Consider the following 70,212-nt stretch of genomic DNA (forward strand, 5'->3'; position numbering starts at 1 on the left):
TCTGGATAATGGGAAGCAATTCGATAACGAGGAGTTCAAGCAGTTTTGCGACGAGCTGGGCATCCATAAAAAATGCCTCAGTCGCCAGACCGCAAGGAATGGCCAAGTTGAAGCAGTTAACAAGACCATCAAGACATTCTAAAAGCCAAACTTGGGCAGCCAAGGGGAATTGGGCTGACGACCTCCTGGAAGGCTTATGGGCGTACAGGACAACTCACAGAGCCATCACCCTCACGAGAACCTTTTTCGCTAGCCTATGGTTGCGAAGCGGGATCCCTGTAGAAGTGGGAACGGTTCTCCGGGGGCTTGTACGACGAGGATGAAAACGAAGACACTTATGAGGGCAAGTTTGGATCTCATTGAAGAGCATCGCAGCAAGGCTTTGCTAAGAATAGAAGCTATCAGCAGTGAGCAAAGAGATTTTTCGATTCAAAGGTCAAGCGAAGAGACTTCCAGGTCGGGGACCTTATGCTAAAGGAAGTTCTCCTCGGGACTAGAGAACCGAGTGCGGAGGTACTGGGACCCAACTGAGAAGGGCCGTACCGGGTCGACAAGGGTGATCAGGCCGGGGACTTACCATCTCAAAAGGGCTAAAGGTTCTAAAGTACCCCGAGCCTTAGAACGCCAACACTCCGGCCATAACTACCGTAATCCGAACTCAGCTCTCAATCAGTTTATGTTAATTTTATTCTAATGTAAAGCTTAATTCTGTTTCGCTGGAGGACAGTTCGTATGTGTTCTGTTTCGTGTGTATAAAATTCGCATGTAATATTGCTTTGCAAATGAATTGTAAATTGAACTTATGTATGAAAAGCGAATACAATTGTAAGAAGTGGTTATCTTAAATAAAGAGTAAACTACTTTTCCAACCCAAGGTTTGCCTTAATAACCTTTCCCACCCAAAAAGTTTCAAAATACCATTTTCCCACAAAAGTTTACATTCTGACTAATCGCTAGTCGATTTCAGCATCTTGCGACCCCACGACACCACCATTTTCTTCACTGATCACTACGCATCAAAACCCCTCAAACCTTACCCCTGTCAACCTTGTTAATTGCTAGCAATTGAGCGATTTGTGTAATGTGCAACCGCCCTTTTCCCAAATCAAATTCTGATTAATCCCAACCACAAAAATTCAACCTACCACCACCAAAAGACTCATCGACATCCCCTTTTCAAAAGCACTAATAGCTTGGGCAAAATTTTATCTCCATTGGCTGCTAAATCAAAAAATGTATTCTAGATACTAAACGAAATATAAATTTTGGGTGGGAAAGTGGTATTTTGAAACTTTTTGGGCAGGAAAGGGTTATGAAGGCAAACCTTGGGTGGGAAAAAGTAATTGACTCTTAAAATAAATAAAAGGAAAATGTTATTCCAAAATGAGAACAAATCAATTTCCGCTCTATAGTTTTTGAAAGTTTCAGTTTTCAAGTAGCTATGAACTTTTACTAATACTTACCTCTAAAAGTAAAAAAAACAATCAATCACCCTTTAAAACACTAACGCCATCCAACAATCGTTAAATGAACAAGGGTAAGATAGTCTTTCAATTCCGACCTCATTTCCTTTCTCCACTTCTTTCTTTTTTTTCTTCTTTCTCCTCCACCATCTTCTTATTTCTCACTTCCTCCTCCCAACATTTTCTTTTTCTTAGATCCACCACTGCAAATAGCTCCATAGGGAAGCTACTATGCGTATCCAATAGCAAAGTGCACAACTCCTCCTCCCAACGTTTTCTTTTTCTTAAATCAACCACTGCAAATAGCTTTATAAAGAAGCTGCTATGCGTATCCAACAACAGAGTGCACAAGCAACTGTCATTATTGCTATGCTATTAATCACCTTTTCTACCACAAAACCCATAAATTCAACCACCAAGCAACTACATTCGGAGCAACCAAACTTGAATCGAGACACAACAACATCAATCAAGCTTGATCATCGTGAAAAAAAAAAAGCAAAAAAAAATTAACCAAATCTTCATATCATTTAATTCGTTGATGATGGTTCCATGGTGGGAGAGATAGGGGATGAAAAAGAGGAAATAATTTGGAGAAAGAAAAAAAAATGAGCCAAAGAATGAGGGGGAGAAAATAAGAAAGAGGGAAAAAGGAGGAAATAAAAAGACTATATTACCCTTGCTCATTTAACAGATCTTGAACAACATTAGGGTGTTAAGGGGTCGTTGATTATCTTTTGAAAGTTTTGAGGGTAAATTAATTAGAAATTTCGTAATTTACGCAAATCATTTCCAAAAAGTATAGGGGGCTAATTGATTTTTGTTCTCATTGTAAAATCCCAAAAGCCCTCCCAAAGCGGGAAACCAAACACATTCCAAAATCGAAAATCGAAAATCAAAAATCAAAACCCTGCTTCACTATAGTCACTCTCTCTACTTCTCATACAGTTCAACTTAGTCCTCGAGCACCAAAAAATGAGAGGCACAAACCGACGTCGTCCGACGGAATCCTTCAATCAGCCACCACCTCCACAACCAACGCCCGACCTCTATGGATCCCGATTTGGTGGTCCACGCGATTCCGATGCCAGTTTCGCCAGCAGCCGCCCCTCATCCGCTGGCATCGGCCGCGCCTCCATCGCCGCCGACCTCTACTCCGATCGGTCCCACCAAATCTCCGCAATTCGCGCCATCAACGCTTTCCTCTCCTCGCACTCGTTCCAGATCCTTCTACCGCCCAAACAAGTCCCCTCCGTCAAGGACATAGTGGACATTATCAAATTTCTCATTTCGAAGCTCGATTACCCTTCCACAGCTAAGTTTGAAGACGATCTGTTTGTAATCTTGAAATCCCTAAATTGTCCTTTCAAGATTAATAAATCTACGCTTAGGTCACCGAATTCGCCTCACAATTGGCCTTCGTATCTGGCTTTGATGCACTGGCTGGTGCAAATCGCGTCGTACAACAATCACTTATCAAATAATTCGGGTTCATTTGCAGAGAATAACAGTATGTATTTGTATGCGTTGGAGAGTTATTTGAATTATATACGAGGAGATGATGATTCTGTGGAGGAATTGGATAAGGAGTTTATTGGGAAGGTGGAGAAAGAGAGAGATAGTGTGAGCGAAAATGTGATTCAGTTGGAGAAGAAGGTGAAGGAAATGGAGGGAATGAATACGGGGCCAACGGAAAGGGAGAGATTAGAGAAGGAGAAGGGTGTTTTGGAGGAGGATGTGAACAAGTTCAATGCGATGATTGCGGAGTTTAACACGAGGATAGAGAAGATGGAGAAAGCGGTGGAGGAGAAAGAGAGGGAAATGGCGGACAAAGTGGAGGAGCGTAAGAGGATTTGTGAAGAGAATGAGGAGTTAAAGAAGAGAGTGGAGTTGCAGACGTTTAATGCACGTGATGTGGAGAGGATGAGGAGAGAGTTGCAGGCAGTGGAAAGAGATATTGGGGATGCAGAGACTGCTAGGAATTCTTGGGAGGACAAGAATTGGGATCTTGATGCTTCGTTGGGACATAAGTTTAAGGAACTTGAGGCGCTTTCAATGGAGTGCAATCAGGCAATTAGAAGGTTTTATATAACTTATTCTTAGTTGTGTTTGAAAATTTGATATGTTTGCTGTTATTGGATGTTATATTTATAAAGTTTTCCACACTAACTCATTTCGCATGCCAATGGATAAACTACAAATCATAGGAAACAGTGTCTTATTAAATTAGAAACTAATAATAGTCGCTTAATATGGTCACACTTTGTAATTAGCATAATTTATGACATTACTTTACTCTATATACCAGGTTTTGATTAGTCATCTCTGCTAGAAACTTGGCTGATTAAAGCTTGGGTAAGGTAAAAACTCCTTTGGCCTGCAGATGGATTCACCAATTTTCTAGTGGGCATGAGGGCTATTTATCAGAGACAGACTGGAGATTGATATCATTATTTTTTTTTCATACAACATCAATATTAATTGAGTTCATTTTACAGTTTTGAAAATAGCGGTGCAATATTGAACCTGTAGGGATCAGCGGGAAGCTTCATACTACAATTTTGGTTTTAGCTTCAATTAGTTAGTCACATGAAATTATAAACTGTATCATGCGAATACCAATGGGTAGCATTTCAAAATTATTATCTCTCTTTAGGGTCATGGCCACATGCATTGTCTAGGAAGCGGGATAACTCTAGCTGTATTTAGTTTGTTATTTAACATCTTTGAGGTACAATTTTATTGATTTTCCTCGTGCACTCATTGTGAATCATTAATGTAAGCAAACTATCCTTTGTGGTACAGATAAACTGATCAATTTGTTTTTGGTGCTGTAAAACCTTTTAAGTAGGCTAGTTAATTTAGTGTCTTGACAAGCTTCTTATCTTTTGCAACTTTGTTTAAATAGTACTTTTCTTACTACCCTATTTTATTTGGAGGCTAAATCATATTCGTGATGTATGTGAACCTTAAGAACCTAACTATAGTTTGATATGGCAATGATTGCTTCTATATGTTTTTATGCATTATGCTGCCTAGAAAACATAATTCTGATGCAATTGCTTTTGCTCTTTGGAACTAGGTTAAAACTTGGTATTGATATCCAGTATGTGTTGAATGTAAAAGGGTCTACTCCTGCTGAGGTAATGGGTATTGACTACAAATCCACACTTAAGCCTGCCCTTGAATCCTTTGCTGATGACATAAAAAAAAGCTCAATGGCAAAATTGGAAGAGTTGATTTCCCTGCAGCAACAGTCATCTGAAATGGCTGCCAAAATTGAGGGAAAAAGAATTCGTATTGGTGCACTTCAGTCCCATATTGATGAAGTAAGAGCAGGAATAGTTGCTCTACATACAATACTACTAACGCATAAAATTCAAGCTTTTCTGCATTTCATCTTCAATGATTGTGCATTAATATACTACCTTTTTGGCATCTTGGTGCTGGATGTCTTTTTTCTTTTTCTTTTTCATAATTCATATTAATGATAACTTAGTACAAATGAATTTATATAAGGAAAGGCAGGGAATGAAACAAAAATATTCCCAACTTTATGGAAAAATGACAAAAACTAAGGATTTGGTTTTGATGTAAATCTTTTTCAGAATAAGATTGGTCTTGAAAAGAAAAATGTTCCAGAGCTAAAAGTTTATGCAGAATATTATATGGATACTGTTAATGATTCATTTTATAGGATCATAGTAGACTAGATCAGGTTACATCCTACATAGAAGAACTTCTTTGTGGTTAAATACTACAAGGGTTTTGTAATGTAGGTTTGCTACTTTCTTGAAATCTGCTTATAAGCTTATAGCTTTTAGTTGAGAATGAATAATAAGTATTTCATTACTAAGAAATTCTCAATGGCTAGCAAAGATCAAAAGTGCTTCAGGACGTTATTATGCTTGTTTTTAGGAGAATGGTTGTTATTGAGCTATCACTACCAAAATTTGGCTTTCAGAGGTTGCATCAAGAAAGTTAAGCTGCTGGAATGTGAAACTAGCTGCTTGGTACCTTTTTGCCATCTTTGGATGGCATACCATGTAACCATGATTGGCAAATTTAGGTGGCAGCCGTAAGATTCACTCATGCTTTGTTGTATTTTAACGATTTGCCTGATCCTTCATCAATGTTTTCCAACAGATGGAAGCCCAGTTGAACTTATTCAGGAAGGAGACGCAAGAGCATGCTTATAGATGTGCAGCAGAATCCAGAAAGATGGTGGAGGATGTTCAAACAGAAGCTCAAAACTTGGATATGGTAGAAAAAGAAGCAGCTGAGGTTCTGAAGGTATTGGTTTGTTATTTCTTTATATGACTTTTGATTGAAAGTCTTGTTTCACTTGTAATTTCGGAGAGATGAGCCCAAACTAAAGCAGTTCTTAACAAAATGCCATGAAGTTAAAAAAAGTGAAATGGTTTAATCATCTACCACTTGTTTCTGTGAAGGTCTCTGAATTGAAGTTGCAGGAAGCAATCAGACGAAGTGAAGAAGAAATTCAGACACGCGCTTGCGAACTGTTTGCACTAGTTGATTCAGTTTCAAAATATAAAGAATACATGGAGTCCAAAATCTTGGAGATGAAGAGCAGTCTCTCGGAAACTGCTTTAACTGTCTCAGAAGCCTACAAGAATTCCTTTCCACCTCAATTTGGTTAATACATTTGATGCAAGCAGCTAAGTATACTTAAAAATGTAAATATTTTTTACTATTAATTGTTCCTTCTTAAACCCCTTATTTGCTTGCTGCTTTATGGCTTGTATCTACTATCAATGTTCTTAAACCTTTTTCAATATTTTCGTTGCTTAGTTTAGGAATGGCTGGGGCTCAACATTCCAGGATTTGTGATGACAATCAGTGTAGGAATTTATATATATCCAGAAATATTATTACTTAGAAGCAATGTTTTAAAAACCGACCCGGGACAAAACCCGGCAAGGTGGCCAGGTCCCAGGTTGACCGGTTTAACCGGTTGAACCAACTGGTTCAACCAGTGACGTCATCATGCTGACGTTACTGTTTACAGAATGCTAATTTCCAAAATTTGGTTCCAAATCATAAATTCCAAAATAATTACAAAAATGGGGATCCAAAATTTAGTATTACAATATAGTTTATGTATATCACAGTTTCTTTGTGAACATTATCTCTACTAATAATCTATATAATAAATGATATAACTATATGAAATAAATTATCACATTAATTGGGATGCACAAACTTTGTTAAACATTATTTTCCCAAAATCAGCATTCATCTAATTCTACATATCATACGCCAATATGGACAAAAACAATCAAAAGGATAATTAATTTTCTGGAATTCATTTTTAAAGAAGCACTAAATTTAAAAATAACCCTCCCCAGTCGGTCCACGTCTCAAAGGGAAAAGTGGCTTTGGGTGAGGAATTTTGTCAAACAAGTGGTGGGCAAGTTGGCTGTGGGAAGGTTGGAGAAGATGCAGAGTCATCGGCGACCAGGTAGGCAGGCAATTACACACAAACAGAAAATCATTATCATACACATGCTGCTTCATACTTAAGCACCTGATTGTCCCAAGTCCCAACTGCATAATAGTAGCTGCAGCAAAACAAACACAAATACATTCTTCAACCAAAATTGAAAAGAAAATCATTCACACCAAAAATATAAAAGCACGAATTAACTTTTTCTAAGCAAAACCAAACATTTCAATAACAATTACTAACTTATTTACAGCGTACAGCGTAGATCGGCGGTGAAGAAGAGTGTGTGAGGACAGAAAAGATCATGAAATGTGAGGAGAGTCGCGGTACCCCAGCTGACGACAAAGTAAGCTGTTGACGGTGAAGGCTGCAGCGACGAGATTCGACGGTGAAGAGGAGACTCCGGCGGTTATTTTCAGAGTTCAGACTTTCAAAGCAAAGGGTGGGAAATGTCGTGAAAATGGGGGGGGTTGGGGCTTTACTGTTCATTCAATATAATATTGTCATTTTCAGGTTCCGCCAGACAGTCCTCTATCATAACTGGTTGGATAACACTAGTCGTTGAATGGAAAATATTATAGATTCATTAAATGTATCTCAACTCAATATTATCAGTCTTAACTCAAGATAAAATAAAATATTTTAGTTGCTAACTCGAGCTTAGCTTAGAAAATCCCTTTGGAAGTAAAAATTTGGACATTTCTGTTCATACATCACCCAACACGTGGATTTGGAAAATAGAGTTATAATTTGAGCTCTCTATCTGTTTTTATGAAAGTAAAGAAACTTAACATTTCAACATCTTCCAATTTGCCAAACTCTAAGTGATAACTTACAAATATAAAAGCAAAAAGAAAACAAATGAAGAGGATATGGGGACTGCCAAAAACAAAGAATGATATTAGATATAAACTCTTCCATAAGAAATAGAGATGGGCATTTGCCCCGGTCTGCAGGGATCCGGTCCGACTCGAATGGGATGGGGAATCCCCGAAAAATTTGGGAATATGACCGGGGATGGTCCTTAGAAAAATCCCTGCACTCGGGGATGAGCCGAGGGAGGGGATAGTGCAATCCCCCGCCCGCCTCGCTATTTTGAGAATTTTATGTATTTTCTCTTTGCGAGATTATATATAAAATTAGAGTTTAAATCATGGTTTTAAGTAATGTATTTAAATTTATGATATTTATTTTTATAATATTTTCTAATGTTTGTATTAAATTTATAGAAAAATAATTTAAATGAGGGAGTCTAATAATTAAATATATGTATTATTATTTTGTGAATTTCACAAAATAATAATACATGGCCCAAAAATAAATTTGATTAGATTATTACAATTGACCAAATCAATATATTATGAGGTTTATGTCACAATGGATGATTTGAGTCTATTATGAGGTTTATGTCGCAGCTTGAAGGATGTTTATATTTTATTGCTTTGAAATCCATGAGCATGTTCCAATTTTTGCCAAGAAATTGTTATTCACCATATACATATCAATTCTCAGCAAAATTTTCTTTCAGGTATTTATTTTATAAATTTTAGTAGATGAGACCATTTCAGTAGAACATTACAATGCCTCAGCAACATAAAGCATTAGAATGTGGAATCTAAATTCCTCTATTTAATACCATATAGAAAATGTGTCACTAACTTAGTAACAATTAAATTAGTTTATGGTGGTAGTTATGTATTGCTTTTTGGATATTAATTTAAATTTTACAAGAAATTGTTGATTTTATATTTTCTTACCTTAAATTCAACTTTTTTAATGAAATAACTACTGAAATTAAACAGTCAAATTGTCAAATATAGTACCTACCAAAGTGCTAGTTTCTCACAATTAAAATAATTTAATATCATTGTCATGAGAATATGCGAAAAGTTTTGATCTACAAGGGGCAAAAATCTCTGCACAAAAGATCCTCGTTCGGGGATAAATCCTCGCGAAGCCCCTTTCATCGAGTCGGGCTGGGACGGGGATGGGAGTGATTCCATCCCCATGGGCCTAGGACGGTCATGAGAAAAATCTCCACCCATAGGGACGTGGACGGGAACAGGGAATAAGGTCCCTGGCCCGCACCCATCCCTAATAAGAAAGTGTTGTGAAAGTGTAATTTTTGTCTTATAAGAAAGTGTTGTGAAATTTTTTAAAGACAAGTCCATATATAATATATTTAGGGGCTATTTGGTTGGAGGTAATCTAAGATTACTAGGTTATGTCATCTTATATTACTTGATTACCATGTTTGATTGTTAAGTAATATAAGATTCCGATAATTTTGTATTACCAATAGCTATTACTATTGGTAATATTGGAGGTAATCTGGTTATCTCCATTTTTTTAGGTATTGTAAGATTACCAAGATAATCTTATTTTTGTTACAATTTTATCCCTTATTAATAAAAAATTTGGACAATAATACCCCTGTTTTAAAATCAATTTACAAATATATCATTTCAATTTTACCCTTGTTTAATTAAGTTTTTGGAAATAAGGCCCTTATATTTAAAACAAATTACAGATCACCACCACCACCCAGTCACCACCACTAACAGCGGGCCAACCACCACGGACCACCGTCGGAGTCCCTAAAAATGACCGAGAGTCGCTGGGAGGTTCCGGGAGGCTTCGATAACGGCCATATCTGGTCGAAAATGGCCAGATCTATTCTGTCAATTTCCAACCAAATATGGGCTAGATCTGGCTGTTAATGGCCAGGTCCATGGCCGTTAACGGCTAGATCTGGACCTGGCCATTAACAGCTAGATCTAGCCCAGATCTAGCTGCTAATGGCCAAGGATTTGGCCTGATATGGCCGTTTTTGGCCATCAATATGGCTAGAAACAGCCATATCGGAGCCTCGCGGTCACGGTGAGCTACTCACGGTGATTTCTGACGGTGGTTTGTGGCGGCGGCAGGGGGTGGGGGTGATTCTGTCATAAATTAGAGTTTTATATAAGCGGGGGTGTTTTAGCTAAATATGCAATATTGGGGGTTAGAAAAAATTATTCAAAAATTAATAATATAATATTATATTGATATTTAAAAAGAGGGCAATTTAGTAATTTAAATAACATATCCGCAAATTTGTTCCCCCTAACCAAACATATTAATATAATATACCCATCAACTAACCAAACACATTTTTCTAAAGATTCCCAGTAATCTTCAAGGCAATATAAGATTCCAGTAATCTAACATTCCTAGTAATCCAACATTCCTTGAACCAAACGCACCCTTAGAGTCATTTGCATTAATTTTATAGGAAGATGAGAAGGAGGTTTGCTCCATTCCTTAAGTTTTTGGGTTCAAATCTTGGGGCCACATACCACAATAACATTATGGTTTACCTGATCCTTTAGGTTTGTAGGGTGTTCAATGGACCTTGGGGATTAATTGAGATGTATGCAAGCTGGTTCGGATATCTCGATTACCGAAAAAAAAAAAGATTAGATTGATTAATTCATCAGCTTTTTTTATTCTAAAAAATTGAATAAGAGGGGTAATAGGGTTTTTTGTTAGTCTAAGCCTAACAACAATGTATTAGAGTTAGTGTCAAAAAGGGACATCAGTGATAAGTTTTTAAACTTTAAGGATCAATTTAATACAGCAAAGGGTATGAATGATATAGTTTTCAAATTTTAAGGATTTATCTGTGATAAAAGGTGTAAGAAAAGAAAATTAATTTTTATTTTTTAACTTTATCAAGCAATGCCATGCAACGAAAGTTCAACGAAAGCCGCAATAATAACTCTTTGCCAACTTTGCTACAACAAGCGCCATAAATCATCGAATTTAGACGCTTAAACCTCAATTAAAATCCAAACCCATCTCTAAGTTTCCCTTGCTTAACCATTTCCATTTGCAAACTCCACTCCATTTTCAGTCCAACGTAAACAGTGAACAAAGAAGAAGAATTGTCTGAAGCCAAAACCAAACCAATCAACAAACACACTTCCAACTACCCACATTCATTGACCGAACAAACCAGTAAAAAATACTACCTAATACTTCTGTCGTATTTATTAACTCGCATAAATATAACTACCTAACAAACATGTTAAGCCGCGCATCGAAAGCTGTCTTATTTAATAACCATTGTCTTATAAGACTCCCTTTGTACAACTGGCGCTTTTGCCGTGAAAATCTCTGTGATTCTTCGCGTTTTCGAGCTCTTTTAACCAGGGGAGAGTCCCAGTTCTGCCTCTCGCAAGCTCGTTTTCTTTCTTGTAAGTGGGTTTTTGTTTGATTTCGATGGTGAATGATGGTTTGTTGAGTCAGTATAATGTTCGAAGAAAGTACTGACTCGGGTTTGGGGTCTATTTTGTTTTCGAATTTTTAGGTGAATTATGGTCGTTTGTGAAAACCCAGTTATGTGTTAGTAATAATGATGGGTTTGGTGATGGAATTCTGCATTAGTTTGTTTTTGAAAGAGGTAATTTTGTTTTCTTGGAATCAAAACAGATTTTCATTTTTTTTTTCTCAGCTGAATTTTGCTTTTTTCCTTTTCTTCTCTCTCTCATTTTTTTAATCTTTATAAAGGAACAGTTTGTTAGCTAAAAAGGGGGCCTTTTTTTTTCCATGTGTCAAATCAAGGATTTTGATCTGTGTTGTTGTAAAGCCCCTTTCTTGTTAATTAGTCACTTGTTAGTTGTTACTATATATGTGATCATGATTCCACCTTTTTGGTGGTTGAACCGTACAAATTTGCTCTGAGACGCTACTGTGGGCAATTATGTAGTATTCTCTTATAAAATATAAATATTATGTTGCTTTTTTGGGACTCACAAATGACAAACTCTATAAATCTCAGAATTTAAGATGGGATTTGACTAAATTAAATGAAAACTGCTGTTCATTTGGATCTACCTAAGAAAAATGTCATCTTGAGTATTGAGCATTAGTTGTCAAATTTTAAGGGCTAAATGGATTCGCGAACCTTATTTGTTTAATCATTTATTCCTTTGGCTTGATTATATTTGAATGGGATATAAATGCCAAGCAACAATTTGAAGAGTTATTCTGGTGTAAAAAATAAATTTAAGTATGTTCTGGTGACATAAACCAAGTTTGCTTATAATTCTGCTCCAAACTGTCTGCAGCATTACGATCTTCTACATTCATGGAGGTTGTCAAAGCAGCTTGTAGACAAGGTTCTGTGGCTCTTGATAGTGTTGCAATTAGAGCTGATGAGAAGAGTTACAGTTACACACAACTTGTCTCATCTGCCTTAAGAATATCTAGGCTGTTGAGCAGTAATGACCTTAATGCTGTGAGTTGGAAGTCACTTATTCTATTTTAATGACTTTATAGATTAAATAGTGTATATTCATTCATAAGCTTTTGGCCTGTCTATTGAATTTAAAGCACTGCAGGAAGTTGAAGTTGATCACTCATTAACACTTGAAGTGCAATGCTTCTTCTGAAGTTGTGTCTTAGCTATGTTTGTGTGCGAACATGTATTATTAATCTGTTTCGTATCTCAATTTGACCTGTGTGTGTTTGTAAATTGGTGTAGATGATCACATCCTGCAATTCTAGTTTAATTCTTGCTGTTGTTTTCATTTTTGAAATTCTAATCCAACCTACTCATTGTTTATTCATACTCATGATGCTATCAAAAATGAAAGTCAGCTGTGCCAGCTGGAGGGTGTGGAGCACGGATAGGAATTGTGGCTAAGCCTTGTGCTGAGTTTGTTGCAGCAGTACTAGGGACTTGGTTTAGTGGACGTGTTGCAGTTCCACTTGCACTGAGCTACCCTGAGTCTGAACTCTTGCATGTGATGCATGATTCGGTATGCCTAATGAAGTTTTACTTTACTATCATTATATTTAGTTAGGAATAATATATAATTCTTCTTAAGTTTAGAAGTATGTCTTTGCACCCACATAAAATACCAATTGTTGATTAAATTCAGCTATGGGAGTCAAGGTTCTGTTCGAATAAGTAAGATGTTGGATCCTTTGGATTTATGATTTTCCAACACTATACTTTTGGAAGAGTTCTCATTCATGCCATGCTGCATCATCTTCACTTTGTAATAACCTTTTCAAATTTCTTGGGACTAATTTTTTTTTAATTCTCATTTTCATTTGATTTTAGGATATATCCATGGTACTAAGTACAGAGGATTATCATGAAGTCATGCAAAATGTTGCTTCAAAAAGTGCTGCTCAATTTTCTCTAATCCCACTTGTTCCCAATGTTTCTTCAGAGACGACTACACATGATCACTCTGAAGTTGAAGAAATAGATGCAGATAGAGGTTTGCTCAAGAATATTAAGAAGTAAAATAAGATAGATTATTTGACTTTCAGTAACTTTTAGAGTGTCTTGTGGGATAACATGAAGTTATGGGCAATGTTTTTCCCAATCTTGCAGGTGAGGACCCAGCATTAATTGTTTACACAAGTGGTACAACTGGGAAACCAAAAGGAGTTGTTCATACACACAGAAGCATTAATGCACAGGTTTATGCCTAATTACCATATACCTCATGAATTTTACCATCCAATAGTGTAATTTATTTTTATTATCAGTGCCTGCAGTGAGAAGTAGAAAATCTAAAAAAGTTAGTCACTTTTAGTGGTTTTGAAGTGTAACATACCCATATTATGAGAATGCTTATTCTATGTACAATTCATAAATTCATATGCATTTTTGTAGACTTGCCATTATCTGATGTTGCCTGTTTATTACTGTTAGACTTTGAATATTATCGTTCAATTATTTCCTTTAAGCTTAAGTTTTGCCATTAAAGGTTTCTTTAACATGGTACTAGAGCCTATTTGACGAAGAGATATAGTATCCAAATTTTGTGTTTGGATCCATGTGATAAAGGCAGTTGAACAAAATTCAACCATACACATGAGAGGATATGCTAGTACAGTAGTTTTTGTATTAGTGTTAAAGTTTAACTAATACTATTAGGCAATTTCTTATAAGTTTGGACTTTTTGGAATTAATGTTTTTTCAACAATGTGATTGAAGTTATCGTTTTTAATTTATGTAATGTTCTCCCTCTTAACTTCAGTTTCTTAATTCTTGAGTTCAGGTCCAAATGTTAGCTGAGGCTTGGGGGTATACATCAGCTGATCAATTTCTGCATTGTCTACCACTACATCATATCCACCAAAATATATTTATTTGTATTACAAATATTTCCTGTTGCTAGTGCTGTCAGTTCCTGAATTGTGTGTCATACAAACTTAAACAGAATTTAAAATTTTGTTCAGTATTAATCCTTAACCAATGATTTACATGTGCACGGACTTTTCAATGCTTTATTTGCCCCTCTTTATGCGGGTGCCACGGTAACCATTCTGTACTATCATTTTTGTTAGTGTTCTCCGTTTGAGTGTATGTGTATGCTTCCTTGCAGTTGTTATATGCTTAGGCAAGGAATCTCTTGAACTATGACAATGTAGTTTGGTTATACTAGTTCCTGATTTTAATTCATTTGGTCACTATATTGAAGGTTGAGTTCATGCCAAAATTCAGTGTGAGGGGAATCTGGCAGAGGTGGCGTGAATCATATCCATTGAATGGGATCAAGTCTGGTGATGCAACAACTGTTTTTACTGGAGTAAGTCTAGTATTTACCATAAGTATGTGAATTTAAATGAGGGTCAGTTTTTTATCTTGACTGAGCTATCTTTATGCCTTGCATAGATATCAATATACTTTAAAGTTTAAATTCTACAGAGTTGGACCCTTTTGTGTTGACTCTGGACTTGCAAATTTTATACTTTCTCTAATCAGCTGCAGCGATTTGTAATATCATGTGATGTTTGTTTGGATTGTGATAGGAACCCACTCTAATAACTCAACAATTTGGGCTGGGTCATGGGTCTATTATGGGCCTGGGTAGAACTCTCTTTGAAAAACCGACTTGCCAAAGGAGAGTGCTCAAGCTTTTATAACCTACATGTCCACCTTTTTCTCTTTCAATGTGGGATCCTAACAGATTGTTATTTAGACATCACTTGTCAATGGATAATAATCTCATAAGGAAATTTTTTCTATAGAATCCGAATCTAATTTGTTCTAATTTTTTGTGCGGTTGAAATGTGATTAATCCAATTCCCAAGATTATTACTAAAGTTCCAATATTGGATGTTTTTAAAAATTCTAGCACTTTTGTATTTTACAGGTTCCGACAATGTATACCCGATTGATACAAGGTTATGAAGTTATGGATACAGAGCTGCAAACTGCTTCTGCTTCTGCCGGAAGACAGTTGCGCCTTATGGTTTGTAGCCTGGAAGACTCCTTACGTTATTCTGTATCTACTAAAAATGGGCATTTATATCCTACTCTATATATTATATTATGATTTATGGCCATCTTATTGTTTAGGTTGTTCTCAGTTGATTGTTATCCTGCCAGAGTCAATGAATGTGAGAGTCAATGAATGTGTGTACCCACATTAACTTTTCCTCTCTTCCCCAGATGTGTGGCTCCTCTGCACTCCCTCTTCCTGTCATGCAACAATGGGAAACCATCACAGGGCACCGCCTTTTGGAACGTTATGGTATGACTGAGGTAAGTAAACCCAGCTTAAGTTTCTTGTAGGCTATTCTTTTGCTTCAAGATAAAGTGCATGAAAGTGTTTTCGTTTTTTTTCAATAGAGTTGCATAGTTATGATGATGGTTTGGTTTCTTTAGTTTGTCATGGCCATATCAAATCCTTTAAGAGGTGAACGAAAGCCAGGCACTGTCGGCAAACCATTTCCTGGCGTGGAGGTTAGCACTGTTATTCTATTGTCCATTAAAGTGCTTCATCATTTATATTTGAAAAACAAATTAAGAAGTTCCATAATTTATGAACCAAGTCTATGCATATGCTTTGATAATAATTAACATCCTCATTTAGTTAACGATTAATTGGACTGATTAGTTGGGGAATGTTATCAGTATCGTGATGAGCATAAACATTCTGTTAGCTGTTCTTTTCTCGAAAGAAATTACTGTTTAATGTTTAATTTTTAATCAAGACTGTCTTTGTGATATTATTGTATCTGTGATAGGTCAAGATTGCTGAAGACGAGAGTGGAAGTGATACAGTGGGAGTGGGAGAGCTTTGCGTTAAAAGCCCTTCATTGTTTAAGGAATACTGGAAACTTCCAGAGGTATTTATACTTGCATATTTTTCCTTCCCTTTCATGCAGTTGCTCAGCTCTCTATTACACAAACATAAAACAAGAGACATATGCTGCCTTTTCTTTTCCTTCTTTTTGTCCCCTTCTTTATTCCATGTGATCTGATCTCTTGTTAATAAGCACCACACAACCTGTTGTTTCTTTATTTTATTTTATTTTCACTTAGTTTTCATCATCATGTTGACCTGGGAAACTCTCTACTATGTATTGAAACTGCTACTTTTGCAGGATTTTAGAAGATTAAACTTTTTTTTCCCTGATTAGCATAAGCTAGGAGGAAACTGACTGATGAAGGAAACTGGGTGATTATCTGATGTATTGTGTCCCATTTATTTGGTTTCTAAATGTTTTGGGCTGTATTCCCAATTGAGTACTAAAAATTTATTTTCTTAATCATTAATGTATGAAAAATGTGAATTTAGGATGCACACATTGTTTTCGACAAGCAGTCACTTTAATGAAGAATTTTAAATCCGCTTTAGCAATACATATATGTAGACAATGCAGTTTAAGATGTTTATGTAATTTCATTTTTTGTTTCTTTTTTGCCATGTAGGTAACTGAGAACTCATTTACTGATGATGGCTTCTTTAAGACTGGGGACACTGGAAAAGTGGATGAAGATGGATACTTCATCATTTTGGGACGTAAGGAGATTTACTTTCACATTAGCCCTCTTATTATTATGTTTTTTGTATCCAAAGCACATACTTTTGCTTTTGGCATCTTACCGAAAATTTTACTAAACAAGCAATTTTTTGTGACTTTCCAACATGCATTATGTAATGTGCTCATATTTTGGTGCTGCTTCTTGTTAAACAAAGATGTTTTCTCCAATCTAATTCATTAGGGAATAAAATTACAGCACGTACTTCATCATTTGGTTCTGCTCATTGAATTTAGGTTAGTAGGTATAAGCTATATCTGTAAAATTATTATTTTATAAAATGAATTTGAGCTAGTAGCAACTATTATTGAGTTAGACTTTCCTGGTTAATGTAAGCTAGAAAAACACTTAAAATATGATGCATTAAAGGTTTTAGTTGAATTCTCTTCTGACAGCTGCAGTCTAATGCCATAGTTTATTAGTTCCCAGAAACCTCATATTCATCACATGCTTTTTTAGTAGCTATTTGACCTCATAATTGCTATTTTCCATTAATGTTTGTAATTTGTTACTTTTTCCAGGTACAAACGCAGATATTATGAAGGTTGGTGGATACAAATTATCTGCATTGGAAATTGAATCAGTTATTCTAGAGGTAATTACTTTTCCTTTCATTATACTCTGTTGTCATAAAAAAACTCCAGATGTCAGTTCATTTTCTTCTTTTCTTTCAGTTCTTTTTTCCTAGAAAAGTATAACAAAATAAGAGAAACTAAACAAGAAATTATCTGAACAGAATGTTTACTGAAAGAATAAAATCTTCTTTTGTTCAGCATCCGGTTGTTGCAGAATGTTGTGTATTGGGCTTACCAGACAAAGACTATGGAGATGCTGTATCAGTGATTATTGTGCCTGACGAAGAAGCAAGGAAAAAGCAAAAGGAATCAGCAAAGCCTGTTATAAGCTTGGAAGAACTTTGCACATGGGCTAAAGACAAACTTGCACCATACAAGGTATGGCATCATAACCGTTTTCCACATTTTTGTTTTCTCTTAACTGAATATTTTGGGTGAGCTCAAATTTATTTGCGGAATGTCTCTCATCTCTTGCTTAAAAGTTGCATTTGCATATTTATAAGAAAGATGTAATACTGATTCTTTTCTCTTTCAATTCCAAGTTTGATGACAAACAAAATTCTGCAAATGGGTTGGTGTCATTTTAAGACTAAATGCATTTGGCATTGTGTTTAAGCTTAAGAAGGGGTTTGTTAGAACCATGGACTCACTATAAACTACTTCTACTGTCTCAGCTAGCCAAACACAGCCAGAACCACTCTTCCATATAATTTTTTCTATCCGTTTGCATCTTTTAATCTAGTTCCCTCCTCCAAAGTTCAATTTATTGAGGGGTTGTATTTTCTGTCTTGGTAGTTGAATAAAATATCATTATGACTACCCATTTAACTTCTTTTGATTGATTCATGAAAATTTCCCCTATATTTTAAGATTAACTTTGATTGCTGATATATTTCTTTCCAGCTACCAACCCGATTATTCTTGTGGGACTCGCTGCCCCGAAATGCTATGGGAAAGGTAAATTACTCATGTGTCTATTATCCTTTTCGACAAGAAAAAATCACTTCATTTCCTTTTAGTACAGAGAGATATTATAGGAGCGTAAAGATTACTTCATTAGGAATGTTTATGGCCACTTTCAGGTGAATAAGAAAGAGTTGAAGAAACAACTGGCTGCAGATCAATGATCCCATTTGGTTGTAAATCAGAAGCGGGAACTGCAACAGCCATTTTTTGAATACGTATATTCAAACCAGAGGCATCCATTCATTGTTTTCCTTTTGGTTGTGACCAAAAAGTGTAAGAGTGTGTGTAATATATAGTTGTGAAGCGGCTAGTAAGACTTACATTTCCTTAGGCAATTTAAGCCTTACACCAACTCTTACATATATATAAGGAAGAATAATATTTACCCATTGTGCTGGCTTAGAATTGTGTCAAAGAAATAATAAGCCATCCCACCATTAATACTTTGGTTAGCCTTTTATTCAAAACGATCAGCCATTACCAACCATTTGGCCTACACTTCTAACTTTTGGGGATGAGAATGTTTGTTTCCAAAAATTGGGGGTGGCAGCGTAAGTGAACCTCAAAAACCCAATAAAAGCATAGGGTGCGTTTAGTTTATTATTTTGGATAGGATTTTGGAGAGAGTATTGGATAGTTGAATATGGTGATTATTATGAAGTAAAATTTAAAAATTTCAACAAACCCCCTAGGTTTGTTAATTTAACTAAACACCCTAATATATAAAATTTTTGTAAAATGACAAAAACATCTCCACCCACCCACGTGCGTCTGGTCGGACGTGCGTCGATCTGGCATTTTCTGGCCAAATCTGTGGATCTTTGGTAGTCGCTGATAGCAAGATCTGGCCTTTTCTGGTCAGATTTTTTAGCCAGATCTTGCTATCAACGACGACCAAAGATATGATCATCGTTGTCGATCAACGACGGCCAAATCGGTGAATTATAAGCAAGTTTCGGTCGTTTGTAGGCTTTTGTGACAGATTCCGACTACCATCGACGGTGGTTGTCGGAATCTGGCAACTATAGGTGGGTGGGGGTGTTTTTGTTAATTCTTAAACTTTTTTTTAGGAGTATTTAATGAAATTAATAAACTTAAGGGGTCTAAAAGTAATTAAAAAAATATAATAGTATTTCCTAAATAATTAAACAAACAAATATTTTGGAAATGGAGATAGAAATATTAAACCAAATGCATCCATAAAAATCGTCTTATATGAGTATCTTCTTAAAGGGTGAGTTTAAAATGAAGATTGCACATAGGTGTATATAATAATAACTACAATTAGGTGGAGGGCATCTAGCAAGTAGCTACATTCAAAAATAAAAATAAAGGAAAAGGCAAAAGAAAGAAAAGTACCAAAACCAAAAAAGTGTCATGTGAACCTCTTATTGACCGAATGTCAAATTCTTTAGTCATCTCGGGTTAATTATATTCAAGGGTTTTGTGTTTGAGTTTTTGGAGAGGTAATTACCAACATTTATATTTTTTCACCAAAAACTCTCTTTAAAACTCCAAGGGGATGGTCTGTCGATCAAGATGTTTGTTCTCTTTATTGATTTTTTGGGTTTAAACCATCGTGGAGTCACCTATCACATCTGTGATTTACCTTAAATATTGGGCTTATAGAGTATCAATGGATCTCAAGGACTAATAGAAGTGCACGCAATCTGTTAGACACCACAATCATTAAAAAAAAAAAAAAAGTGGGGGATTCATGTGCACAGCCAATCTGGTAGGACAAGACATTGATTTGAGTGGACTAACGTTAAACGAACATCAATAATTAAGAAAGCATTGAAATGAAATCAATTGAAACCTACATTAACGAATGGAGTCAAAATGAAACTGGACCCATTTGACACCTCTAATCTGCTGGTTTGGTTTATACATGAAAAATGGGTTCATTTGTTTGAATGGAATCCTCAAAAGCAGTTGATTCCAAAGAGTAAAAGACATGTATGAGTAACATGCATGCATTTAGTCCAAAGGAAAAGCCCTACCAAATCTAATCTAAAAAGTGCCATCCTTTTCTTCTCACAGAAATTAATTATTTGTCCCATTATTCACTTCACCAAAAACCTTGCATTATTGATCTTTAAAATTTGAATCCCTCTTTATAATTGTAGAATTATTAAAAAAAAAAAAAACATATTGCTTTTACATCAGGACGTAAATTTTGATATCGTTTTTGAAATATATTCTTATAGATCTTATGACCCGTGTAAATTAATGAAAATGAGATTCATTTTTATTACTTTTTTATTAATCACCCTTCAAAATTTTATATTTTGTACCGATAAAAATTAGATTAAGAAAGAATTATTGTCGATATCGTCCATGAGCTCTCTTACCCTAAAGTTTGATAAAATTACCTAAAACCTTTCCTCTTATTATATAAATTTTTAACCCAAAAGAGATACTATTTCAATCAGGTGTCTTTATACTTGAAGTGAAAGGAGATTGATGGCAACTTGACATGATATTAATAACAGTTAGTCTTCCAAATTGCCCTGCATTTCGTCTGTTGGGTAAATGTCAGTTGTCACGGGCTAAGAGTTTCATACTAAAAGGCTAATTTATTAGGTAGAGGTCTTCTCCTATTTATAAGCTCAAACCTTCCTAATACGTTTCCAATATGAGATTCTTTACATTCTCTCCCACCCAATCTTGTGACGCCCTTCACAAATGGGGCACCTTGCCTACCTGTTCACCTCACTCTCGTGTGGACCCACAATCACACGTGGACGCCCTTGTGTGACGTTTAACGGGACATCGAAAGACAGATCGGATCTGCTCTGATACCACTTTTCACGCTGGGATTTTCACACCCAAAGGCTAACCTATTAGATGGAAGAACTCCCCCCATTATAAAGCCCAGACCTCCCCAATACTTTTCCGATGTAAGATTCGTTACACAGTGAAGAATAATGAATTTAGATCACGTAGAAGATTTCCTTTTTTTTCTTTTGTTTGTTGGCCTGCTTGTCTTTCTTTTAGTTCCTTAATTCTGTTTTTTACCAGGTTATCATGCTTCTGTAAAATCCTGAAACCCAAATTGTATCCCGGTTGATTTTATCAGTACATTCCCAATATTTTTGTTAAGATTCTCCAGGCTCTCGCAGAGAAATCAAAATGCAAAATCTTGTGAAAAGTTGTTTCCTCAGAATGGTCACTATCTCACTAGTTTCTAAATGCTGTATACACATTTCTGCAGATGTGAAACATATTTCATTCGGAGGATTTCTGGATTATTAACAGAAAGGAAAGAAACCACTGAATTTCATTGATAAAGACAGTGCAAATACATATATATATGTTGAAGAAGAATAGAATGGGTATTAAAGAGAATTGTATCGCAATACCTTTCTATAAATGATACAAGAACAGAGATAATATTATAAAAAGGTTCAAAAACTATAATTCTAATTACTTTCACCCAGTTAAATAGATATACATTCACTATAACAAATCATACCAGGTAAAACACAAATCAAGCTGATGATAAATCTCTGGACTTAGACAAAACTTCTTCCTTCAAGCCATTGCTTTCATCGCCAACTCTCGCCCCTAGATCAGATAACTCTTCTTCCTCCCTTATGCCGTTCCCTTCAACATTAGCACTTGCTATGCGCTCAATGCAAGGTCCATAAGCCCAACTGCATGCTAGAAAGTATATCATATTGATGAGACTCAGAATGGCGAGAAGCCAATAGTAGTTGTCGTAGTGACCCTTGTTAATGTTACTCGAAACCCAACTTTCTTTGCCGCCTTTTGAAGTAAGGTCGTTGACAGTGCTTACTATAAGACTTGCTAGTAAGTTTGCCACAGCCATTCCTAGACCAAATAGAGCAGAAGCTATACTTGACATACTCTTGGGGAATTCAGAATAGTAAAATTCAGTCTGCCCGATTGCATTAAAAGCTTCAGCAAAGCCATTCAAGAGATGTTGTGGGATAAGCCACATTGCAGACATGTCCAGGACTGCACGAGGATTGTTCAAATATCCTTCTCGAATCGCTTTTCTTCGTCTAGCATTTTCGACAATACCTGAAACCACCATGCCCAAGCAAGAGAGAAATAGTCCAATTCCCATCCTTAGCTTAACGCCAAGTCGTACTGGTTTGCCTTTGATCTTTGATGCCAAGGGAAGGATTGCACGATCATAAAGGACTACCCATATTGCTAGAGCGATGACTGTGAACATTCCGAAAGAGCCTGCCGGAATTTGGAAGCTTGAAGTGATATGTCGGTCCATGGAGCTAGCTTGGAGCACTGGGAATGAGTTTTGGCTAATGTTTATTGACATCATGATCCCTGTAGACCACAATGGTATGACCTTTAAGAGTGCTTTCAGCTCTTCTACCTGCTCTATTGTGCAAAGATGCCATGGGTTTGACGCTGATCCATCTGCAGCTATGTCTTGTTCAGGATTTCTAATGATGCAAGCTTTATTTAAAAACCTGATGGAAAAAAGCAACAAAATTCATCAAACTTTCAACACCAGCAAGACAAATCCACGAATATGAAAATGAATTGGTGTTACCTTAGTTTTTTTGTTGGCACAAGAACTTCAGAACCTTTCTTACGATGGTAACACCTAGTAGAGTTAGGAGGTGGCAATGGGAGTTTTCTGTTCTTATAAGCAACAACAGCCACTTGTGCGAAGCCAGTGAACAAGCTCGTGCTTGCTTGCATTTTGATATAGAGGGGAGAAGCGAGGCAAAACAAAAAAGCCGAAAAGAACATAAGGATTGCAGGAACTCCGAACCCCACTCTCCATCCAAAATGATCCTGAATATAAACAATAGCCGTTAAAGCAATCACCACAGAAATGGCAGCTGATGCATAGTACCAACCAAAGAAGCTCTCTATGACCCTCTCATTTTTGGGGTTATCTCTTCTGTCCAATTGATCGGCTCCAAATGCTATGGAACAGGGTCGAATGCCACCAGCTCCAATGGCCATGAGGATGAATGAGGAGATTAACAGAGTCATTTGAGAAGCTGTTGGGGATTGACATTTTTGACCCGATAACATATCGCATGGAGGAGGCTTTACTTTTGGAATCATTGCTGTTAACCATAAGAGTATCGTCCCCTGTGACATTAATAATATGATATGAGAGGCAGTTCAATCCATTAACAAACAGATTCTGATTAATATCTATCAACTCAACCTTGCTATACAAAGCATTAACTAAGTACATTCCACCATCTCGACCTTCAAAGAATCCTTTTAGGAATTCTCATTAACAAACTCTCTGAGCAAAGACTAAAACTAAGCTTCACTACATATGTATGTATCGCGATGTTTTCAATCGTTCAAAATATTCTATTCAAACACAACATCAGTTCCTTCAGTTTCTAATTTCATTAACTTATGAACAAGCAATGCAAGTGTTCAACATAAATTTTTTGTGACATTGGAGATTGTTGTGAACCTGTGACAACGATAAACACAAAATCAATTTTTAAAATGCCAGTATGAGGCTCCGAGTTTCCCATCTCAATGCCTATTCATAAAATTAACCCCAGCTGATTTGCATAGCACCAATCAGCCACTTAACTTTGACATAATTTTCTCCTGGGGTCAAAACTTAAAGATAGTTGGACACATCAAAATTGACTGAACCACCCCAATTTGTTTATATTTTCCCCCTTTCAAACAAAACCAAATTGAATAAAATTTGAGTATTCACAACACTAAAGATCCTCTCAAGGCCATAATATTATAATTCACAGCATCTCTATCAAAGCGGTTACTCTTCAAAGTTATAAAGTCATTGTCAACCACTTGGATTAGACATTAGACAACCAGCCATTATTAAATAACCTGCAAAAGGGGTTCTTTCCAAGTTTGAATTCTTTAACTTGAATTGGACCATTCTCCACAAAAAACTTTCTGAGCTAAAGTTAATATATTTGCGGCATTCCATGACCTTTTCCACAGAAGAATGTTGAAAAAAAGGTACAAGATTAGATGTTTTACCAATTATTCACATGGGTCTGGTAAAAGTCAAACATTGTTAGGAATCTGCATCTGCTGCAAATATATACACTCATAATGACATGCTACACATATTCAAAGTCCGGTTCTGAAACTATTATACCAATAAATAAAAAATCCCATTGAAAATGACACATTATATTACCAAAAGCCGGTGCTTAATTTAATCTAAGACTCTATGTTAAGCTAGAATAGATATCAGATTTCTCAATCAGTCTCTAGCCGGCTTAACCACTAGTAATGTCGCAAATGCAGAGACTTGAGTAAAAGTACATTTGATTTAATAGGAAGAGAAATAGACATGAAGAGGACTACTTGGAGGGAGAATTTTTTACCAGGAGGCTGACGATGGAGCCTAAACCGATGGTGAGGAAGCGACCCAGATAAGAATCGGAGAGAAAAGCGCCCAAAATAGGCATGAAATTTGTGGCGGCAGTCCAGAAAAAGAGAATATTGGTCCCTTTGGCAACACTGAGATGATAATCTCCGATGAAGTAGAGGATCATGTTTGGAACTAGCCCATAACTTGCCACCTTCTCAAATGCCTCGTTTGCTGTTTCAGAAAATGTCCATCAACCGAATTCAAATTCAAGATTTTGACCATAAGTTAAGATCATGAAAGCAAAGAAAACTTAAAAGATCACTGAAAAACTTAATAAACCCAGTAAAAAGTAAAGAAGTTGCATGTTTTTAAGCTTCACATTTGCTGTTTCAGAAAATGTTCATCGACCAAACCAAACTCAAATTCAAGATTTTGACCACAAGTTAAGATCATCAAAGCAAAGAAAACTTGAAAGATTACTAAAAAAACTTAATAAACCCAGTAAAAAAGTAAAGAATTTTCATGTTTGTAAGCTTCATTTGCTTCTGCAAGTGAGGAAAATATCACTACCAGATTCAACAGCTGGAAGATAAAGTAAGAACATGATGAGAAAAGTACAAAACACACATGCTTCCTCCTCCTCCTCTTTTTTTTTTTTTTTTTTTTTTTAACTAGGTGTGCCAGTGCATGTCATACATAACCAACATGGAGATGAACACACAAACTTCAAGGATCAAGACTCCCAGAATCCAAGAAAATCACACAAACCCATGTAGAAAAAATCGATAATTATGATGCATTTGTGCATATTTACCAATAATGAATGGCATAGTAATGAGGCCACCCTTTCTTCTTTTTAAAGAAGCTGAAGAAGGAGCATCATTGAGATGGTCACTCATGGTTCTTTGATCTGAAATTGGCTCCTCAATCTTGTCCTCCATTATTGAAGTAGTCCAGAGCTTCAAGTGGGTTGCTTGTTTGAAGAAAGAGAGAGAGAGAGATGGAAAATCTAAGAGAAGTAGAGAGTAGGTTGGAGAGTTTATAGTAACAGCATGACTTTCAGACAAAGATCTCCTTGCGTGTAATAACTGCTAAATGAATAAGACTTCACTTTCTTGTTTCAGTCCAATACCAAAAAAGTAAATTACCAGATAAAATTTTTATATTTTATTATTAAATATTATCATAAATTAATTATTGAGGTGAAACATCCCATGATCTTTGCAGCTTTTCTTCCATAGTTTACGTCAGATTTCACACTACCTTTATTTCATTCCTTTGCTTTTTTTTTAAAAAGTTTTAATAAATAACCTGAAATATATGCTAATTAAATATTTACACGATATTGAGTGGTTTGATAGGAACTCGTAGATGTATTATTCAAAAAAATTATGAGTTTGAGTTTTTTCTCGATTGTTAATAGGGGTAGTTACTGAAGTTTTTATCCAACTGATGGTTCTAGGATTCTGAGAAATTAGTTGAGATGTGTGTAAGCTGATCCGAACGCCCCCAACTCTCAAAAAATATAATATCTATTTGACCCAAAAACTTAAGTCATTAAAACAGAAATGTAAAATGAGATTTTATCTTTAAAGTTTAGGGTTTATTTTATTTTTCCTGTGAGATTGTTTAGTATTAAATTTGTTTGTTTCATTACTAATATATTAGGGGCTCTTTGGTTTGTTATTTTGGATAGGATTTTAGAAATAATATTGGATAGTCGAATATGGTGATTATTACGAGGTAAAATTTAAAAATTAACTAAAAAACCCCATAGGTTTGCTAATTTAACTAAACACCTCAATATATAAATTTTTTGTAAAATGACAAAAACACCCCCCCACCTATAGTGCAAGATTTCGGCCACCACTGCCGGAATCTGGCGTTACGACGCAAACTGGTCGGATCTAGCCGGACGTGCGTCAATCTGACATTTTCTGGCTAAATCCACCACAGATCTAGTCGAAAAAGGCCAAATCTAGTCTTTTTCGGCCAGATCGACGGTCAGATCTGGTTGTCAAAGGCCAGATCGGCGAATTACTGGCCAGTTTCGATCGTTTATAGGCCGTTGTGACAGATTTCGGCTACCACCAACAGTAGTTGCCGGAATCTAGCAACTATAGGTGGGTGGAGGTGTTTTTGTTAATTTTTAAACTTTTTTTGGGATATTTAATGAAATTAATAAACTTAAGGGATCTAAAAGTAATTAAAAAAATATAATAATATTTCCTAAATAATTAAACAAACAAATATTTTGGGAATAGAATTGAGAATAGGGTATAAAATAATAAACCAAACGCACCATTAAATATCATCTATCATTACAAAAACCCTTCAAACAATACCAAACACTAGTTTATAAAAATTATAAAAACCTTCTAATATGAGATATTTAATTCTTCTTGAACAAAATGAATGACTTTTAATCTAAGCATCTCACAGTAGAAAAATAAAATAAACATTTACAGTTAAAATGGACCTAACAAAAAAATGATTGGAAAAAACTACCAATGGATGACCTGATGGTAAAAGAACAAATGAAAGTTTTATGAGCTCTTGAATCTGAGTCTCCTCAAAACAATAACAAGGTCGACAATTTTAAAACCTTAAGGGATTAATTAAGATCCGCGTAAACCGGTCCCAATACTTCACATGATCAAAATAATAGTAAGTAAAAAATCTCTTATTTGATATGGTGTGAGAGATGAAAGGCTTTTAGGGATATGGTGTGGCAGGATTCAGAGTCATGAGATGGTCCACATCTTCTTTTGCTTTACTTGGGTAGCCATCATCATTCAAAATGGGCAGATAAAAAGAAGTCCAATCATGAGATGTGAGAAAGATGAACAAACGTACGCACCTGTCTTTCAAATTTTGTGTGCATGCACGTGGGTTATGATCCACACAATCATAAAATAAATAAAATTTCTATAATAATTAATTAAATGTAATGACATGAAATGTGCATTCATTCATCTGTGAGTGTCAGCCGTGTGATATATCAGAATTGAACAGTACTTCTTAACGTTCTTGGAAATTGAAATATCAGATCAAGATTTAATTGGATAAACATAAAAGCAAATTTCTGTTCTCAATTACTATGCAATGCATCATCGTTTTCATCAACTTTCATAGTTTGGAGATAGACGAAAAACTATCCCTCTTGTTCAGGTTTCTAATGATGCAAGCTTTATTTAAAAACCTGATGAGAAAAGCAACAAAATTCATCAAACTTTCAACACCAGCAAGACAAACCACGAATATGAAATGAATTGGTGTTACCTTAGTTTTTTTGTTGGCACAAGACTTCAGAACCTTTCTTACGATGGTAACACACAGTAGAGTTAGGAGGTGGCAATGGGAGTTTTCTGTTCTTATAAGCAACAACAGCCACTTGTGCGAAGCCGTGAACAAGCTCGTGCTTGCTTGCATTTTGATTAGAGGGAGAAGCGAGGCAAAACAAAAAAGCCGAAAAGAACATAAGGATTGCAGGAACTCCGAACCCCACTCTCCATCCAAATGATCCTGAATATAACAATAGCCGTTAAAGCATCACCACAGAAATGGCAGCTGATGCATAGTCCCAACCAAAGAAGCTCTCTATGACCCTCTCATTTTTGGGGTTATCTCTTCTGTCCAATTGATCGGCTCCAAATGCTATGGAACAGGGTCGAATGCCACCAGCTCCAATGGCCATGAGGATGAATGAGGAGATTAACAGAGTCATTTGAGAAGCTGTTGGGATTGACATTTTTGACCCGATAACATATCGCTGGAGGAGGCTTTACTTTTGGAATCATTGCTGTTAACCATAAGAGTATCGTCCCCTGTGACATTAATATATGATATGAGAGGCAGTTCAATCCATTAACAAACAGATTCTGATTAATATCTATAACTCAACCTTGCTATACAAAGCATTAACTAAGTACATTCCACCATCTCGACCTTCAAAGAATCCACATCAATAGTTAAACTCCTTTTAGGAATTCTCATTAACAAACTCTCTGAGCAAAGGCTCAACTAAGCTTCACTACATATGTGTGTATCACGATGTTTTCAATCGTTGAAAATATTCTATTCAAACACAACATCAGTTCCTTCAGTTTCTAATTTCATTAACTTATGAACAAGCAATGCAATTGTTCAACATAAATTTTTTTGTGACTTGGAGATTGTTGTGAACCTGTGACAACGATAAACACAAAATCAATTTTTAAAATGCCAGTATGAGGCTCCGAGTTTCCCATCTCAATGCCTATTCATAAATTAACCCCCAGCAGATTTGCATAGCACCAATCAGCCACTTAACTTTGACATAATTTTCTCCTGGGTCAAAACTTAAAGATAGTTGGACACATCAAAATTGACTGAACCACCCCAATTTGTTTATATTTTCCCCCTTTCAAACAAAACCAAATTGAATAAAATTTGAGTATTCACAACACTAAAGATCCTCTCAAGGCCATAATATTATATTCACAGCATCTCTATCAAAGTGGTTACTCTTCAAGTTATAAATCTTGTCAACCACTTGGATTAGACAACCAGCCATTATTAAATAACCTGCAAAAGGTTTCTTTCCAAGTTTGAATTCTTTAACTTGAATTGGACCATTTTCCACAAAAAACTTTCTGAGCTAAAGTTAATATATTTGCGGCATTCCATGACCTTTTCCACAGAAGAATGTTGAAAAAAGGTACAAGATTAGATGTTTTACCAATTATTCACATGGGTCTGGTAAAGTCAAACATTGTTAGGAATCTGCATCTGCTGCAAATATAACACTCATAATGACATGCTACACATATTCAAAGTCCGGTTCTGAAACTATTATACCAATAAATAAAAAATCCCATTAAAATGACACATTATATTACCAAAAGCCGGTGCTTAATTTAATCTAAGACTCTATTTAAGCTAGAATAGATATCGATTTCTCAATCAGTCTCTAGCCGCCTTAACCACTAGTAATGTCGCAAATGCAGAGACTTGAGTAAAAGTACATTTGATTTAATAGAGAGAAATAGACATGAAGAGGACTACTTGAGGGAGAATTTTTTTACCAGAGGCTGACGATGGAGCCTAAACCGATGGTGAGGAAGCGACCCAGATAAGAATCGAGAGAAAGCGCCAAAATAGGCATGAAATTTGTGGCGGCAGTCCAGAAAAAGAGATATTGGTCCCTTTGGCAACACTGAGATGATAATCTCCGATGAAGTAGAGGATCATGTTTGGAACTAGCCCATAACTTGCCACCTTCTCAAATGCCTCGTTTGCTGTTTCAGAAAATGTCCATCAACCGAATTCAAATCAAGATTTTGACCATAAGTTAAGATCATGAAAGCAAGAAAACTTAAAAGATCACTGAAAAACTTAATAAACCCAGTAAAAGTAAAAAGTTGCATGTTTTTAAGCTTCACATTTGCTGTTCAGAAATGTTCATCGACCAAACCAAACTCAAATTCAGATTTTGACCACAAGTTAAGATCATCAAAGCAAGAAAACTTGAAAGATTACTAAAAAAACTTAATACCCAGTAAAAAGTAAAGAATTTTCATGTTTGTAAGCTTCATTTGCTTCTGCAAGTGAGAAAATATCACTACCAATTCACCGCTGGAAGATAAAGTAAGACATGATGAGAAAAGTACAAACACACATGCTTCCTCCTCCTCCTCTTTTTTTTTTTTTTTTTTTTTTTTTAAATAAGGTGTGCCAGTGCATGTCATACATGAACAACATGGGATGACACACATGCATGCATTTAGTCCAAAGGAAAAGCCCTACCAAATCTAATCTAAAAAGTGCCATCCTTTTCTTCTCACAGAAATTAAATTATTTGTCCCACTATTCACTTCACCAAAAAGCTTGCATTATTGATCTTTAAAATTTGAATCCCTCTATATAATTGTAGAATTATTGATAAAAAAAAAAAAAAAAAAGAAGACATATTGCTTATTACATCATGACGTAAATTTTGATATCGTTTTTGAAATATATTCTTATAGATCTTATGACCCGTGTAAATTAATGAAAATGAGATTCATTTTTATTATCTTGTTTATTAATCACCCTTCAAAATTTTATATTTTGTACCGATAAAAATTAGATTAAGAAAGAATTATTGTCGAATATCGTCCCATGAGCTCTCTTACCCTAAAGTTTGATAAAAATTACCTAAAACCTTTCCTCTTATTATATAAATTTTTAACCCAAAAGAGGTGAGATACTATTTCAATTAAGTGTCTTTATATTTGAAGTGAAAGGAGATTGATGGCAACTTGACATGATATTAGCAATAACAGTTAGTCTTCCAAATTGCCCTGCATTTCGTCTGTTGGGTAAATGTCAGTTGTCACGGGCTAAGAGTTTCATACGTAAAAGGCTAATTTATTAGGTAGAGGGTCTTCTCCTATTTATAAGCTCAAGACCTTCCTAATACGTTTCCAATATGAGATTCTTTACATTCTCTCCCACCCAATCTTGTGACGCCCTCGTCACAAATGGGGCACCTTGCCTACCTGTTCACCTCACTCTCGTGTGGACCCACAATCACACGTGGACGCCCTTGTGTGGACGTTTAACGGGACATCGAAAGACAGATCGGATCTGCTCTGATACCACTTGTCACGGGCTGGGAGTTTCACACCCAAAAGGCTAACCTATTAGATGGAAGAACTCCCCCCATTTATAAGCCCAAGACCTCCCCAATACGTTTCCGATGTAAGATTCGTTACACAGTGAAGGAATAATGAATTTAGATCACGTAGAAGATTTCCTTTTTTTTCTTTTGTTTGTTGGCCTGCTTGTCTTTCTTTTAGTTCCTTAATTCTGTTTTTTACCAGGTTATCATGCTTCTGTAAAATCCTGAAACCCAAAATTGTATCCCTAGTTGATTTTATCAGTATATTCCCAAATATTTTGTTAAGATTCTCCAGGCTTCTGCAGAGAAATCAAAATGCAAAATCTTGTGAAAAGTTGTTTTCCTCAGAATGGTCACTATCTCACTAGTTTCTAAATGCTGTATACACATTTCTGCAGAATGTGAAACATATTTCATTCGGAGGATTTCTGGATTATTAACAGAAAGGAAAGAAACCACTGAATTTCATTGATAAAGACAGTGCAAATACATATATATATGTTGAAGAAGAATAGAAATGGGTATTAAAGAGAATTGTAGAGCAATACCTTTCTATAAATGATACAAGAACAGAGATAATATTATAAAAAGGTTCAAAAACTATAATTCTAATTACTTTCACCCAGTTAAATAGATATACATTCACTATAACAAATCATACCAGGTTAAACACAAATCAAGCTGATGATAATTCTCTGGACTTAGACAAAGCTTCTTCCTTCAAGCCATTGCTTTCATCGCCAACTCTCGCCCCTAGATCAGATAACTCTTCTTCCTCCCTTATGCCGTTCCCTTCAACATTAGCACTTGCTATGCGCTCAATGCAAGGTCCATAAGCCCAACTGCATGCTAGAAAGTATATCATATTGATGAGACTCAGAATGGCGAGAAGCCAATAGTAGTTGTCGTAGTGACCCTTGTTAATGTTACTCGAAACCCAACTTTCTTTGCCGCCTTTTGAAGTAAGGTCGTTGACAGTGCTTACTATAAGACTTGCTAGTAAGTTTGCCACAGCCATTCCTAGACCAAATAGAGCAGAAGCTATACTTGACATACTCTTGGGGAATTCAGAATAGTAAAATTCAGTCTGCCCGATTGCATTAAAAGCTTCAGCAAAGCCATTCAAGAGATGTTGTGGGATAAGCCACATTGCAGACATGTCCAGGACTGCACGAGGATTGTTCAAATATCCTTCTCGAATCGCTTTTCTTCGTCTAGCATTTTCGACAATACCTGAAACCACCATGCCCAAGCAAGAGAGAAATAGTCCAATTCCCATCCTTAGCTTAACGCCAAGTCGTACTGGTTTGCCTTTGATCTTTGATGCCAAGGGAAGGATTGCACGATCATAAAGGACTACCCATATTGCTAGAGCGATGACTGTGAACATTCCGAAAGAGCCTGCCGGAATTTGGAAGCTTGAAGTGATATGTCGGTCCATGGAGCTAGCTTGGAGCACTGGGAATGAGTTTTGGCTAATGTTTATTGACATCATGATCCCTGTAGACCACAATGGTATGACCTTTAAGAGTGCTTTCAGCTCTTCTACCTGCTCTATTGTGCAAAGATGCCATGGGTTTGACGCTGATCCATCTGCAGCTATGTCTTGTTCAGGATTTCTAATGATGCAAGCTTTATTTAAAAACCTGATGGAAAAAAGCAACAAAATTCATCAAACTTTCAACACCAGCAAGACAAATCCACGAATATGAAAATGAATTGGTGTTACCTTAGTTTTTTTGTTGGCACAAGAACTTCAGAACCTTTCTTACGATGGTAACACCTAGTAGAGTTAGGAGGTGGCAATGGGAGTTTTCTGTTCTTATAAGCAACAACAGCCACTTGTGCGAAGCCAGTGAACAAGCTCGTGCTTGCTTGCATTTTGATATAGAGGGGAGAAGCGAGGCAAAACAAAAAAGCCGAAAAGAACATAAGGATTGCAGGAACTCCGAACCCCACTCTCCATCCAAAATGATCCTGAATATAAACAATAGCCGTTAAAGCAATCACCACAGAAATGGCAGCTGATGCATAGTACCAACCAAAGAAGCTCTCTATGACCCTCTCATTTTTGGGGTTATCTCTTCTGTCCAATTGATCGGCTCCAAATGCTATGGAACAGGGTCGAATGCCACCAGCTCCAATGGCCATGAGGATGAATGAGGAGATTAACAGAGTCATTTGAGAAGCTGTTGGGGATTGACATTTTTGACCCGATAACATATCGCATGGAGGAGGCTTTACTTTTGGAATCATTGCTGTTAACCATAAGAGTATCGTCCCCTGTGACATTAATAATATGATATGAGAGGCAGTTCAATCCATTAACAAACAGATTCTGATTAATATCTATCAACTCAACCTTGCTATACAAAGCATTAACTAAGTACATTCCACCATCTCGACCTTCAAAGAATCCACATCAATAGTTAAACTCCTTTTAGGAATTCTCATTAACAAACTCTCTGAGCAAAGACTAAAACTAAGCTTCACTACATATGTATGTATCGCGATGTTTTCAATCGTTCAAAATATTCTATTCAAACACAACATCAGTTCCTTCAGTTTCTAATTTCATTAACTTATGAACAAGCAAAGTAAGTGTTCAACATGGATTTTTTGTGACATTGGAGATTGTTGTGAACCTGTGACACGATACCACAAATCAATTTTTAAAATGCCAGTATGAGCTCCGAGTTTCCCATCTCAATGCCTATTCATAAATTAACCCCCAGCGATTTGCATAGCACCAATCAGCCACTTAACTTTGACATAATTTCTCCTGGGTCAAAACTTAAGATAGTTGGCACAACAAATTGACTGAACCACCCAATGTTATATTCCCCTTTCAAACAAAACCAAATTGAATAAAATTTGAGTATTCCAACACTAAGATCCTCTCAGGCCATAATATATAATTCACAGCATCTCTATCAAAGTGGTTACTCTTCAAATTTATAAGTCTTGTCACCACTTGGATTAGACAACCAGCCATTTTAAATAACCTGCAAAGGTTTCTTTCCAAGTTTGAATTCTTTAACTTGAATTGGACCATTTTCCACAAAAACTTCTTGAGCTAAAGTTAATATATTTGCGGCATTCCATGACCTTTTCACAGAAGAATGTTGAAAAAAAGGTACAAGATTAGATGTTTTACCAATTATTCACATGGGTCTGGTAAAAGTCAAACATTTTAGGAATCTGCATCTGCTGCAAATATATACACTCATAATGACATGCTACACATATTCAAAGTCCGGTTCTGAAACTATTATACCAATAAATAAAAAATCCCATTGAAAATGACACATTATATTACCAAAAGCCGGTGCTTATTTAATCTAAGACTCTATGTTAAGCTAGAATAGATATCAGATTTCTCAATCAGTCCTAGCCGGCTTAACCACTAGTAATGTCGCAAATGCAGAGACTTGAGTAAAATACATTTGATTTAATAGGAAGAGAAATAGACATGAAGAGGACTACTTGGAGGAGAATTTTACCAGGAGGCTGACGATGGAGCCTAAACCGATGGTGAGGAAGCACCCCAGATAAGAATCGGAGAGAAAAGCGCCCAAAATAGGCATGAAATTGTGGCGGCAGTCCAGAAAAGAGAATATTGGTCCCTTTGGCAACACTGAGATGATACCTCCGATGAAGTAGAGGATCATGTTTGGAACTAGCAATACTTGCCACCTTCTCAAATGCCTCGTTTGCTGTTTCAGAAAATGTCCATCACCGAATTCAAATTCAAGATTTGACCATAAGTTAAGATCATGAAAGCAAAGAAAACTTAAAAGATCACTGAAAAACTTAATAAACCCAGTAAAAATAAGAAGTTGCATGTTTTTAAGCTTCACATTTGCTGTTTCAGAAATGTTCATCGACCAAACCAAACTCAAATTCAAGATTTTGACCACAAGTTAAGATCATCAAAGCAGAAAACTTGAAGATTACTAAAAAAACTTAATAACCCAGTAAAAAAGTAAGAATTTTCATGTTTGTAGCTTCATTTGCTTCTGCAAGTGAGGAAAATATCACTACCAGATTCAACAGCTGGAAATAAAGTAAGAACATGATGAAAAGTACAAAACACACATGCTTCCTCTCCTCCTCTTTTTTTTTTTTTTTTTTTTTTTTAAATAAGGTGGTGCCAGTGCATGTCATACAATGAACAAACATGGAGATGAACACACAACTTCAAGTCAAGACTCCCAGAATCCAAGAAAATCACACAAACCCATGTAGAAAAAATCGATAATTATGATGCATTTGTGATATTTACCAATAATGAATGGCATAGTAATGAGGCCACCCTTTCTCTCTTTAAAGAAGCTGAGAAGGAGCATCATTGAGATGGTCACTCATGGTTCTTTGATCTGAAATTGGCTCCTCAATCTTGTCCTCCATTATTGAAGTAGTCCAGAGCTTCAAGTGGTTGCTTGTTTGAAGAAAGAGAGAGAGAGATGAAATCTAAGAGAAGTAGAGAGTAGGTTGGAGAGTTTATAGTAACAGCATGACTTTCAGACAAGATCTCCTTGCGTGTAATAACTGCTAAATGAATAGACTTCACTTCTTGTTTCAGTCCAATCCCAAAAAAGTAATTACCAGATAAAATTTTTATATTTTATTATTAAATATTATCATAATTAATTATTGAGGTGAAACTCCATGGTCTTTGCAGCTTTTCTCTATATTTTTACATCACATTTCACACTACCTTTATTTCATTCCTTTGCTTTTTTTTTCAAAGGTTTTAATAATAACCTCAAATCTATGCTAATTAAATTTTTTTTCCTCGACTGTTAATAGGGTGGCTATTGAAGTTTTATCTGACTGATAGTTCTAAGATTCTGAGAGATTAGTTGGGATATGCGTAAGCTGGTCCGAACGCCCCCGACTCTTAAAAAAATAATAATATTTGACAAAAACTTAAGTCATTAAATAAGAAAGTGAAATGAGATTTTATCTTTAAGTTTAGGGTTTATTTTATTTTTCCTGTGAAGTTGTTTAGTATTAAATTTGTTTGTTTCATTACTAATATATTAGGGGCTCTTTGGTTTGTTTTTTGGATAGATTTTAGAAATAATATTGGATAGTCGAATATGGTGATTATTACGAGGTAAAATTTAAAAATTAACTAAAAAACCCCATAGGTTTGCTAATTTACTAAACACCTCAATATTAATTTTTTTGTAAAATGACAAAACACCCCCCCCCTATAGTGCAAGATTTCGGCCACCACTGCCGAATCTGGCGTTACGACGCAAACTGGTCGGATCTAGCCGGACGGTGCGTCAATCTGACATTTTCTGGCTAAATCCCAACAGATCTAGTCGAAAAAGGCCAAATCTAGTCTTTTTCGGCCAGATCGACGGTCAGATCTGGTTTCAGGCCAGATCGGCGAATTACTGGCCAGTTTCGATCGTTTATAAGGCCGTTGTGACAGATTTCGGCTACACCACCAACGTAGTTGCCGGAATCTAGCAACTATAGGTGGGTGGAGGTGTTTTTGTTAATTTTTAAACTTTTTTTGATATTTAATGAAATTAATAAACTTAAGGGATCTAAAAGAATTAAAAAAATAATATTTTTCCTAAATAATTAAACAAACAATATTTTGGAATAGAATTGAGATAGGGTATAAAATATAAACCAAACGCCATTAAATATCATCTATCATTACAAAAACCCTTCAAACAATACCAAACACTAGTTTATAAAAATTATAAAAACCTTCTAATATGAGATATTAATTCTTCTTGAACAAAATGAATGACTTTTAATCTAAGCATCTCACAGTAGAAAAATAAAATAAACATTTACAGTTAAAATGGACCTAACAAAAAATGATTGGAAAAAACTACCAATGGATGACCTGATGGTAAAAAACAAATGAAAGTTTTTGAGCTCTTGAATCTGAGTCTCCTCAAAACATAACAAGGTCGACAATTTTAAAACCTTAAGGGATAATTAAGATCCGCTTAAACCGGTCCCAATACTTCACATGATCAAAATATAGTAAGTAAAAATCTCTTATTTGATATGGTGTGAGAGATGAAAGGCTTTTGGGGATAGGTGGGGCAGGATTCAGAGTAATGAGTAGTCCCACTCTTCTTTTGCTTTACTTGGTAGCCATCATCATTCAGAATGGGCGATAAAAAGATCAAAAGTCCAATCATGAGATGTAGAAAGATGAACCAATGTACGCACCTGTCTTTCAAATTTTGTGTGCATGCACGTGGGTTATGATCCACACAATCATAAAATAAATAAAATTTGTGTAATAATTAATTACATGTAATGAAATGTGCATTCATTCATTCATTCACTTTGAGTGTCAGCCGTGTGATATATCAGAATGAACATACTCTCTTAACGTTCTTGGAAATTGAAATATCAGATCAAGATTTAATTGGATAAACATAAAAGCAAATTTCTGTTCTCAATTACTATGCAATGCATCATCGTTTTCATCAACTTTCTAGTTTGGAGATAGACGAAAACTATCCCTCACTGGGTAGAGAATTTAAATGAATTATTTAAAAGATTTAAATTTGAATCTCTTCTTTATTAATAAGGATAATTGTTGGAGTATTTACCCGTCGATAGTTCTAAAATTTTGATAGATTATTTAAGATGTATATGAGTTAATATAGACACCCCTAATCATTAAAAAAAAAAAATATTAACAAGACTGTTTATTTTGTACATTTCAATATCAAATAGATATAGTTATCATATATAATGATTTTTGAAAATTTAAAAAAATAATTTCAAAGTTTATCAACGCACTTCAAAATCCGTAAAAAACCTAAGATTTTTTTTTTATGCTTTTATAAATGGTTTTTAATATCTCATAGATTATAGAAGACAGATATGGTTTTCTAAAACCGTTCAAATGAGTATTTCGTATATGGAATTAGTTCTGAATAGGTAAATCTTTGAGGATAGTGGTCTTAGGTTCCACTATGACCTAATGGCTTTCATCCCCTAATTATTTTATCAAGACAAGGCAATAGGAGTACGAGAATTTATTAGTTACATGGATGTTAAATTGATAGGAGAATATTTCAACCTCAATTTAAGAGTAGTTGATAAATGACCCCCAAATAGAGGGTGTGCATTAACCAGTGTATGGAGTTGGTGTATACCATATGTATTAATTACATTTACATTTAATTTTTGATTGATTGAGTTGATTATAAATTGTTTTAATGTGTAGCGGTTCAAAAATTTAAAAGCTATTGATTGATGCATTATGAATGTGTTGATCAAGTATGATGTTTATAATGACCCAATAACCCAAAGTTCCTTTAAATCGTTATTCACCATTCATGTTAGGTTAAGGTTTTAAATGTTATGTTTTAATTACTTACTTAACAAGATTTACATGTGCCAAAATGAGCAACATGTTTGAAAATGTCTTGTCTTTTTTTTTTTTTTTTTTTTATAATGACTGATGTTGTTGGTCCTTTTGACATAACATTCTCGGCTGCCTTCGATCTTGTAGGAAAAAAACCTTTAGCTAGTGACCAGTTTCACTATGGAGCTATGTGAACATTGCCACGTCGAGACTCTCTTTTGAAAGTGAGATCATCACCGATAAGAGGGAAAGATCACTCCTAAATGCAACCGTGATCTTATATATGATACCACCAAACGAAAATGACTTTCTTTCACCCTCTGTGGCTGTTGTCCATATCAGCTTATGCACATTTCAACTAATATCTTAGGATCTTAGAACTATCGACCGAGTAAGAATTCTAATAGTTACCCTTATTAGCACCCGAAGAGGGACTTGGATTCAAGACCTCTTGAGTCATACACCAAGAGTCTTTATCAAACTAATCGATCACCCAATAGTAATTAACATGTCCGAAAACGTTGACAAGTTTGTAATATAGCAATTTTTTTCTAATAATTTTGGTAAGACTTCATGTCAATTTTTCATGTGTTATGGAGTGAAATTATGATGATTGATTTGACTCATTTATCAAAAATGAAAAGGAAATATTACTTGTCATTCCTTGCTTTAAACACCATAATTATATCTTAGAAATATCAAACAAATTAATACTATATAACATGATTTACTCACACATCTTAAACAAAATCCTTATCATAATTTCTTCACTTGGGCCCTTAATTATTTCCTCCTTTCATTTTCAAATTCATACAAATTTGCTTTCATTGTCCTTGTCGGCTCTTTGGATTCTTCTTCATGTCTTTCTTCCTAAGATTTTAATGGATATAAATCGATCATTGACCATTTTTTTCTTTTATACATAATATTGACTATTGATAGTACATCCATCGACCATTGTTCTAAGTTTTATATTACTCGTTTTAATACATATTTAGGGTTTAGTATTTATATTACACAGTCCCAGTTTATAATATTATATTTGATCTAATTTTAACTAATTTAATCTATGAAACCAACACTTACATCTTGGCTTAACTAATTGGGATTCTATTATGATTTTGAAAAAAAGAAATAGTAAAAGTTTTAAAATAGTGTTGTGGGTTTTCTTTAAAAGGTTGAAAAACAACTTCACGGCTTCATTTGGTTCATTATTGGATGATTTTTAGAATAATATTTTGAAAAAAAGTAAAATTGGATTGTTTTTACGAAAAATGTAATTATTAATGTTTTGTGAGATAAATAAAGTAAAATAGAATTTTGAGAATATTGAAACGAATGCATTTTTGGGTTTAACTTTATTGGGAAAGCCAGAATAGTATTTTAAATTCATGAACCAAATGAAGCCTATATCTTTTCAAAAAGGGTTTTCCAAAAATAAAAACAATAGCGAATAAAGGCATCAAATAGTACTATGTATAAATTGTCATACACCCAACATACATGAATTGTCATACATCCATCTAAAATAGCCAATAATTTCAAATTTAAATCATTTGCAAAATTATTAATAATTATTATTATTCTTTAATTTTCAATTTATTTACTTCCACAAGTACAAATTCTACTTTTGACACTTTTTTCTTTTTTAAAAGGGTGTTCAGACAAATTTACGCACATTTTGACTAATCTTATATGCTTAAATTTTGAAAACTAGAGGATTCGAATATGAGATCGTGTGCCTTTACCACACATCCTAGCGCTGTCCTACCACTTTATTTTTGACACAATCAAAGCTACTTTTTTTAACAAATTAATTCATGTTTTTTCTCCCTAAAGAATTGTATGAAAACAACCTTTCCACTTTTAGTCTATATAAATTGAAAAATCCTAGATAAAAAACACATTAAAAATTCCGCTTTTGACACACTCAAAAACTACTTTATCAACAAATTATTCCATGCTTTTCCTAAGACCTGTATGAAAACAACCTTTCAATTATATATATATATATCATTAGAAAAATGAGTTAATTTCAACTACTACCCTTAAAGATATTTAATATTTTAGAAATCAGTCAAATACCATTCCTTGACCCGAGCCATTTCATACTCTTTTTTACGACAGAATTGCAATGTAGTTAGTCTCCGGGATTGTTTTTGACTAATTTTTAAAACTTTCGAAGGTCCTTTTTTGTTTTTGTTTTATTTATTTATTTTTATAATCGAAAGTGTTCGAACCAGTTTGTACACATCTTAACTAATCATTCGAAGCCCTAAAACTGTTAATCGGATAAGAGTTACAGTGATCTTCCCTATTAATGCTTAAGGGGACTTCAGGTTAAGGTGCTTTTTTTTTTTTTTTTTTATATATATTAGGTTGTGAATTAAGGCATGAAAAATCGAGATAAAAATATGAAGAATTTAGTAAAGGAAACCTAAAATAATAGTAGTAGCTGAAATCCAAATTACAATCGGCAATTACTCTGACAGAAGCATCCATGAAGGGCCCAAAAGGAGAAGAGGACAGGGACAATCGTGCCAATCTATATTAGGTGTTTGCGTGTAGCAATTTGTCCCTAAAAAGCTACCTTTTTTTTTTTTTTTTTTTCAAAGGTTTCTTTAATAATAAATAATATATAGAAGAATGAGATCGAGAGCTTTGCCTTTGCCTTTTCATATGGGGAGAAGCAGAAGGTTGGGGCTCTTGTGTCAAAAAAGTTGAACAAGTTTAGCCCATTGTGTGTGGAGAACATGCTACTCAAATCTTGGTTGAGGTAGGCCAATATTTTCAATATCTTATCTTCTATATTGGTTTCAAAGCAATTGAAGGGACACTTTTTTTCTATTTTTTTTTTTTTTCAAATATTTCGGCTCTTACTCTAAATCCTAAACCAATCAAGTTAATAACTTAATTCTCACAAGGTTTCTGAAAATAAAAATCCTAATGATTAAGTTTTAAGTGTTAAATAAACGACAGAAAATTCTATAAGTATTTTATATTCATAATAATATAGTTTTTAAGGGTTTGTTATCGTTCCTCAAGAGGTCAACAAATTAACTCATGTATTTGTTAGAAACCAAACCAAACTAAAACAATTTAATTAGGTTAGTTTGGTAACCCAAATCAAATCAGTCGGTTCAGTTGATTGGGTTTGGGGTTCCCTACACAAACCTACAAATCAAAGTACAACAAAAATATAAATTTCACACATAAATTATAAAGCAATCCAAATTATGAGAAATAGTTAAATTTAAGTTGATTGTTTGCCGCATTATAAGGGAGAAGTCACATCCTTTTTTTCTCAAAGAAGTGAAGCAAGAATTATTGATATTTCTTTCTGTTCAATCAATCAAACTACTGTTTTGGAACCCAAACTTTATTTAATCATCAAACAAAATCATTTCAACACCATGCAATGTTTTTGTACATCTTTTTTTTTTTTTTTTTTTTTAAAAAGATTGAGTTTCGGGTCAGTTGTGCATATAACTGATCCCCACGCCAATTGAACACTCAACAAACCTAATGTTTCAAAATAGTCACAAATTGTGATAAATAACCTCAAAGTGTTTTGAATCTAGAAAATTAATGAGGGGATAATATTTTTACCACTAGACAATCTCTTCGGTTTTGTACATCTTTCGCTTAGATGAAATAAGCACTTCCAAGTTCCAACCTTGATTTAATCATATCGTATAAAGATTATTGTCAGTTACTTTTAACATTTGTTAAATGTGTTTGTAGTAAGTCAAAAGCACTTTTATGTTGTCTAGTTTGTTCATTGTTGTCAAAAGAAGTGCTTTTGAGAGTTAAAAAAAAAAAAAATGTGTTGGGATTACTTTATGGATTATCAAAATGCTTTTTTATAAACCCTTTTCAAAGAGATTGTGAAGTTTGATATTAATGCATTTATTGAGCAATGTACATAATGGACTAGAGGTAATAAATTTAGGCAGCCATGTTTGGTTATAAAAATAATATATTGGACATAAACTTATGCATTATAATATTATGTAATTTATCTCTACGTAGTCAGGTGATCGACATGTTCTCTTAGTAATATCTTGAGTGTATTATTCAAAAGTTCTGAGTTCAAGTCACTCTTCGATTGCTAATAAGGGAACCACTGAGCATTACCAGATCAGTATTTTAGGGTTCTAAAAGATTGTTAAAATATGTGAAACTGACCCGAACACTCCCAATCATAAAAAAACAAAACAAAAAAAAAAAATTATTATGTTAACTTAATAAAATTTAAATGGGATGGTCTCACCATATCATCATTTTAACCCAATGAAATTATGCTTCCAATTAGAGTTAATCACATAATGATCGATAATTTGTGATGGCGGTTATCATTGAAAAGGAAAATTATTACATATATGATAACATGCAACTAATTTTGATCGGATAGTCTCACCACATTAGTACAGTGATCAAATGATGTAACAAAACCGTGTTATGTGATAAATTTTCAGTACAATATTTGTTTGGATAAGATTGTGCAATTTTAAAACTTGATTGATGAAATTTTCTTTCTTTTGAAGAAAAGAAGAGAGAGAGAAGAGAGAAGCAAGGAGGAGTTGTCAGGACAACTCAAAAAGGAATCTCATAATTGAAAAAATGGAAAATCCGATGGACCATGTTGGATTAAAGGTAGGTACCCAATGGGCCCAACCCACCTGAAAGTGGACTAATTAGGGCCCACCGAGCCCCCAAATTTCTGCCCCAAAACCTGTACATAATTCAGCCAGTAGTATTACTCGAAAGTCAAAACATAAAAAAGCTGAGGCAGTGGGTGAATTCACTTGATTAAATTAGACAAGGGGTCATGCCACCCTTTTCGTACAACTGGCAGATTTGGGCCTCCAGGCAGCCCATATGGGTTACTCATCCATTTTGTCTAAATCCCTAAAAGGGTAATCATGAATATTTGGGAAGATCCTGCTGATTAAACTATTGGGAAAGACCTCGTTGATTCTAATATACGTTAAACTATGTGAAGGTAGAATGGGTATCCTTTATATAGTTTTTTTTTTTTTTTTCAGTAAAGTTAGGTTAAAGTTACCCTAAGGGCATTTTCATTTATGTGTAAAAAAAATGTTATTTTAGAATTAAGATTTTCTCTCCGAAGTTATAAATACCTTTGATTGACTCTCTTTTTAGCCTTCGTTTTAAAGTGTTTATGATCAATGAGACTATAATACCCTAAAAATAATTAAGGGGGACGATCAAATAATGTTCTCAGTTTTCACAAACCCGTATGTTAGGAGACGAGGGTCTTGATCATTTATATAGTACAAGAACACTCTCATCATTTAAAGACACATTTTTAAGACAAAACTGTACGGGTCTGAAGACCCAAAGAGGACAATACTGAAGGAATATGGAATGTAAATGCTGAAATCATGCCAATAACCACAATTACGGCTAATCCCTAAGATTGCTCTCTACAATTCATGCATCAATCAAGTTCTCTGATTACATGTAATTAGACAATTGTATTTCCTTTCTTGAACATTATTTTTTGTATAAATTGAGGCTGTAAAAACTTACAATACACGTAGAAATATAATCTTTTTACTCTTTTTCTGGGAAACTTTTTTTTTTGCCACTCTCACTTCTGACAAATACCTCTAAGAACCCACCTAGTACCTACCATGTGTCTGGATTCGACATATATCAACATATACAATAAAAATACTGGAAACTCCTCAAACTCGAAGTTTTCTCCTTTCTTTTTAATGCTTTCCCATAGACAAAGTTATAACAATCTAGAAATCCTATGCAATGTGCATTTCAAATGGGCTACTATAGAATATTGGGCCTATTTATATTCATGTTGAGATGGCTCAATGGGCCTAAATTCTAGGCTTAACACAAAGTAGACCTCGCCTGTATGATTGAAACAACAAAGGACCGATATATGATTTTTGCTTTTATGAATAAACGCAAGAGCTAATTTGTTGTACTAGATATCATTTATAATAAGTTGGTATTTCCAAACAAATATTATTTCTCAAATGAAATTTTAATTTTAATGCTANTAAGTATTTATATATTCATAATAATATAGTTTTTAAGGGTTTGTTATCGTTCCTCAAGAGGTCAAAAAATTAACTCCATGTATTTGTTAGAAACCAAAACCAAACTAAAACAATTTAATTAGGGTTACTTTGGTAACCCAAATCAAATCAATCGGTTCAGTTTGATTTGGGTTTTGGGGTTCCCTACACAAACCTACAAATCAAAGTACAAGCAAAAATATAAATTTCACACATAAATTATAAAGCAATCCAAATATACGAGAAAATAGTTAAATTTAAGTTGATTGTTATGCCGCATTATAAGGGGAGAAGTCACATCCTTTTTTTCTCAAAGAAGTGAAGCAAGAATTATTGATATTTCTTTCTGTTCAATCAATCAAACTACTGTTTTGGAACCCAAAACTTTATTTAATCATCAAACAAAATCATTTCAACACCATGCAATGTTTTTGTACATCTTTTTTTTTTTTTTTTTTTTTTAAAAAGATTGAGTTGTTCGGGTCAGTTTGTGCATATCTAAACTGATCCCCACAGCCAATTGAACACTCAACAAACCTAATGTTTCAAAATAAGTCACAAATTTGTGATAAATAACCTCAAAGTGGTTTGAATCTAGAAAATTAATGAAGGGGATAAATATTTTTAACCACTAGACCAATCTCTTCGGGTTTTGTACATCTTTCGCTTAGATGAAATAAGCACTTCCAAGTTCCAACCTTGATTTAATCATATCGTAATAAAGATTATTGTCAGTTACTTTTAACATTTGTTAAATGTGTTTGTAGTAAGTCAAAAGCACTTTTATGTTGTCTAGTTTGTTGTCAAAAGAAGTGCTTTTGAGAGTTAAAAAAAAAAAAAAATGTGTTGGGATTACTTTATGGATTATCAAAAGTGCTTTTTTATAAAACCCTTTTTCAAAGAGATTGTGAAGTTTGATATATAATGCATTTATTGAGCAATGTACATAATGGACCAGAGGTAATAAATTTAGGCAAGCCAATGTTTGGTTATAAAAATAATATATTGGACATAAACTTATGCATTATAATATTATTGTAATTGATCTCTACGATAGTCGAGTAGTTTGACATGTTCTCTTGAGTAATATCTTAAGCGTATTATTTAAGAGGTTCTGAGTTCNAACTAAAGGGTTTAATTAAGAAAAATGCTACATTTACAATTTAATCTCACGATATTCTTTCACAACCCAACCCGCCAGCAAATTGATACTATCATGTTAGCTCCCACCACACCCAAAGCACCCAAGAGGCCAAGACACTATGAGAAACGAACAATTGTTCTTTCGTTCCCCATGAAGGAATGGTTATTAACGACCATTCCTTAGGTTCCTTCATAAGGAAGGGCCGTTATTTTAGTCTAGTCAAAATCATTTAGTATCTTAGGTGTGATGGTACTGACGTGACAGTGCCAACTCAATTACTATGTCAAGGTTATAAGAGACTGTGACAGTGCTAACTCAAATACCACGTCGGGTTGTAAGAGAAGTTTGTGAAAATAGGTTGTGGGGACTAATAGTCTTGGAAAATTTATTTACCCGTTATTACTAAGCTATGAATCCCGGCACTTTGAAGAAATGAATGAAGAGGAGTAGCAAAAAACGCGCTGAAGCGTGTCTTCACCAACTTATAATCTCCTTCTTTGATCACAAGGCCCTCTACAAGTTCTGCACCTGGACTTCCCTTACAGGCCGGACACATTTTCCCCGTCGAGTAGAAGTGGCGGCGAAAGAGTTCAACATCTCTTCCTTGTGGATCATGCTTGCGAACAACCTTTAGCCAAAAATTCTCACCTTAATTAAATACCATCATCAAACAAAGTTTCTTGAAAACTTTTGAAAGTTTTGATGGACAGATTTTGTTAGAAAACAAACAGGACATGGGATAGTGGGAATAAGAATAGAAAAATAAGTAAAAAAGAATACCCATTTAACGAGAATGCCACGATGCCTGGCCTTTTCAACAGTGTTAATAACATTAGGAAGAATGGCTTCGCCTCCGTCCATTCTCACCAATCCATTGTCCTCTATAAAATCATTCTACAATAAACAGAAACAACCCCCAAAACTAAAACAGAAAAAATGAACGAATTGAAATGAAGTGACTTCATATAAATGTTTGTTTAGATACCTGCATGTCAATAACCAGGAGAGCTGTGTGGTTCCATTCAGAATCAGCCATGTTAATGGTTATTGGTGCAAAGTTTCCTTCGAGTAAATCATATTTATACACACATTGCAGCTGAAAATGTAGGACGTGGAATTGAAACTTGGGTTGGCTATGAGCTGTGTTAGTTACAACAGCGTTTAGTACTCATACATAATTGCTGTCGATCACCTGGGAAATGACATCTAGCAAAGGGTTAGATTTATATCATTATTAAAGAAATGGGATCTTCGATCAAATCAACCTGTTATCTAATTACATCTTCAATATTTTTTGTGTGGTTTGAGACATGGAAAGAGTAGAAAATGGAACATGTAATATTCCCAAATGTATTTATTAATTAAATAAGATACTATGGACAAATACATCATAATTCTCAGATCAATATCAGATATGAATATTCAGCCAAGAGATGGAACGGTGGGGTGTAATACCTGAAATTAGAAGTGGGGTATTATATTCATCCAAAGAAACAGAAAGTAGATGAAATCAAATTTCAGAAAAATTGTCTCAGTGATTTTGTGAATTCACATTTTCTCAACCCTCTTATTTGAAGCCGCCCTTGAAGATCGTTCAAATCTTTCAAACCGTGAGTACTGAAGTAACAATGTCCAACGTTACTGTTAATTGACGGCGAATTAAGTAACGGTGACGGTTAAGTACCAGTAGTTAACGGTGATGGTGAAGTGCCGTTAGTTAAATGTAAAAATTAATAACGACATTACTTAGCATTAACGGCAAAATCCTTATCTAACGGTAATAGTGTTTCTCCGTTGTTAAACAGTATCGGGGACAAATTATTAATTACCTACTCGAGGTTGTAAACTTTCAAGAAAAAAGACAATAAAAAGTAAAAACTCAAACCAACTCTGCAAATATATAGTAAACGATTCTTCAAAAATATTCAAATGATTAATGAGAATAGGATTTAAAATTGAGAAACCGTTGATTCTGTTCTACTTAGAAACTTAAGCCAGAACCCTGGAACTTTTTCTGGTCAATCTCCTGATGTTAAATAATTCTCCTAATCACCAATGTTCTTTTTTTTTTTTTTTTTTTTTTTTTCTTTTCATTAGGGATGTCTGTGTCAGTTTGCGCATACTTCAATTAATCTTCGAGAGCCTTGAAACTACCGACCAGGTAAGAGCCCCAGTGACCACTTTATCAGTGCCGGGTGGGACTCGAACTCTCCAATTACCAATGTTGACTTTTTCTGAAGAATGCATTTATCTTTTAATCCAGAATCATAACTTCCCTCCTGGTTAATTTCCAGGTTTTTGAAGTTCCAGAATTTCCTTGACAACTCCTTTTTCTCAAGGTTGGCCCAAAAACTGAATTAGATTTTCTTCACTTTCGAGAATCAGTTCCTTCATATTTTGATATTACTAAATAAGATAGTGATACATTGTAAGTATGATATTGCATGTTACCAATATAAAATTTTGGATCACAAGAACTTGTTAATCCACGGTGTATTGCTTAACTAGCCGAAGAGTACTTAATTAACCAGTCCTGGTAACTTGCAGCTTGAAAGCGTTTTTGGTGACAGAGCTTCAGGATTAAGGTTCAAGGAAATGAACCAGTTCAAGACCAACAATAACAAATCAGTGCAACAATTGCAGCCTTTTCTGGGTGGTTTTTTGATTCATCCCTGATAGTTCCTCAACTTTGTTTTCGGTTCTAGCCACGACAGGGTATAATGACAATTTAGAGGACTAAAGTTCTACGATTCAAGAGTTTATTTAATGTGCATGAATTATATCCAAGCCACATATCAACACATAAAACTGAAAACTTGAGCAATTAAGTTGAAATGCAGACAAACTCAGGCAGAGTTAAGATTTAAGTAAACCAGCTGGGTTTACAGATATTACCTCAACTACAATGTCAACTCAAATATCAATAGCACTAAAACTGATACCACAGATATTCAAACAGCTTTTATTTTCTCCATATTGAGTTAAACTGAGAAAGATATGCAGAAGAAACTAGATGAATTGGCCATGGTGGAAAATAACTATTTTTATTACACGACATATCATCATTCTACACATACAAAGACACATGATAAAAGATTGGAAAGAATGTAAACATTTTTAGTCTCTGACGAATCAAGCATCAGCTTTGCACCATTCTTGAAATGTTGGTGTTGCAACTCCAACATTTCTCATGTCAAAAATATTGGCTAGTTAGAAAATTTAGGAATCCAAGTCAGTCATGAACAAAATTCTGGAATCTGGAATCTTTCAAGACAAGCATAATTCATTGTGTAATACGAGGGAGGAAAAAGAACACCACAGAAATTAACATAGGCAGTTCAAGTCATGCATTCGTGCAAATTTTATTAGCATTTGTCTTAGGTGCTTTGAAAACCTCTATCTGCAATAATCTGTTTTGCTTTCACTACTCGGCTACCTTTGGCATAAATTGTTTATTTTAAGTTCAAACTTTGACAGCTCAGGTTAGAAACCTAATGCAATACTTGTTTCAATGAAATTAGAAGAAATAGTAGCCCTCTATCTTGTACCTAGAGCCATAATAATTTCTTTTGTCATTTCTGCAGACCAGAATATCATATGTTGCCCTTTGCTTAAATGGTTTTTGCAACTTCACAAATACTTCTCAAAGGTCAGGTAATTGAATTTTAATTAAGTTTAAAGCCTTTAATTTAAGCTCTGGATCAGCATAAGTGGTTACCAATAAGCTTAGCTAGAAATATCTCTTGTAACTGTATGATAAGTCTAAGGACTCAGTCTATTTAAAATTGGAATTTTGGCGACTTTCTTTTACCAACTTTGCCACAACATACAATTCAATGAGCCTCCTAAGCCCTCTGGAAACTCCTTAATCTGCAAGCATGAAGGGTGCGGTTTCTTCTTTTAAAATCATACTCACACTTAAAAGCGCCACTGCTTGAATTGATTCAACTAAAAGAAAAAATGTAAACATAATAATGTAACCAAAAGTTGCATCTCCTTCATAGCGAACAGCGCTAGTTGCTGCACATATCATATTCTAAAACCAATAACAATCCATCTTAATAGAGCTAGACTGTGTCTAACCATTAGCAACAACAGAACAGATCTTGGTTTTGATCAACTCTTCACAATTTCTAGGTTACATATAAAGATACTACAATACTCGTCATTTAACAATTTCAGCAACAAAAACTTCATGTATTAGCCTTCCTAATCTTGTCTAAATGAACACTAACAGAATAAGTAAACCCATCAAAAGCTATCCTAGTCTCACCACAATTGATTTTCTGAAGAAAATAAAAATTTGTTCTGACACAAAAAAAATGTCCAACAAAGAAGACAGATTACTTGAAAATTAAAGTGCTTGATAATGAGGGAAAGTTAGATAGGAATGCAACCACTTCAAAGTTTCAAATGCCTGTGTTCATGGTTGAATGTTGATTCATTGCAGTATAAGTATACATATTGAAAAAAAAAAAAGTTAATTAAAACATAAACATTTGCATAACACAGCAATGAGTCCGGGTGACCAAAGAACACATACCAAGGTGAATGTCAGGTGTAGCTGCAGCTGTGGCATCAACAATAACACTAACGGGTTGGTAATCCAGTGCTACAGCATCAAAGACAGTCTGCCTGATGCAATTCGGTGTTTGAACACCTAGATGCAGAGATTCCAGCGAATCACACAATTTTGAAACAACATTGCCTTACTGAGTTAAAATATTTGAAGGGTTTACTAGTCTTGAAATTTACCAGCGATTACTAGGCTATTAATCCCTGCAGTTTGAAGAAATGAATGAAGATGGGTAGCAAAAAACGCGCTGAAGCGAGTCTTCACCAACTTATAATCGCCTTCTTTGATCACAAGGCCGTCTACAAGTTCTGCACCTGGACTTCCCTTAGAGGTGGGACCCACTTTCCCCGGCAAGTATAAGTGCCTGCGAAAGAGTTCAACATCTCTTCCTTGTGGATCATGCTCTCGAACAACCTTTAGCCAAAATTTCTCACCATAAATACCACCATCAGACTAAGAAAAACTAGAAATTATACTTTTTCAAAAATGAATTACTGTCAATGATTAAGATGACAATAATTTGTTTTCAAAAATCAAGCTGACAGAAGACAGAAACTTAGAATAATCTGACCAAAGAGCAAAGCACATATGGAAATTGTTAAATGAAGCAAACTTCTGTTTGAAAATGGTCTAACCATTCAATACCCACAAAACATTTGTTCCATACTTACGTAAAGCGAACCCCATAAGTTAAATTTACAGGTGAAATCAACAAGTTTATAAGAACCACAATGTTCCAAAAGCACTGAATAATTTCTCTCAAATTGTGTAACAACAGCTAAACAGTCAAACTTTAACTACAAAATTCAATTACATAAGGTCTCAAACATTCCTTCTTCCTGTTCATTACATATTTTAAGTTTCAGTTCCTGGCAATAAAAAAAAGAAAAATAAGAAGTAAAAAAACTACCCATATAACGAGAATCCCACGCTGTCTAGCCATTTCAACAGTCTTTATAACATTAGGAACAATAGCTTTGCCTCCATCCACTCTCATCAATCCATCATCCAATATAAAATCATTCTACAAAACAAAAACAACCCACAAAAAATGAATTGAATTGAAGTAAAGCGATATCAAAATATGTATAATATACATACCTGCATGTCAATAACCAGGAGAGCTGTGTGGCTCCATTTAGAATTAGCCATGTTAATGGTTGCCAAGAATCTTGCTGCTGACAATCTAGGAACTCGAACTGAAACTGGGGTTGGCTTTGAGATGAGTTACAAATTTACAATACAACTGGGTTTTGTTACAGCAGCCTTTTAAGGTTCCTATTTATCTACTGTGGTTCACATGTTAACATTAGAGTTTGGTAATTCTGTTAATGTTTTTCCTGTTGTTAATGAGAATTCTCCCTACATATATATACTGTCAATTAATTATGAGGCGCTGTATTCATATTTAATTAATTATATATACTTTCATAATAAAGAAGCTTAATTTCTTATTAGGGTTTACTACTGTGCCATTTGTAAGATTTGACATCAATTTCCCTTAAATTTTAAGATACAAATGGTGTCATCAGCATTTTATATTTCTTAAATACAAGAGTTCAAGGATAAAATAAATATTTTGAATAAATCGTTCACATTTTTTAGTAAATGATTTTGACCAAATGATTTGTAATTTGATTTTTTTCTTTTTTTAAATATTGGGGTGTTTGGGATAGTTTGTGCGCACCTTAACTAATCTCTTGGGACTTTAGAATTATCGATTGGGTAAAAACTCCAGTGGTCACCCCTATTAGAACTACCAGTTGGGTAAGAGTTCTAGTGGCAATCTCTATTAGAACTATCAACGGGGTAAAAAGTCCAGTAACCACCCCTATTAGAATTATCAATCGGGTAAAAGCTCTAGTGATCACCTCTATTAGAACTACCAACTAGATAAGAGTTTTAGTGGTCACTCCTATTAAAACTACCAATCGGGTAAGAGCGTTAGTGGCCACGTCTATTAGAACTACCAATTGGATAAGAGTTCTAATGACCACCTCTATTAGAGGCTGCAAGAACTCGAATAGAAAAGACCATGTAAACTTAAATTCTCGTCTTTTTACCGTTAGGCCACCCCTTGTCGTTAACCTTTAGGGATGTTGGCGGCAATTTTCAATATTGAGCAATTGTGTATAATTTATATGTAATGGAATATTTCCTAATAAATTTAGCAATATTTCTAAACCCTTTTATTTACACTTTCCTTTTTCTTTTTTGGTTAGACAATATGTGGCTCCACCCGTCGAATCTACATCCATGAACTTCGGAATTTTGATGTAAAATTTGACGATTTCATCATGTTACAAAAAAGAAACATAGTGTATTGTTATTTAATTTTCTCTTTTTCACACTGGACTGACTTATTAAAAGCATGAAATTTTCAAACCAACTCCTGTAATTAATTTTTAATTTTTAATTTGTAATTCAGTTAACCTCAGTATCATATTATAGTTACAAATAACTTCGAATTCATTTTTTTTTTTCTCTTCTGATTTCCGAATTTTTTGTTATATATCTAATTAAAAGAATATTAATTCATATAAAAAAAATTAATTATTGTTAAGTGAATAGTACAGGGCTTGAGTTTTTTCTTAAAAATGCTTTGGACCGACTTTTATTAATTTGATGGGGCCTGAAAATCTCTTCCCGTACTAAATAGCATATCAAAAAGCAAAGTTTACTTTAAAAATGAATTTGAAATTATTTGACTACTATGCATTTTTTATACATTAAAAAAAAAAAAAAATTTGAGTTTCCAAATATTTATTTGAATTATGTGCTATTATTTTGAATTTTAATTACAGAATTAAAGTTCATGAATCCTTGTCGGTGACACCAATAAAATGATTGGGGTGTTTAAGCTAGCTTGTCCGCACATTAACTAATCTCTCGGGACCTTGAAACTATCAGCTGGATAAGAGCTCCAGTGGCCACCCATATTAGAACTACCAGTCGGGTAAGAGCTCTAGTGATCACCCCTATTAGAATTACTAGCTAAGTAAGAGCTCTAATAACCACCCCTATTAGAACTATCAATCGGGTAAGAGCTTTAGTAGTGATCCCTATTAGAATTACTAGCCAGGTAAGAACTTTAGTGGCCACCCTTATTAGAACTACCAATTGGGTAAGAGCTCTAGTGTCCACCCCTATTAGAGGCTGCAAGGACTTGAACACGAAAGACTATGTAAACTTAAATTTTCCTTTATTTTTTTACCATTAGGTCACACAATGGTTAAATTTCATGGATGTTGACGGCAATTTTCAATATTGAGCAATTGTGTATAATTTATATGTAATGGAATATTATGGTATTGAAGTTTGTGAAAGAGTCCAATCCTTTTTCTTTGGTTGAACTGAGCCCGGCCCATTATGAATACTGGGCCGATAATGTAGTATTGTTCAAATAATATAATTGTAATCTCAATCATATAATATTAAGCCGATAAGACTTGATAATAATAGGCATTAAAAGTGGAGAATGGGGCTCCAATGGGCAAAATTACGGAGAATGTCTTATCTTCTAAAGCACAATTATGGGCAAACCAAAAGCTTAGCTTACTCATAAATCAAACAAAGTAAACATAATTTTATATAATAAAATCACAGTATGGTTGTGATGTGATGTGATGCAATTGTTACATCAGGATTACAAGAGCTAGCACACCAGGTGGCACAGTAATGAGCGTGTGATTTTGAGTGGCCCATCTCACTTGATTGCAATCCAAAAAAGTGGTCTAGAAAGACCCGAAATGGGGTCCATATCGACATTATTCGGGTCAGAAATCTCGAACCCACATGCATGAGTACCTGCTGTAACCTGTACCTCTGTGTTTTTGAAAGCTTTCCAGTTAGATATGGCCAAGGAATATATATGGATTGCTGTAATGAGTAGTTTGCTTTAACAAAGAAGAAATAACATTTCAGATTTTTATTTATTTTTTTGCAAATTTTCTGGGTTCAGAAACAGAAGCATGAGTTTGTGTGTGGTGTTGTTTTGTTCTTCCAGGCTTTTTGGTAGTGAATGATTTTCTGTGGGATTCATGCACTTGACTTATTTTAAAAAATTTCAGAAAACGAAAAAAATGTATTATTCTAAGAGATATCAGAAACCCCATACTTCGGATTGTTTTAATCTTTGTCAGAATATATATATATATATACACACACACAAGTTTTTGTCTTTTATTTCATGTCTGCATGCATTATTTCTTAAAGTTGGTATATAATAATAATAATAAAAAAAAAAAAAAATTTAAGGATTTGTGTTTGTGATGTGCTTTTTGTCAAAGTTTTTTTGACATTTGATTACACTGAAATTTCATGAAAACATATTGCAATCTTGGTTTGACACCATGAATATATATAGATAATAAAAAGACGCAGGCCTGGAATTGGGGTAGCTGAATATTTCTGCGTCGCCGACAGTATACACCAACGCAAAAACGAACGTCAAAAAGAGTCAAGGCTCATTTAGGTCAGAAATATGATGCCCCCCCAACGCCACCGGAGCCAGTTTGGCGTCGAAATATGTGGCCTCCCAAGTGGGGAGTCCTTGACAAGCTAGACGCCGGCACTCCGATGCTGACTTGACATCGGAATATGAGGCTTTCCAAGTGGGAGGCCTTAACAAACTCGACGTTTATCTCTTATTGCTTTAAGAAATAGTCAGATCACATCCAAAATAATAACGCCATCCAATCTGTCGTCAATAATTAAAAGACTAATGTATTGATATCAAGAAATGAATGACCTTAAATATATGGTTTCTCTACTAAGAATTCCTTTATTTAACCACCTCTGGATACTCGGACAAAGCGATAGAGACTCTTGAATATATTAGTTAAGAGGGTCTTGAATTCGAATCATTTCAGTTATTAATTGAAGGTTTTACACAGTCGTTAACTTCAGAGCCTTAAAGATTAATTGAGGTATACGACAAGCTGATCCGATATCTTTGTCAAAAAAAAAAAAAATTATATATTTATTTTTCAACTTAAATTATTTGTATTTATGCATAACTTTAGGAACCCATTAAAGTTTTGAAGTGTTTTGTCTGATATACGATCTTTCGGTGTTGTCAAAAGTATTATTGAATATACTCCATACATGAATAAAAAAATACAAAATTTGAATCGTGATTTCAGGTTTTCAACTAATTAATGATATTTTCACTTGTAAGATTTGTGATTATTTAAGTTGAATATGGTAGTGCTTTAGCTTTTTCATTTTTTAAATTTATTTTATGTGGCATATCCATTATGACTTGCTCGATTTGAAGACTAGTGGCCGTAGAATTAATAAACAATTAAAATAGGGTAATTACAGGTTAATTAATTAATCATTAATGGAAAACTGAAACAGTTGTACGGAATTATTTCTTGTAGATCCTCTCTATTCAAATTCTATATATATAACTATGCAAAAAAAAACATTCTTATTAATATCAACTCCCTTTCTAATGCGAAACAAAATACAATAAACATAATAACCAAATATAATTAGGAAAAAAAAAAAATTACTTCAATCAAAGTAATATGAAGCATGAGATAGGAAGGTATGTAGAGTCGATTTATGATCGTGATATAATTACATTTCATTGTTTTAAGAACCCTAATTAATTGCCATCCGAGTCCGTCTAAAAGGTCAATAAATGAAAGTAATTATATAAATTTGTGATTCGAACATAAAACTTTTAAGTATAGTTAATCTTAATGGTTAAAAGACTTGTTATGTGGCCACAAGGAAAGAGGTGGTTTAATTACTTAATTAATTACGTACCCTAATATATAAGAACTTTTCACCCAAAAATTAGGGACTATCCTAACGGCAGCTGAAAGAGAAATTAATGAGTAGCATTTTATTAACGTAAATTAAATTGAAATGTCGCTTCTCCAAATTTTTAATGAGAAAAAAAGAAAAAGAAAAAAAGAACTATTATCATGAACTCTTAATCTAGGTGTAATTTGCTTAAGTGTATGATTAATAAATTACTACAATATATCATAGCGTCTTCTTTTTTGTGGACAAGATAATTACGATAACGTCTTTTCTACCATTTTTTTTTTTTTTATTAATCTTAAAGCATGCACGCCATTGATCAAAGAAAGAACGTCTATTAATTAGTTTGCAAACGTTGGATATGGTGTATGGTATACCTCTCTTAATCGTGACGGATTATTGGCTTACGGTGACTCATTCGGGAGTCCTGCTCAATAAAAATCCCCTACCATCATACTCAATAAAAAATTTATATTTAAATGTTGGACGTAATTCTTTAATTAGAATGAACCAAAGTAAATTATATGTTCTCTTTACTTTTCTGTTTTTCTTTATTGTATGTTTTTTGCTGTAGTATCAACAGCAAAATCCTGCTTTTCTGGTTTCTTTATTCTGTGTTCTTCTGCATTATACAAATATCAAAAAGGACGTTGCTAGATTGTACATTAATTAATTTGAGGGAGGTTAATTATAAGGGTAATACTACTCTCACTAACTTTCTTTCATAAACGTAATGTGACAACTCGCAATTAGTCTACTGGCAATAGGTCCCGTCTGATTAATTGCGAGTTGTCATGTCGCGTTTGTGAGAAAGGTTTATCATCCTATCTTTATCGTAATTATATTTATTTAGAGGGTCATCTTTTTTCTCTTCATAAACATAAAAAGAGAGAGAGAGAGAGAGAGAGAGAGAGAGAGTCTGGTTAATTGCAAAAAGTATAAAAAAGAGAAAAAAAAAAGTTAATTTTAAGGACAATGCTACACTTACGACCCAATTTCACAAAGTTTCTCATAACCCTGATGTGACAATTCACAATTAGTCAGCTCGCAAATGGATCCTGCATGCTCACTATAAGTCCCATCTGTCTAATTGCGAGTTGACCAATTATGAGTTTTCACGTCGGAATTGTAAGAAAAAATTTATAAGATTGAGTTACAAGTAAATCTTACTCCATTTAATTTATATAAAGCTAAGTAGAACCTTGTGCTTTTAAGTAATAAAAAAAGTTCAGCTAGGTGCTTTTCAACAACAAGCCCATTAATTAGCCATCCCTACTTGCTTTTTTCTGTGATGGATCCAATAAAGCATTCTTCCTCACCTTAATTAATTACACCTAAGAAGAAATTAAAATCTTCCTAAACCTTTTTCCTTTTTTTTGTGGGCGAGAGTATTCAGACTAGTTTGTGCACCTCAACTAATCCCCCGAACCCTGAAATCAATAATAAGTTGGTCTTCCTAAACCTAACAATACATAATCCTCTCCCATTTCTATATAAATAAATAATATATTCTAATAGAATTAGTCACGCATGCTTAATACTTGCATAGACTCACATGTTTATTTATTTATTTTCTCTTTTTAGATGATCTTCTCTCAGAATCTAGGGCTTGCTTTGGAAAATGGGATGATTTACTTACACAGTGATGATGATTTCTCAAATTTGCAGAAGGAGTGCCCAAGTAAGGCGAGCTGAGGGCCTGCATTTTCAGGTAGATGACCGGGCAAGAGAATAAGAAGGAGAATAAGTTTGTGACATCCATAACTAATTAAAGAATGTTTTTTTATTGTAAAAAGAAATCAATGAACGGAACTTTAACTGATGTGTGATTTAGTATTGTTGTTTGCAAAGTATAACATTTTTACAGAAGAAAGATCAGTCACCTCAATTTGACCCTGAAGGAATCTGATATACCCAATAGCTTCTAACAAGACAGAAGCAGTGTCAGTCTGCAAAAGAGGAACATTAATCACAGCACCCCATGAGCCATATTCTGATCTTCTTTAATGTTAAAAGAGAAAGCCAGATGGAAAAAGATAAAGAAAAAAGAGAACCCAAAAACCAGAAAAAAAGAAAGAAAAAAAAACGCAGACGGAAAACAATAACAAATCTCTTTATGATCAGTTTATGCATGCGGTTGAAGACAAAAGGTTAATTTGAAGGAGATTTTTTTATTTTTTTTTACCTTTCCAAATGGGGAAACTAGTTGGTGAAGTGCTGTGATTCTGTCACCAAGCTTCTCCTTCCTCACCTAACTCATCATCACATGAATATTTGATTAAATAAATTGTTCTGAAGAATCACACATGGTGGTGATAGAATTGGCCAATCAACAAAAAAACATGGCATCTACAGAGAGAGAGAGAGAGAGGAAAAAAAATAAAAAAGAGAGTTTTTCTGTTACTTTTAATGGTGGCTGGCTTGATGAGGGAGATTGAATCCTAGCCTTCTTGCAAATCTCACCTGTGACTGTGCTGTTACACTAGCAAAGAGTACCAAGAAGATTATATTTAAAATAAAAAAAAAAAAAAAAAAAAAAAATTCAGAAAAAAATAATTGTTTGTCCTTCACTGTATGTAATAAATTAACTTACCTCAGATGAATGATCTGGGTTTTGATGATTATTATTATTATTATTATTATTGTTCCCATCTGCTTCGGTAAAAGAGAAGTCCAATATATTAGTGTTTAAGCTAGTGACACAAGACCTAGGGGATGAAACCGGCATGATTTGTGGCCAATTTGCAGGAGTTGGAGCTTGAAATTCTTCACCTCCATGGCCATATAAGTTGCTACTTTGAGTGACTACTTCTTGTTTGATATCACCAACTGGTGCTCTTAGAGATGGATTTATGATTTGGTGATCTTCATAATTTTCAAACTTTTTCGACTGGAAATGATTGAGATTAACAAACTTGTCTTCATCACTTGACAATCCACCCCTGAAAAAAAATGAAAAACTCGAGTCAAGATAAGTAAGTAAAGGAATTTGTTATAAAATTCGTATATTTTATCAGTTCCACAGAGATATATAACACGCAACCACAAGACGACATAAGAGAGAAGAATAATAACGAAAAATACACCATTTCTACTCAGGATCCTAAAACAAACAACTTTATTCGTAATCCCACTGTGACTCAAACTAGAATTTTTGAAACAAAATCTCAAGTTCTAGGTCAAAACACCATATGAACAATAGATTTAAAGAACATAAGAGAGGAGAAGTTTACAATAGAAGCTGGCTCCATGACTGAGGCAGCTGATCTTGGTTATTATCAGGCAAAGAATTCAAAGGTAGTGAAGAAGATCCAAGAACATATTGAGAAGGCAAAATATTAGATGGGGATGAAGCTAGCAAAGTAGAAGGCTGCTGAGACATGGATGGTGGATGCATGCTCCACCAGCTAGGGTTTCCTGCCATCATTTGTTGTTGCACTGATGATAAGTAAGCTCTCTCATCCAAAAAAACAAAAAACAAAAAAGAACACAAAAAAATGATTTTTTTTCCTTTCTCTCTTTTCTCACTTTGTGATGATCATATAAATGCTTATTTCTTTTCTATGCATCCAAACAAGCCTTTACTGTTTGCTTTTGTGAAATGAGAGAATGATCAAGAGATTAAAACTTTGAGTCTATGTCTTGAAAGAATTTTTATAGAGAGGTGGGGTTGGCATATGTTTTTGCTTTCTCTTTCTCATTCTTTGGTTTATTTAGTATTCTTTATTTTATTCTTTTGCTTTTGCTTTATAATGAAGTGGGGTAGCAAAAGCTGGTGGGGTGTTTTTTTCAGGCCAAAAATAAATGCATTTGAAGGAGAGAGCTTATTACAAATCCTTAATTTAGGGTACTTCCTTGGGATTATATTGTCTTTGGAGTAAGGGCTTTTTATGTAAAATAATTCATTATATAGTATTGGTGTTATCTTGCTTTCTCTACTCTTGTGCAATAATTCAACTTCCAAACAAAATTTTAGAATCTATTTTGTACTCTCCCACAAATTCAGTAAAATAACCCAAGGCTCCTCCTGTCTTCATCAACAATTTAATTACCAGTTTATGCACCCCCACTTTCCCTTTCTATTCTTATATATTATTCTCTTGCTTTCTTTCTTTCTTTTTTTCACTTTAATGTTTCCACTTAGATGGGTAAGGATTTGGACTTCCATAATTATGCGTTCTGTTGTTTTGATCGACTAACACCCTTTGTAAGTTTGTATTTCCTAGTTAGATATTGAATCTTGAATTCATGAAAGACGAAACAACTGCCTACCAAATCCACCACTGGGTAGTTTGATAGTAAAAGAGTAAAAAGAGTTTCATGAGCGTTTGAGTTTAAGTTTCCTCAGGATTCAGACATTAGTAGAAATGGTCACTGGGGTTTTTACCCAGTTGGTAGTTTCAGGGTCTCGAGGGACTAGTTGAGATGCACACAAACTGACCCAGACATCTTTAGTGATTAAAAAAAAAAAAAAAAAAAAAAAAACCAACTACCAAAACATTTGTGAAAAGATGTTTCCATGAATCAAGAACGAGAGTTAGGGTTTTGAAGACAATAATATTAGTTAGATGCTAGTTTAACGGTTTTAAAAAGAAGGAAAGTTCTACTAACCTAACATGTAATTAATTTAGAATTTATTTGTGATAAAATATAACGTATATATATCTCAACTATTGAAAGAGATATATAAGTAGTCTAAAAAGTAATTGAAAGGTTAATTTTCATGAAAGCTGTAAAGCGAGGAAGGGAGCAGTGAGCCCCATTCTTTGAATTTAGTGTAAAAACACCATGGATAGAATTTGTTGGAAGAAAGAGACTTGCAGGCCGTGCTCCCCAGGTAGTTGAAAACAACACAATAGAGAAAACAATAATGAGATTGAGAATCTTTTTGACTCAACTAAAATCTCTATAATCCATCTAAACAGTGCTTCACAGATTCAGGTAGTATTTTTGAGGCTTAAAATGGACCCACTAATTCAACATGAAAGTATTATCATCTGAAGAGATTGCAGTATCAAACCATAAAAGAATCTGCACATATTACTTATTGTAGGCAAATAATAACAAGTCTCAATACAAGGCTCTAGTATTTATAAAAATGCGCTTGGGAGGATAACATTTTCTTGGGATATTATTAGGTCGAGGATATTATCTATACCCTTCTTCAACGCAGAGCTTCCGTCGGGCGAAGGAAATCATGTGTCTTGCTTGACGATTTCGGACGTAGGTAGAAGCTTACGTACTGGAAAATCGTCGGGCAAGCGGGGACAGTGGTCTTGAACATAGGTTCAAGTGTAGATGAAGTAGAGTTGATTGTATGTTAAAGAAAGACAGTGAATTTTTTTTTGAATTTTTTTTTTAATTGCCGGGGGTATCTTGGCTAGTTTAAGGCCATCTCAACTACTCCTCCGAAACCTTGGAATTACTAGCCGGGTAAGCATACCTCAACTAATCTCTCAGAACCTTGGAACTCCCGGTAGAGTAAGCACACCTCAACTAATCCCTCGGGACTTTGGAACTATTGGCAGAATAAAAGTTCTGATGGTTAACCATATTAGTAACTGATGAGGGACTCGAACTCAAGAGTCTCTATAGAACCACTCGATTGCCCAGAGATAGTTAAGATAGATTTTAATAATATAAAAACTTGTTTTTATCTCAAAGTGAATAGTTGCTGATACAATGAATTTGGTGAATGAGAAATTGCATATGAAGAGCATTTTGAATAAAAGATTTCACTCTTTAAAAGTGAAAGAGAGCCATATCCTTAAAAGAGAGAATTTCAACACCTAACACCTTAGTCTTATATAATAATAATGATAAAGACAATTCGTATTTTTATTATTAAAAAGTGGACCATCTCACTTTATTCACCAAAATTAATAGATTGTAGCTACAACATTACATGTGATACTTTGTATACTTAAGAAAAAAAGTTTAGTGAAGAGGATAGAATACATGATTATTGATTGACTAGTGCCTAGAGGCAAGTATTTCAAATAGATTTAGATTAATTTATCTAAAAAGCTAGATTAATAAAAGGTCAAGTTGGTAATCGATGGTGATGGGTGGCCTTCACTACTTCAATTCTTCTTAATTTTCTTCCAAACATCAATGTTATGTCAATCACAAGATGAAAAAGGGTCAATGCTTTACTCTTAAAAAATAAGGATTTATTATACCATGATGTAATTGATATCTCACTCTTTGTTTTTATATATATATATATATTAGTAACCAAGGTGTTCGTGCTAACTTACATGTACTTCAACTAATTCTGAGGTTCATTAAACACTCTACAAACCTAATGGACCAAGTAAATCATAAGGTAAGTTATAAATGTGGTATATAACCACTTTTTGTGACTCGAATATAAGAGCTTTAGATAACCTACACTCTTGTCATCCAACCACAAATTGAGTGGTTATAATAGATTTATGTTGGATTGTGATTCAGTTAATCCGTCAATAAAATTATAGTGTAACTGGACCTTGTAAAAGATTAATAAAAGTCATGTGGCTAAAATTTGCTTAGAAATCTTTTATTTAACGTGTAAAATGAAACCTTCAATTAGCAGAAAGGATTCCAATTTTTTGAGGGAGAGAAGACAAGGCTTCATGTGGGAAAGCATTTCCAAATAAAAAATGAAAATTTAGCCATTTTGAATAGATCATGGAGATGAATATTGATTGCTCCTATATATAAGGAGTACTTTTATTCAATAACATATTCATCCTTTTCAATTAAATGCTAAAAATGCAAAGAAAATACTTTAAACGATTTACAAAAACAGTACAAAGACCACTTCTGAAGGCATGGTAAATTATTGCCAAAACAATGACAATTTTCCTTTTGGGGAAGAAAGAACAAACCCCATTTAGTTATAATATAAGACACAAATTTGACACAAGAGATAACATATATGTTACCAAAGTGTTTTCAACCATTGGATTAGAATCATACTACTCAAGACTCACTCAAAATCCGTCCAACCAGCTCAAACATATTCTAACCAGTAACATGACACTTTCTAGCATGTAGCCTCAGTTCATTAGGAAAACACATAACAGTCTGAGACAAAGGGCATATCAACACTAACAATGAGATCAATTCAGAGGTAAAATGAGATATGATCAAGGAAAAGAACAACTACATAATGGGAAGAGGTCGCAATTTGCCTCTAGTGATAAATTAAAAAGAGAAGACAATGAAGCTGTAAATATTTTGTTGTAAACGAGGAAGAAATCACCTCATTAAGAATGATTGATCCCCCATCCAATGGGGAAAAAATGTTTTGAACATGGGTCGTAATTTCTCTTTCGAAGTAGTTTGCCATAATCAGGCTCTTTTTTATACAGTACTCTAAGTTGATATGACTTTTCTTCTTTCTAAATAAGTATCATTGACTTGGAACTTTATGGTCGACTACACCATGCCGCTGCATGGCAATTACTGGCTCGCTGCATCTGGAACACCGGAATGATGCAGCTGCAGCACAACGTGTCCTAAGGCAGTAATAACAGTACCTGCCAGCGAGAAAGAATCACATTTTAAGCATAAACCTATCCTGTTAACCAACCAAACATGAAATTGTATTTCCAAGAGTATGGAGCTGTCCAAAGAACCTCTTTGCATATCATGTGTTAAAACACAAATAACAGCAGTTATTTTGCAGTCTGTGTTGGCTTGCATTTGGAAACATACATTAAGCCAGATATACCAGAAGTAGGGCCTCAGCTGAGGCTTATGATTTTGTAAACAGGCTTTTAGAGCATATGTGGGCTGTATGAAAATTAGCTTTTCCCAGAAGAACACCTTCAATGTTAGTCCAAAAGATTTTGTAAACAGGTTTCTAGAGCATATATTCAGTAATATACCTGTGTTGGCAAGGGAGGGCAAGAAATGGAGTGGTTGGACTTGCTTGGCAAATCGGACAAGTAGTGTCATCTTCTGTGGAGCTTGAAGATTTATCCTTTGAGAATGGGAAGAATATATTTTTAAAGGTTGATGAGTTAAGAAGAGGGAGAAGTAACAACAACATTTCCTGCAGCCAAAAAGAGGACAAAGTGAGTAAAAGTATACGAAGGAATGCAGCCAACAACTATATGAAGGACTGCACGAGGAGCTGTTTCATAGACTTTGGAATTTAAGGTAGCTGGAAAATAAAAAAACCCATCTTCCAGACGTTGTCTTAACAAGCTTATTACTTCTAACTCATGCTTAAAAAAAGAGGAAAAGCTTTGTATATGGATATTCTCTTTCAACCAACAAAACATTAAACTTCTGGGCCTCATACTCCATAAAATTTTGTTTCCAGCTAATAGATTGATTGATGAAGTTCTTTTTAAGACTTTCAATAAGTTCAATGAATAATACTACATATATAAACTTACTGATACAAACTAAAGTGGTAATCAAGCTGCAGAGCCACATATCTATATTGATTTGTCTAATTTAATTTTAATTTTCACTCTTCCAATGACATCCTGCCATTATCAATTTGTATGAGTTTGTTTGTATAAAGATCCGTATCATTACTCCCAGTTAAATAAAGATAATCCACAATATAAGTTTCACCCTGTTAGTATTTTTGGACATCAGCCAAAAAATAATCCTCCATGTTTATCACAGAGCACATAAATTTTAAATGAAACAAGTACAAGTTCACAGCATTAGAACGGCTAATTTTGTGAAAACAGAGGAAAAACAATTACCGAAAATTCATTCCACACTAACTGGCGATTCATGTACTCAAAGCTAACAGCTCGATTCATGTTAGGAGTCCCATAGACAAGCCTTGCTCTCAAAGCTCTTTCAATGAGGTTCCTATACCTGCATCAGAACAAGACAGTATTCATTATTTAATCATTCTAGAATTCGAAAGCCCCATCTTAATAGCCGAAACACTAGAGAATAGTATAAGTGATAAAAATATTATTTCTTGTATCAGTCTACAGAAACTAAAGATGAAGTTTCTAGAGCTTGAGAAATTTGATGCTAGTTCAAAATCCACTGGCATAGTCGTCTCCAGATTGTGTTAACTGGATAAATTATATGCTACATAATTAGCTGTCCTAATAATTTTATCCTGACTTCACATAATGATGCCATCCATTCTTAAATTACAAATAACATCTAAGTCTGAACATATTTGGCTATATAGCAATTTTTTCCCACTATTCTCTTGTTCCTACAGTACTTATTTTCTCTAAGGAAACCTATACATTGAATATCTTCATGCCTTTTCTCCTGTTTATTTTGATAGAAAATATTATCTCAGAACATACCTTCCTGTATAAAGAAATATCAGTAGGTTTGCAAATGAGGCAGCCTTGTAAATTCCTTCAATACGTTGTATTAAAATCCATGCTCGTCGAGCCAATGGCCTCTGAATAACAGACAAAGAAAATTAGTTCCCACTTAAATCCAGCAACAGCACTATCCATACAAGCATATGCATGCAAGCACACCTAGAAACAAAATTCTTCCAGGAATGAGAATGGTAGTCACAGGACAGGTTGAAGAGGTACCTGCTCAGAGTCACCCCATCTACGAAAAGCAGAAAATGACTGTAGGCGGGACCATATATACTGGCCACCAACAGTAGCGACGCAATACCAAAACTTTTGAGCAACTGTAAGACCAGGTCCCTCCAAACCTGTTCTAACTGCAGGAAAATAACACGAAAAGTAGGAAAACAAGTTAAGTTTAAGTCGGTAAAAGGTGAAGCTGAGATAAGGAATGCCTGAATGAAAGGTTATCATGGAAATATATATGTGCTCTGCACTTTTGGAATTTGAAAACAAATGAACTCCTATTCACCATGTCAAGCACTCCTTAAGCCTTTTACAATTTTGACCTCAGAACAACTACATATCTTGATTTGGAAAAGGAAAAAGGAAAAGTTCCATAAAATGAAGCACACAAAAGAATTACGATTCAACTGAGCTTTGAAATTTTCAAATGGTCCCCAAGGATTGAAATCACTGTCAAGAATATCATTTCAACAACCTTACAATACATAGTAAAAAATTTGCAGAACAACATAACTTAACATTCATGCCCACTATTACATTTGTTCGTGGAAGTTATCAAAGTGTTGGAGATACACCTTTGTGCATGTACTTTCATCTACCAGAAACAGGATCCATTATACAAAATCATAGCCAGAAACTTTTGTTACTGTGCAATTCGAATGACGGTGTAGATCATTAAAAATGAATAATGAAACTTGCACCTTCAATCAGTCCTAAAGTGCATTTGTAACAAAGAAGGGTTTTAGAAACCTGTACTTCTCAATCCTTATGGATTATAAACAATATAGAGTAGATGAAAACTACTAATTAAAACTACTAGAAGAAACAAATTGTCAATCACATAAGTAGCAGCACAAGCGAGAAGTCAGACCTTACCTTTTGCTCTTGCCTCCATTGCACGTTCATCTCTATATCTCAAATTCATAAGAGCATTCCCCGGAGTTGGCTTATCTACCCAAATTGAGAACCGCCAGATGAGAAACTCAAGGAACGCATCAAGTTCCGGTTCATAGTGAAATAACATTCCTGGCTAATCCCAATAAAAGAATGAAACAAGAATAAAAACATTGACCAAAAGAACTCCAAGTCAATGGCTACGCTATTAATGCCTTCAATAATACAATACGGTACCTTCATCAAAGAGAAGACCTTAACCAACTGTTCTTTTAACATAGCCGACATTTCAATGTCCAATCTTGCAGCATCAAACTGATTAACTCTCGATATTGAAATAGGTATCGATGACTGTACAAAAGACATACATATTAAACAACCAAAACAACAACATAGTTAAAAGGTTACAAATACCCAGAAAAAGAAAAAAAAAAAAAGTCAACTAATTCAAACCATGACAACAAGAACATAACTTTGCATAAAATTAGCATACCCAATATAAATATAAGCTCAAAAATTTCAAAATTTGTACAAACACATCCTTGAACTAATTCAATCAGCTTACCTTGAATATTCAACAATCATAAGCGTTTTAATTCAGCTAATTTAAACTAATTAGTCCATACCCTTTACCAAAAACACAAATTCCCAGAAAAATTATCTAATAGGTTCTCACTCGAAGTCGGCAGACTTCAAAAAGACGAGCAAAAACAAAGCCCTAAAACATGATTTACAGTAAGGAATCATAAGTAAACTTGAACAATAAGATATAAAACCTAAAGGGCAAGTTCAATTTGCGAACCTGATGAGCTAAAGCAAGAGATTTCCAGTGAGGAAGCAGTTTTTTATATGTATCAATCCATGCATCCTCTGGAGGAGGTGTTGCTATGTTGGTGCTGCTACTACTCATTTGTGAAACGCGGATTGTTTACTGTACAATTTGATAGCGTTTCTTTGCAAAGTTTAAAACTTTCAGTTGATTTTATTACGAAGAGAGTGACAGGGAGAGATTTGAGTGATGACTTGCTCGGTTTTGTTCACAAACAGTTCCAAGAGGACCAAGACTATTGCAAATCTTTACTGGGGAGATCTTTTAAGAGGTTTAAAAGTAATTTTTTGTTCATACAGGGGCATTTTGATCTTTGTACTTTCCCGAGGATGACTTCAGCTTCTGATGCTGATTCTCGAGATTCTCAAATCTTACAACCCATATCTGCTACAAAGAATTAAAAAACTATTTCATTTTATAATTTGGTTCTTTTCCTTTTGTGAAATTCCATTATGCATTTGGTGAAATAACAAAACCACCCACAGTACGTATGAGAAATTATACTACAGCCCTGTTCTTGTGAGAAAAAGAGAAAATCGAACCGTCAATTAACTTTAACGAAAACACTAATCAAAATGGGGATCAAAGTTTCATTTTCACTTTTTATTTATTTTTTTTTTTTTTTGCCCTTTTTGGTGGCCAGAAGTGTTCAAATCAACTTGCGTACACCTCAACTATTTCCTAAGGGTTCGAAAGTTAACAATCGGATAAACCCTCAAATGACCACCTCTATTAGCAATTGAGGAGAATCGAATTTAAGACCTCTTGAGTAATATACCCAAGAGTCTCTATTGCCTCATCCGACCATCTAGGGGCGGTTTTCATTTTCACTTGCTAATGTTATTATATCGAGTAATTTTGTTATATACATGGCTTCGTTTGTTACGCTATTGGGAATGCTATTATTAGTATTCCCAATAAAGTTAAACAGCAAAATGTTATTATTCTTAAAATATTATTCTATATTTTTTAATTTTTTTTAAACTCTCTAAATTTATTAATTTAACTAAACACCCCAAATTTTTTTTTTAGAAATTGCAAAAACACTCTGGCCACCCTCCGACGATGGTAGCCGGCTGTCCGTATTTAATAGATGGGTTAGAGATGTTTTTGTTAACTTTTAATATTTTATTATAAGAGTGTTTAGTAAATAAACAAACATATGGGGTATTTTTGTTAATTTCCAAATCCTATATCGTAATACCAGCCCAATTTAACGTTTTTCAAAATATTATTCTAAAAACTATAGAATAATGAACCAAACGGACCCATAGTATTCTCAATATTTTCTCAATCATATATGTTCATTTATTACAATTTTCATATTTTACGATTTTAATTATAATATTAATAGTTATATTCAAAGTCATACAAAATCTTACTCAAGCCTAAAGATAGTTTCTTAATATGGATAAAATGAAAATAAGAAAAAGAAATTATTAAAAAATTCATTACCCATTTTAAATCATCAAAATCTTGGGATTAAGGGTGAATTTGATAGATTTTACATATATTGGGTCTAATATAACAACATTTGTAATGACTAAAACATTTATATGATAAAAAAATGTTTTTCCTAAACAAAAATATTATCAAATACACTATAAAATACAAGAGAAAAAAAAATATACTGTATATAAAATCATATTTCTTTACACAAGTGAATTCTCCAAATTACCCCTAAAATCCCAACAAAATTCCCTTTCAACCTCATTAGCCAATTCAAGCTCCCCAAATCCTCTCAACCCTCTACTCAAAACCTTACCCACATATTCGTCTACTTTCCAACTGGACCCCACCCCACTTCTTTTCATCACCCCATAAATCCTCACCGTTGATTCCTTCAATCCAGCTCCAATCACACCCTTAATCACTCTCACAAGACCCTTTTCATCACCACCGTCGATCTCCTCCAACTCCCCAATCAGACGGTCAATCTCGTCCCGCATTCCCTTCTTGCCCAGAGCGCTTATCATATCCGCGAGTAAACCCAAGTCCCGATCCGGGTATTCCGCTCGGACGGCGGAGAAGACGTGAAGGGCGACAGCGCACTCGCCCTGGCGGAGGAGTTCACGGAGGGCGGCGAGGAGGTCTGCCTTAAGGAGGCGGGAGAGGGAGGGGTAGGCGGGGCTTTGTGGGTTCGTTTTGTTGGCGCGTTTTAAGGATTGGACGGCTTGGATTGCTTCTGTGCTTAGGATTCTGCCTTTGACAAGTGGTCCACGGTTGCTGCGTGGACCGCATCGTACGGGAATGTGATGGACGGTGGATGACTGGGTGATGATTGGCTTGGGTTTTGGAGTAGGAAGAAGAAAAGTGAGGTTTGAGTGAAGAGAGGAAGCCATTTTTGGAGAGGTTTTGGAGGTGAAAGAGATAATAGTGTAAGAAGTTTTGATGAAATTACCCTTTTGTCACTTCTAAAAAGACGTTTTTACCCTTTTGTAATGCCTAAAAATAATGATTCCCCAAATTAATCACAAAATATTAGACAAATAAAAGTTTATTGTTACATTATTCATCATTTTGTTTATCTCAACAAATTTAACTATTAACAATGAACTTGTAGCAATGTTTCAAGTGTGCTACAAATATACCTTAGGATGATTCGAACTGAGAAAATCAATAAAGAAAACAAATTTTCTTAAGATCGTTCGATCAATCTCTTAGAGTTTTAATATATATATGATTGAATTTTTTATGTATCCTCTAGATAAGAATGTTAATTATACACATATATTTTATAC

At 34.5% G+C, this 70,212-nt stretch overlaps 9 protein-coding genes and 1 pseudogene across 9 annotated transcripts; 2 read left to right on the forward strand and 8 right to left on the reverse strand.

Annotated features, from left to right (window-relative positions):
* Positions 1-2,438: 2,438 nt before the first annotated feature.
* On the forward strand, positions 2,439-6,360 carry LOC116136202 (kinetochore protein NDC80 homolog). Its single transcript, XM_031421905.1, has 4 exons — positions 2,439-3,544; positions 4,546-4,792; positions 5,610-5,756; positions 5,915-6,360. Exons 1-4 carry the CDS (start codon positions 2,439-2,441, stop codon positions 6,122-6,124), a joined length of 1,710 nt encoding a protein of 569 aa, XP_031277765.1. The 3' UTR covers positions 6,125-6,360.
* A 4,435-nt stretch (positions 6,361-10,795) lies between these two features.
* On the forward strand, positions 10,796-18,711 carry LOC116136235 (malonate--CoA ligase). Its single transcript, XM_031421957.1, has 17 exons — positions 10,796-11,168; positions 12,042-12,211; positions 12,570-12,734; positions 13,043-13,205; positions 13,322-13,410; positions 13,995-14,064; positions 14,201-14,253; positions 14,418-14,525; positions 15,093-15,191; positions 15,392-15,484; positions 15,608-15,685; positions 15,970-16,071; positions 16,658-16,748; positions 17,290-17,363; positions 17,542-17,721; positions 18,247-18,300; positions 18,426-18,711. Exons 1-17 carry the CDS (start codon positions 10,997-10,999, stop codon positions 18,468-18,470), a joined length of 1,806 nt encoding a protein of 601 aa, XP_031277817.1. The 5' UTR covers positions 10,796-10,996; the 3' UTR covers positions 18,471-18,711.
* Positions 18,712-21,679: 2,968 nt separating this feature from the next.
* LOC116136093 (protein NRT1/ PTR FAMILY 1.2-like) lies at positions 21,680-25,706 on the reverse strand. The gene is made up of 4 exons (XM_031421806.1): positions 25,455-25,706; positions 24,654-24,871; positions 22,856-23,409; positions 21,680-22,772 (listed from the first exon to the last, which is right to left on the reverse strand). Exons 1-4 carry the CDS (start codon positions 25,579-25,581, stop codon positions 21,803-21,805), a joined length of 1,869 nt encoding a protein of 622 aa, XP_031277666.1. The 5' UTR covers positions 25,582-25,706; the 3' UTR covers positions 21,680-21,802.
* A 2,217-nt stretch (positions 25,707-27,923) lies between these two features.
* LOC116136113 lies at positions 27,924-28,476 on the reverse strand (annotated as a pseudogene).
* Positions 28,477-31,767: 3,291 nt separating this feature from the next.
* LOC116136114 (protein NRT1/ PTR FAMILY 1.2-like) lies at positions 31,768-35,167 on the reverse strand. The gene is given in 5 exon segments (XM_031421827.1): positions 31,768-32,929; positions 33,013-33,566; positions 34,787-34,895; positions 34,897-34,999; positions 35,089-35,167. Coding segments are annotated over 5 exon segments (1,815 nt in total). The 3' UTR covers positions 31,768-31,959.
* An 11,076-nt stretch (positions 35,168-46,243) lies between these two features.
* Positions 46,244-46,894, reverse strand: LOC116136115 (probable inactive nicotinamidase At3g16190). Its single transcript, XM_031421828.1, has 3 exons — positions 46,844-46,894; positions 46,639-46,752; positions 46,244-46,486 (listed from the first exon to the last, which is right to left on the reverse strand). The coding sequence occupies exons 1-3, from the start codon at positions 46,892-46,894 to the stop codon at positions 46,244-46,246; spliced, it is 408 nt and encodes a 135-aa protein (XP_031277688.1).
* A 1,912-nt stretch (positions 46,895-48,806) lies between these two features.
* On the reverse strand, positions 48,807-51,729 carry LOC116136223 (probable inactive nicotinamidase At3g16190). The gene is made up of 5 exons (XM_031421943.1): positions 51,536-51,729; positions 51,345-51,458; positions 50,614-50,848; positions 50,402-50,518; positions 48,807-49,064 (listed from the first exon to the last, which is right to left on the reverse strand). The coding sequence occupies exons 1-5, from the start codon at positions 51,584-51,586 to the stop codon at positions 48,991-48,993; spliced, it is 591 nt and encodes a 196-aa protein (XP_031277803.1). The 5' UTR covers positions 51,587-51,729; the 3' UTR covers positions 48,807-48,990.
* Positions 51,730-57,119: 5,390 nt separating this feature from the next.
* Positions 57,120-59,919, reverse strand: LOC116136193 (transcription factor bHLH68-like). Its single transcript, XM_031421899.1, has 6 exons — positions 59,446-59,919; positions 58,806-59,154; positions 58,617-58,694; positions 58,398-58,463; positions 58,096-58,161; positions 57,120-57,911 (listed from the first exon to the last, which is right to left on the reverse strand). The coding sequence occupies exons 1-6, from the start codon at positions 59,637-59,639 to the stop codon at positions 57,780-57,782; spliced, it is 885 nt and encodes a 294-aa protein (XP_031277759.1). The 5' UTR covers positions 59,640-59,919; the 3' UTR covers positions 57,120-57,779.
* A 3,515-nt stretch (positions 59,920-63,434) lies between these two features.
* Positions 63,435-67,690, reverse strand: LOC116136192 (peroxisome biogenesis protein 2). The gene is made up of 8 exons (XM_031421898.1): positions 67,445-67,690; positions 66,880-66,993; positions 66,625-66,778; positions 65,743-65,879; positions 65,500-65,600; positions 64,927-65,044; positions 64,090-64,256; positions 63,435-63,738 (listed from the first exon to the last, which is right to left on the reverse strand). Exons 1-8 carry the CDS (start codon positions 67,550-67,552, stop codon positions 63,612-63,614), a joined length of 1,026 nt encoding a protein of 341 aa, XP_031277758.1. The 5' UTR covers positions 67,553-67,690; the 3' UTR covers positions 63,435-63,611.
* Positions 67,691-69,077: 1,387 nt separating this feature from the next.
* Positions 69,078-69,855, reverse strand: LOC116136210 (protein THYLAKOID ASSEMBLY 8, chloroplastic). Its single transcript, XM_031421921.1, has one exon. It carries the CDS (start codon positions 69,811-69,813, stop codon positions 69,124-69,126), a length of 690 nt encoding a protein of 229 aa, XP_031277781.1. The 5' UTR covers positions 69,814-69,855; the 3' UTR covers positions 69,078-69,123.
* Between the last annotated feature and the right edge of the window lie 357 nt (positions 69,856-70,212).

The sequence above is a fragment of the Pistacia vera genome, unplaced genomic scaffold, assembly GCF_008641045.1.
Source record: "Pistacia vera cultivar Batoury unplaced genomic scaffold, PisVer_v2 Contig31, whole genome shotgun sequence".
In the NCBI taxonomy this organism is placed as follows: domain Eukaryota; kingdom Viridiplantae; phylum Streptophyta; class Magnoliopsida; order Sapindales; family Anacardiaceae; genus Pistacia; species Pistacia vera.

Bases quoted from the DNA above. Each gene is read 5' to 3' on its own strand.
- LOC116136210 (XM_031421921.1), bottom strand. From the start codon at position 69,813: ATGGCTTCCTCTCTTCACTCAAACCTCACTTTTCTTCTTCCTACTCCA.
- LOC116136223 (XM_031421943.1), bottom strand. From the start codon at position 51,586: ATGGCTAATTCTAAATGGAGCCACACAGCTCTCCTGGTTATTGACATG. The intron at 51,459-51,535 runs GTATGTATATTA...TTTGTTTTGTAG, and splicing joins TCCTGGTTATTGACATGCAG to AATGATTTTATATTGGATGA. The intron at 49,065-50,401 runs GTATGTGTTCTT...TTTTCTAACTAG, and splicing joins TACACCTGACATTCACCTTG to CCAATATTTTTGACATGAGA.
- LOC116136193 (XM_031421899.1), bottom strand. From the start codon at position 59,639: ATGATGGCAGGAAACCCTAGCTGGTGGAGCATGCATCCACCATCCATG. The intron at 59,155-59,445 runs GTAAACTTCTCC...ATTTTTTTTCAG, and splicing joins TCATGGAGCCAGCTTCTATT to GGGTGGATTGTCAAGTGATG. The intron at 58,464-58,616 runs GTAACAGAAAAA...ATGATGAGTTAG, and splicing joins CAAGCCAGCCACCATTAAAA to GTGAGGAAGGAGAAGCTTGG.
- LOC116136115 (XM_031421828.1), bottom strand. From the start codon at position 46,894: ATGGCTGATTCTGAATGGAACCACACAGCTCTCCTGGTTATTGACATG. The intron at 46,753-46,843 runs GTATCTAAACAA...TGTTTATTGTAG, and splicing joins TCCTGGTTATTGACATGCAG to AATGATTTTATAGAGGACAA. The intron at 46,487-46,638 runs GTATTCTTTTTT...TTTTGGCTAAAG, and splicing joins GTGGCATTCTCGTTAAATGG to GTTGTTCGCAAGCATGATCC.
- LOC116136093 (XM_031421806.1), bottom strand. From the start codon at position 25,581: ATGGAGGACAAGATTGAGGAGCCAATTTCAGATCAAAGAACCATGAGT. The intron at 24,872-25,454 runs GTAAATATGCAC...TTTCTGAAACAG, and splicing joins TACTATGCCATTCATTATTG to CAAACGAGGCATTTGAGAAG. The intron at 22,773-22,855 runs GTAACACCAATT...TTTTTCCATCAG, and splicing joins GTGCCAACAAAAAAACTAAG to GTTTTTAAATAAAGCTTGCA.
- LOC116136202 (XM_031421905.1), top strand. From the start codon at position 2,439: ATGAGAGGCACAAACCGACGTCGTCCGACGGAATCCTTCAATCAGCCA. The intron at 4,793-5,609 runs GTAAGAGCAGGA...GTTTTCCAACAG, and splicing joins TTCAGTCCCATATTGATGAA to ATGGAAGCCCAGTTGAACTT. The intron at 5,757-5,914 runs GTATTGGTTTGT...GTTTCTGTGAAG, and splicing joins AAGCAGCTGAGGTTCTGAAG to GTCTCTGAATTGAAGTTGCA.
- LOC116136235 (XM_031421957.1), top strand. From the start codon at position 10,997: ATGTTAAGCCGCGCATCGAAAGCTGTCTTATTTAATAACCATTGTCTT. The intron at 11,169-12,041 runs GTAAGTGGGTTT...AACTGTCTGCAG, and splicing joins GCAAGCTCGTTTTCTTTCTT to CATTACGATCTTCTACATTC. The intron at 17,364-17,541 runs GTAATTACTTTT...TCTTTTGTTCAG, and splicing joins TTGAATCAGTTATTCTAGAG to CATCCGGTTGTTGCAGAATG.
- LOC116136192 (XM_031421898.1), bottom strand. From the start codon at position 67,552: ATGAGTAGTAGCAGCACCAACATAGCAACACCTCCTCCAGAGGATGCA. The intron at 66,994-67,444 runs GTTCGCAAATTG...TCTTTTGTACAG, and splicing joins CTCTTGCTTTAGCTCATCAG to TCATCGATACCTATTTCAAT. The intron at 65,045-65,499 runs GTATGTTCTGAG...GTTCTGATGCAG, and splicing joins ATATTTCTTTATACAGGAAG to GTATAGGAACCTCATTGAAA.